The sequence below is a fragment of the Microcaecilia unicolor genome, chromosome 2 (assembly GCF_901765095.1).
Source record: "Microcaecilia unicolor chromosome 2, aMicUni1.1, whole genome shotgun sequence".
Classification (NCBI taxonomy): Eukaryota; Metazoa; Chordata; class Amphibia; order Gymnophiona; family Siphonopidae; genus Microcaecilia; species Microcaecilia unicolor.
This window is the reverse complement of record NC_044032.1, coordinates 655,913,132-655,985,220: the sequence shown is the minus strand read 5'-3', so window position 1 is coordinate 655,985,220 and position 72,089 is coordinate 655,913,132. Positions and strand designations below refer to the sequence as shown.

At 45.9% G+C, this 72,089-nt stretch overlaps 1 long non-coding RNA gene across 1 annotated transcript; it reads right to left on the bottom strand.

Moving 5' to 3' along the window:
- Positions 1-39,120: 39,120 nt before the first annotated feature.
- On the bottom strand, positions 39,121-69,347 carry LOC115461743. The gene is made up of 4 exons (XR_003940754.1): positions 69,231-69,347; positions 52,543-52,597; positions 49,406-49,504; positions 39,121-39,238 (listed from the first exon to the last, which is right to left on the bottom strand). It is a non-coding gene; the product is annotated as an uncharacterized LOC115461743 (long non-coding RNA).
- Positions 69,348-72,089: the final 2,742 nt, after the last annotated feature.

Genomic DNA, 72,089 nt, shown 5'->3' with positions numbered 1-72,089 from the left:
ATTAAAGAAAAACACAGCACAGCTGGTTGTGAGTGACCAGGTCTTAAATGTCAACAGCAGGATGGCTGAGGGGAGATATGATAGAGGTCTATGAAATACTGAGTGGAGTGGAACGGGTAGAGGTGAATCACTTGTTTACTCTTTCCAAAATTACTAGGACTAGGGGGCACCCAATGAAGGTACAAAGTAGTAAATTTAAAACAAAGCAGAGAAAAATATTTCTTCACTCAAGGTGTAGTTAAACTCTGGAATTTGTTGCCAGAGAATGTGATACAAGCAGTTAGCTTAGCAGGGTTTTAAAAAGGTTTGGCTCATTTTCTAAAAGAAAAGTCCATAAGTCATTATTAAGCTGGACATAGGAAAATCCACTGCTTATTTCTGGGATAAGCAACATTGTACTGTTCTGAGATCTTCGGTCTGTCCCAGTATGGCAAGGCTTATGTTCTTATGACAAGTAATGTGGGCATGGGGAAAACTCATGTGGCAAATCAAAAGCTAGGGTCCTGCCAGTCTCTCTTCCCTCTCCCCCTTACAGCTAGTCCACATCATACTCTCCATCTCTCCCTTTATGCCATCCATACCACACTTACCCCCTAATCAGTCCTCATCCGTCTCTCTCTCCTCTCAGCCCATCTACACCACACTCTTTCTTTCCCTCAATTTCTACTTCCTCCTCTCTCCTCCTTGTGTGGCTTTTCTCATGTACATGCCCTAAGCATGTGTAGACATCTTAGGGCAGTGATTCCCAATCTGGATTCTGCGAAACCCTAGGGTTCCTCAAACTCTCTTCAAGGGTTCCTCAAGAAAATAGATTCTAGAATCTGTTTGTATGAACATATATAAACTGAAGGTTCCTCAGCGTATAAAACAATATTTTAGTTTTGGGAATCACTGCCCTGGAGTCTTGATATATTGGGATCCTGTAGTTCCCTGTAGTAGCTCTGCAAAAGTCCTGAAGGCTGACTTTACTTCCCCAGAATGGAGGATATTTCCCTGGGACTAGGGGAGGAGAGACTCCCTGAAGTATAAAATTCTGTGCTTAGTTCAAATCTTTGTCTTTGGCTCCTTGACTCCCCGGCCGCTGACTTCCATGTGAGGAGAGAGCCCGTCCAGCTGTAAGACCCTAACCAACTGGCCACAGAAGAGTCATGGTTACCCTAGTAAGAACCAAGGGCGTAGCTATGGGGTCCACGGGGGCCTGGGTCCCCGCAAATTTCGTCCGGGCCCCTGGTTTGGCTGGCGGGGGTCCCCAACCCCCCAGACTAAGCTTTCTTTAGCGCGGTCTCCGGCGCAACTGCGTTCACTGCCTGCCCCCTGCTTTTCTTTCTTCTTGCTTCTCCTGTGCACGCTGACGCTGAGCGTTTTTGTGGGGGGGAGTGATGAGGCGGTGAGGGGAAGCGGCAAGGGGGTGCGGGGGAGCGACGAGGAGGCAAGGCGTGGCGGTGGGGTGGCACTCAAAATGGGCCCCCAACCTCGGGTTCTGGCCCCCTCCCACCATGAGGTCTGGCTACACCCCTGGTGAGAATATCTAGAAACCTGAGAGCAATTAGCAGCCAGCCGCTTAAGCTCTGCACTGTTACTGGGACAGAGGAAATGGAGATGCCACTGTACCCAGTTTTCGGGTTAAGGAAAAAGAGAGAAGCTTGGCAGAGTTCTGTATTTCCAGCAAGTCAGCTATGATGGACTGGCCCATTTATTGTATATAAAAAATGCTTGTTACACTGCAATTTCTGTAATCAGATCAATGTGGTTTACATGGTAGTCTGCAATCGCTTCTTTAAATATTTGGACAAATTTGATTGGCTCAAACAATTATCTAATTCAGAGTGCATTCACCAGTGTTGTATTATCATAGTAACATAGTAACATAGTAGATGACGACAGAAAAAGACCTGCATGGTCCATCCAGTCTGCCCAAGAAATGCGCCACTTTTTGTGTATACCTTACCTTGATTTGTATCTGTCTTTTTCAGGGCACAGACCGTATAAGTCTGCCCAGCACTATCCCCGCCTCCCAACCACCAGCCCCGCCTCCCATCACCGGCTCTGGCACAGACCGTATAAGTCTGCCCAGCACTATCCCCGCCTCCCAACCACCAGCCCCGCCTCCCATCACCGGCTCTGGCACAGACCGTATAAGTCTGCCCAGCACTATCCCCGCCTCCCAACCACCAGCCCCGCCTCCCAGCACCGGCTCTGGCACAGACTGTATAAGTCTGCCCAGCACTATCCCCGCCTCCCAACCACCAACCCCGCCTCCCAACCACCAGCTCTGGCACAGACCGTACAAGTCTGCCCAGCACTATCCCCGCCTCCCAACCACCAGCCCCACCTCCCACTTCCTGCTCTGTTATTGACCTCGGCTAAGCTCCTGAGGATCCATTCCTTCTGAACAGGATTCCTTTATGTTTATCCCACGCATGTTTGAATTCCGTTACCGTTTTCATCTCCACCACCTCCCGTGGGAGGGCATTCGCTTCTTTAAATATTTGGACAAATTTGATTGGCTCAAACAATTATCTAATTCAGAGTGCATTCACCAGTGTTGTATTATCGGCAGTGTGAATGCTATAAAGGACAAAGTTTTTTGGGATTAAGCTCCTCATGAAAGCTGAGGGGTCCTTTTACTAAGATGTGCTGAAAAATGGTCTGCGGTAGTGTAGATGCGTTTTTTGGGCACGCGCAAAATTATTTTTTAGGGCACCTACAAAAAAAATGCCTTTTTAAAATTTTTTGCCAAAAATGGACTTGCGGCAAAATGAAAATTGCCGTGGCGTCCACTTTGGGTCTGAGACCTTACCGTAAGCCATTGACCTAGCGGTAAGGTCTCACGCGGTAACCAGGCGGTAATGGTCTACGCGCATCGAATTCCACTTGATGCATGTAGCTGCCACGCATCAGAAAATAAAAATATATTTTTCAGACGTGCCTAGCGGATGTGTGCCAAAATTGAAATTACCGCAAGGGCCACACGGTAACCGGGTGGTAACTCCAATTTGGCATTGGGCGCATGTAGGCGCCTACATGGCTTTAGTAAAAGGGCCCCTGAATTCTCCAAACTCAAAAACTGTTTTGCATACTTGTAGAGTGTAGAGTGTTCCTCCCTGGAGGTGAGACCGAAAAGGGCCTGTTTGGATTTGGAAGAATAGCAAATATTTTTGGAACTGACATATATCAGCTAAATACACTGAAAGAGAACTTTGCTGTGCAGGCACCTTCCAGATAGAACGTGGAGAGGGGAATTCACATGTTCATGTCAGGACGAGGGGAATTCTCACAGTATTTTACAAGAGGCTCAGCCAAAAGTCTCTGCACATACAAAGGGAAATGGGACTTGATATACTGCCTTTCTGAGGTTTTTGCAACTACATTCAAAGCAATTTACATATATTCAGGTACTTATTTTGTACCAGGGGCAATAGAGGGTTAAGTGATTTCCCCAGAGTCACAAGAAGCTGTAGTGGGAATTGAACCCAGTTCCCCAGAATCAAGGTCCACTGCACTGACCACTAGGCTACTCCTCCACTCATTCCACCAATAAGAGCCAACCTCATCAGTGATGTCACAATGGCTTGATTGCCCAATACTTGGCTCACTTCTGATATTGTGATGTCATAAGGGAAAGGGGGAAATGGGACTTGACATACCACCTTTCTGAGGTTTTTGCAACTACGTTCAAAGCAGGTACTTATTTTGTACCAGGGGCAATGGAGGGTTAAAGTGACTTCCCCAGAATCACAAGGAGCTGCAGTGGGAATCAAACCCAGTTCCCCAGAATCAGAGTCTGCTGCACTAACCACTAGGCTACTCCTCCACTTGCAACAGCCCATGTAGAAGCCTGCCCTTGCAGATCACCAATGTGACCATGCAGGCTTCTGTTTCGGTGAGTCTGACGTCCTGCACATACAAATAATATATTTGTGAGTGACATTGCTGAAGGTTTAGAAGGTAAGGTCTGCATTTTTGCTGAGAATACCAAGATTTCTAACAGAGTGGACACTCCGGACGGAGTAGAAAACATGAAAAAGGATCTGAAAAAGTTAGAAGAATGGTCTAATGTTTGGCAATTAAAATTCAATCAATTCTAAAGTCTCAGGGGAAAATAATTTGTTATCGGAGTACTAACTGTACAACATTTAAATCACATAAATTACTCCTAAATTAAATAATATGCTTTAATAAATTGTCTTAAATACATGCACATATATTCACAAACAACATATGAATTTCTACGGAGCCCCCTTCCACCCACCATTCATGCACATTCACCCGAACAGCAGACTCATACAACAGCCTTGGACATGTTTAGGCTCAAAATGCCTTCAAATAGTCAATCTTGATTCTTATGTTAGGTGGGATATTCGCTGAAGTTTTCTAATAACGTTTCTTTCAAATCATTATCAGCGACCCACCATCGATCATATTTTAGCGAAATCACCTCATTAATGACAGTTATTTCAATGTCTCATGTCCAATGTTACAGATATAACAAAACTGTTATTAACCGCCACCTGAAACTGAACATGTCCAAGACCGAGCTCATCGTCTTTCCACCAAAACCCACTTCTCCTCTTCCTCCACTTTCTATCTCAGTTGATAACACCCTCATCCTCCCCATCTCATCTGCCCGCAACCTCGGAGTCATCTTTGACTCCTCCTTCTCCTTCTCTGCGCATATCCAGCAGATAGCCAAGACCTGTCGCTTCTTCCTCTTTAACATCAGCAAAATTCGCCCTTTCCTCTCTGAACACACCACCCGAACTCTCGTCCATGCTCTCATTACCTCTCGCCTGGACTACTGCAACTTACTCCTCACCGGCCTCCCACTTGGCCATCTATCCCCCCTTCAATCTGTTCAGAACTCTGCGGCACGTCTCATATTCCGCCAGAACCGATATACTCATATCACCCCTCTCCTCAGGTCACTTCACTGGCTTCCAATCAGATACCGCATTCAATTCAAGATTCTCCTCCTTACCTACAAATGCACTCAGTCTGCTGCCCCTCACTATCTCTCTACTACTACTACTATTTAGCATTTTTATAGCGCTACAAGGCGTACGCCTCATCTCCCCTTACGTTCCCACCCGAAACCTCCGTTCACAGGACAAATCCCTCCTCTCAGTACCCTTCTCCACCACCACCAAATCCAGACTCCGCTCATTCTGCCTCGCCTCACCCCATGCTTGGAACAACCTTCCTGAGCCCTTACGCCAAGCCCCCTCCCTGCCCATCTTCAAGTCTTTGCTTAAAGCCCACCTCTTCAATGCTGCGTTCGGCACCTAACTCTTACCGTTCAGTAAATCCAGACTGCCCCAATTTGACTGCCCCTATCGGACTGACTGTTCACTTGTCTTTTAGATTGTAAGCTCTTTGAGCAGGGACTGTCCTTCTATGTTAAATTGTACAGCGCTGCGTAACCCTAGTAGCGCTTTAGAAATGTTAAGTAGTAATAAGTTTCCACAAACTGTATGGTCGTTCATTAGCGTGGCGGCACTGCGTGGCAAGGGGAAGGCTGCCGGAGAAACTGCTATAATCAGCTCAGCATCTCGGCCTGGATGATTTAAAGCCGAGATCTTGAGCTGATTATAGCAGTTTTTCTCCAGCAGCCTTTTTTCAGCGCGCCTGTAAAAAGGCCTTTTTAACATTTTTGCCAAAAATGGACGTGCGGCAAAATAAAAATTGGCGTACGTTCATTTTTGGGTCTGAGACCTTTCCGCCACCCATTGACTTAGCGGTAAGGTCTCACATAGTAACTGTTGGTCATCGTCAACACGCATAGAATGACGATTACCACCCAGTTTCCACTGCGCGCAGGAAAATCCAGTGCATTTTTCTAGCGAAAAAGGTGCCGGTACTCAAATACCAGGCCACCCTTCAGGGGTGGGATAATCAGTGAGGGACCCACCCCACAATAGCCAGGCCCCCTACAACCAGTCACAGAATCTATGACAAGGCAGAATTGGTGTGTAGAGCCTGAGATCTTTCATTAAAACTTGGGGACCATAGGAGCGGAGGAGTGGCCTAGTGGTTAGGGTGGTGGACTTTGGTCCTGAGGAACTGATTCCTGGCACAGGCAGCTCCTTGTGACTCTGGGCAAGTCACTTAACCCTCCATTGCCCGCCGCATTGAGCCTGCCATGAGTAGGAAAGTGCAGGGTACAAATGTAACAAAAAAAAAAAAAATTTTAGCAGACAATGGAAAAGGTGCTGGTAGTCAAATGCTAGGCTACCCTTCAGGGGTGGGGTGATCACCGAGGGACCCACCCAGAAGCGGAACCAGGTTGAAGGCATGGGGGGAGCAGAGAGCAGACTTCTGCTGGCGCCCCCCCCCCCTAGCTATGCCTTTGGACCCACCCCACAATAGCCAGGCCCCCTGCAACCACTCACAAAATCTATGACGGCAGAATTGGTGTGTAGAGCCTGAGATCTTTCATTAAAACTTGGGATCCATGGGTCAATTTGAGCAGACAATAGAAAAGGTGCCGGTACTCAGTACCTCCAAGTACCCCCTCAAAAAAAGCCCTGGGAAAATCAAAATTATTTTCCGGCACATGTAGCGGACGTGCGTAAAAAATGAAATTACTGCCCGGCTACAGCGTTGCCCCAGGCAATTACTCCAAATTGACGTGCATAGGATGAACGTACATGCCTGCGATGCACATATGTGCCTACACGGCTTAGAAAAAGTGCTTTTCTGGTACAGCAGTGTTATAATGTTTGCAAAGCTTCCAATGGATAAGATGTGACTTACAACTTATTGTAAGCCACACTGAGCCCGCAAAAAGGTGGGAAAATGTGGGATACAAATGCAATAAAATAAATAAATAAATAATTTATTTATTTATTTATTTATTTATTACATTTATAGCCTACATTATCCCAAACAATCTTGAGTTCAATTTGAACATAAGAACGTAAGAATAGCCATACTAGGTCAGACCAATGGTCTATCCAACCCAGTATCCTGTTTCCACCAGTGGCCAATCCAGGTCACAAGTACCTGGCAAGATCCCAAAAAAGTACAAAACATTTTATACTGCTTATCCCAGAAATAGTGCATTTTCCCCAAGTCCATTTATTTATTTATTTGTAGCATTTGTATCCCACATTTCCCCACCAATTTGCAGGCTCAATGTGGCTTACATTTGCCGTAGTTAGCAGAGTTACAATGGTATTGCATTAAGGTGCATACATACATGGTCAAGAAGGATACGTTATGTTATTGTATGTAGGTTCCTGAGTAATAGATTGGATTGTATCATATGTTGGGTCATCAATTATAGAGAAATCATTTTCGTCATAGGATTGGAGTGGTAGTGCTTGTTCGTTAATATCAGTGAGGTAGGTCACTGGACTTTTCCTTTAGGAAGCCGTCCAAACCTTTTTTAAACTCCGCTAAGCTAACCGCCTTTACTATATGTGGCTTACTATATGGCAAGTATAAAGTCATTCAAGTAGAATACATACTATTTGAGCAGAAGTTATGAGAATGAGCGCATGCAAGTGGATAACAAGAAAAGTTGAATAGGCAAAAAGATATGGGTACAGTTTGCCTGGGGTTAAACAACAGGATATGTTAGGCTTGAGATCCGTTATCCAGTGCTAGGATAAAGCATATGGTTTTGATTTAAGGATTTTGCGAAATTTCATGCAATGTTGTTGACTTCTACTTGTCAGCAGGGAATTCCACCATTTAGTACCTAAATAGGTCAAACCTGCCGAATAAACTGCTTTGTGTATTACTTTCTTACAATTTGGGACGTGGAGTCTTAGGTGGTCCCTAGCTTCATAAATTTTATTGCACAAAGGGAGTGTAATGAGATGCTGCGTATAATCCAGGGCTGAACCGCGTAATATTTGGAAGCTAAACGCACATAATTTGAAAGTGGTCCTAGCTTTTATGAGGAGACAATGTGAGGCTCTATCGAAACGTGATACTCAAAAGACAAACCTAGCCGCAGTGTTTTGAGCAGTTTGAAGTCTTTTTAATATGTACTCCTTGCAACCGGCGTAAATGGCATTGCAGTAGTCAAACTGAGTTAGGACTAGGGACTGTATAAGTAATCTAAAGACATCAGATGAGAAGAAGGGTCTAATTTGTTTCAATCTCCAAAGGGGCCTAAAAGATTTTGTGACTACTGAGGGATACCTGGAATTCAAGAGTTAGGTGTCGGTCTATAACTACACCTAATATTTTCAGAGTGGATGGTCTGTAGCAGCGGTTACCAAACCTGGTCCTGGAGGCACCCCAGGGTATCCACAATGAATAATCATGAGAGAGATTTGCATACACTGCCTCCTCTGCATGCAAATCTCCCTCATTAATATTTATTTATTTGTGACATTTATATCCCGCATTATTCCAAACAAGTTTGAGTTCAATATGGCTTACAATAAACAGTATAGAATACAAAACAAAGAGTAATGCATAAAAAGTAATTTATTTATTTATTGTGGATATCCTGAAAACCTGACTGGCTGGGGTGCCTCCAGGACCAGGTTTGGGAACCACTGGTCTATAGTGAAGCTATTGTAAGAATTGTGATCAAAAGGATTAGTTCTTGCCTAGAATTTATAATTTTTTTTTCTCTGTTTAATTTTCATTTAAATTCAGAGGCCCAGGATTCCATCAAATCGAGACCGAGCTTTATCTTCTTAAGAGACAGTCCTGCTTATAATCGAATGAGAAAAACGCCCAAGTTCCGACCTAAATCGGGAGATGGACGTTTATCTCACAAAAACGAATAAAGCGGTATAATCGAAAGCCGATTTTTGGACGTTTTCAACTGCACTCCGTCGCGGATGCGGACAAAGTTGATGGGGGCGTGTCAGAGGTGTGGGGAAGGCGGAACTGGGGCGTGGTTATCTGCCGAACAAAGATGGGCGCATTTCACCGATAATGGGAAAAAAGTATGCGTTTTTAGCTAGAATTTAGGACACTTTTCCTGGACCCTGTTTTTTCACGAATAAAGCCCCAAAAAGTGCCCTAAATGACCAGATGACCACTGGAGGGAATCGGGGATGACCTCCCCTGACTCCCCCAGTGGTCACTAACCCCCTCCCACCACAAAAAAAATGATGTTTCACAACTTTTTATTTTCACCCTCAAATGTCATACCCAGCTCCCTGGCAGCAGTATGCAGGTCCCTGGAGCAGTTGTTAGGGGGTGCAGTGGACTTCAGGCAGGTGGACCCAGGCCCATCCCCCCTACCTGTTACAATTGTGCTGCTTAATGCTTATTAGTCGTCCAACCCCCCCAAACCCACTGTACCCACATGTAGGTGCCTCCCTTCACCCCTTAGGGCTATAGTAATGGTGTAGACTTGTGGGCAGTGGGTTTTGAGGGGGATTTGGGGGGCTCAACAACCAAGGGAAGGGTGCTATGCACCTGGGAGCTCTTTTACCTGTTTTTTTGGTTTTGTAAAAGTGCCCCCTAGGGTGCCCGGTTGATGTCCTGGCATGTGAGGGGGACCAGTGCACTACGAATCCTGGCCCCTCCCACGAATAAATGTCTTGGATTTATTCGTTTTTGAGCTGGGCGCTTTCATTTTCCATTATCGCTGAAAAACAAAAACGCCCAGCTCACACATTGTTGAATAAAACATGGGTGTCTATTTTTTCCCAAAATACGGTTCGGTCCACCCCTTCACGGACCCGTTCTCGGAGATAAACGCCCATGGAGATAGGCGTTTTCGTTCAATTATGCCCCTCAGTGTGATGTAGCTTGTGACATCATCAGCACAAATGAAAGACTGGAACCCCTGCTGTCTCTAGTCTGCTGCCCAGTGGAGTCATCATGATATCGAATAGTATGAGAGACAGAGAAGAACCCTGAGGTCTTCCAGTCAGGAGACCCTGGAGATGAGAGGGAACCTGACATTTTTATGCATCTCTTTAACAATGATCCATAATAGGAACTGTAACGCACCATCACTTTTATGATATTTTGAAAGTTTTCTCTCTATCCCTGATAGCTTAATTTTATTAGTCATCCATGTTTCTTTATGTAATACCAATTGTATCTTTCACTCTGGATTGGCCAATGCCTTGACGGAAAACTGTAAGCCACATTGAGCCTGAAAATGTGGGATACAAATGCAACAAATAAATAAATAATATCTCAATTTGAAAAAGCCCTGGAACCACTTAAGGACTTTCTCACATAATCCAAAGTGGTGTAGAAGAGCAGAAGCACTGGAAATGTCAAATTGCATCATTAAAGATCCTGTTGCCTGAGCTTGTCATCATGAAACGACTATGCTTATCTTTTTTTTGTTACATTTATACCCCGCGCTTTCCCACTCATTGCAGGCTCAATGTGGTTTACATGGGGCAATGGAGGGTTAAGTGACTTGCCCAGAGTCCCACTAGCAACATTCCATGTAGAAGTCGGCCCTTGCAGATCACCAATGTGGCCGCGCAGGCTTCTGCTTCTGTGAGTCTGACGTCCTGCACGTACGTGCAGGACGTCAGACTCACAGAAACAGAAGCCTGCGCAGCCTTCTACATGGAATGTTGCTAGTGGAATAGCAACATTCCATGTAGAATCTCCAATAGAAGCAACATTCCATGTAGAATCTCCAAAAGTGGCAACATTCCATGTAGAATCTCCAATAGAAGCAACATTCCATGTAGAATCTCCAATAGAAGCAACATTCCATGTAGAATCTCCAAAAGTGGCAACATTCCATGTAGAATCTCCAATAGTAGCAACATTCCATGTAGAATCTCCAATAGTATCTATTTTCTTTTTGTTACATTTGTACCCTGCGCTTTCCCACTCATGGCAGGCTCAATGCGGCTTACATGGGGCAATGGAGGGTTAAGTGACTTGCCCAGAGTCACAAGGAGCTGCCTGTGCCTGAAGTGGGAATCAAACTCAGTTTCTCAGGACCAAAGTCCACCACCCTAACCACTAGGCCACTCCTCCACTGTTGCTACTATTTGAGATTCTACATGGAATGTTGCTATTCCACTAGCAACATTCCATGTAGAAGTCGGCCCTTGCAGATCACCAATGTGGCCACGCAGCGTACATGCAGAACGTCAGACTCAGAAGCCTGTGCAGCCTTCTACATGGAATGTTGCTAGTGGAATAGCAACATTCCATGTAGAATCTCAAATAGTAGCAACGGAATCTAAAACAGTAGCAACATTCCATTTAGAACCTCAAATAGTAGCAACATTCCATGTAGAATCTCCAATAGTATCTATTTTCTTTTTGTTACATTTGTACCCTGCGCTTTCCCACTCATGGCAGGCTCAATGCGGCTTACATGGGGCAATGGAGGGTTAAGTGACTTGTCCAGAGTCACAAGGAGCTGCCTGTGCCTGAAGTGGGAATCAAACTCAGTTCCCCAGGATCAAAGTCCACCACCCTAACCACTAGGCCACTCCTCCACTGTTGCTACTATTTGAGATTCTACATGGAATGTTGCTATTCCACTAGCAACATTCCTACGTGCAGGACGTCAGACTCACAGGAACAGAAGCCTGCGCAGCCTTCTACATGGAATGTTGCTAGTGGAATAGCAACATTCCATGTAGAATCTCCAATAGTATCTATTTTATTTTTGTTCCATTTGTACCCTGCACTTTCCCACTCATGGCAGGCTCAATGCAGCTTACATGGGGCAATGGAGGGTTAAGTGACTTGCCCAGAGTCAGAAGGAGCTGCCTGTGCCTGAAGTGGGAATCCAACTCAGTTCCTCAGTTCCTCAGTTCCCCAGGACCAAAGTCCACCACCCTAACCACTAGGCCACTCCTCCACTGTTGCTACTATTTGAGATTCTACATGGAATGTTGCTATTCCACTAGCAACATTCTATGTAGAAGTTGGCCCTTGCAGATCACCAATGTGGCCGCGCAGGCTTCTACATGGAATGTTGCTAGTGGAATAGCAAAATTCCATGTAGAATCTCCAATAGTAGCAACATTCCATGTACAATCTCCAATAGTAGCAACAGAATCTCAATAGTAACAACATTCCATCTAGAATCTCCAATAGTAGCAACATTCCATGTAGAATCTCCAATAGTATCTATTTTATTTTTGTTCCATTTGTACCCTGCGCTTTCCCACTCATGGCAGGCTCAATGCGGCTTACATGGGGCAATGGAGGGTTAAGTGACTTGCCCAGAGTCACAAGGAGCTGCCTGTGCCTGAAGTGGGAATTGAACTCAGTTCCTCAGGACCAAAGTCCACCACCCTAACCACTAGGCCACTCCTCCACTGTTGCTACTGTTTGAGATTCTACATGGAATGTTGCTATTCCACTAGCAACATTCCATGTAGAAGTCGGCCCTTGCAGATCACCAATGTGGCCGCGCAGGCTTCTGCTTGGCCTGCGCAGCCTTCTACATGGAATGTTGCTAGTGGAATAGCAACATTCCATGTAGAATCTCCAATAGTAGCAACATTCCATGTAGACTCTCCAATAGTATCTATTTTATTTTTGTTACATTTGTACCCTGCGCTTTCCCACTCATGGCAGGCTCAATGCGGCTTACATGGGGCAATGGAGGGTTAAGTGACTTGCCCAGAGTCACAAGGAGCTGCCTGTGCCTGAAGTGGGAATCAAACTCAGTTCCTCAGGACCAAAGTCCACCACCCTAACCACTAGGCCACTCCTCCACTGTTGCTACTATTTGAGATTCTACATGGAATGTTGCTATTCCACTAGCAACATTCCATGTAGAAGTCGGCCCTTGCAGATCACCAATGTGGCCGCGCAGGCTTCTGCTTCTGTGAGTCTGACGTCCTGCTAGTACGTGCAGGACATCAGACTCACAGAAACAGAAGCCTGCGCAGCCAGTGGAATAGCAACATTCCATGTAGAATCTCCAATAGTAGCAACATTCCATGTAGAATCTCCAATAGTATCTATTTTATTTTTGTTACATTTGTACCCTGCGCTTTCCCACTCATGGTAGGCTCAATGCGGCTTACATGGGGCAATGGAGGGTTAAGTGACTTGCCCAGAGTCACAAGGAGCTGCCTGTGCCTGAAGTGGGAATTTACACTCAGTTCCTCAGGACCAAAGTCCACCACCCTAACCACTAGGCCACTCCTCCACTCCACTCTTCTCTTACCAACATTCAAACTATAAGAAATGTACCTGTTAACACGAAATGATTATGTCATAACCACACTCTGTAAGCCACTTTGAGCCTACAAATAGGTGGGAAAATGTGGGATACAAATGCAATAAATAGTAATAATAAATAATTTCTTTCTTAAAGTTTGATACTAAGGGTCTCTTTTACTAAGGCACGCTAGCCTTTTTGATACGCGCTATTTTGGGTGCATTAAACATTAGGATTATATGGACGTCGCTAATGTTTAGCACATGCTAAAAATGCTAGCGTGCTTTAGTGAAAGAACCCCTAAGGTACTTAAGACCATTTCAGTGCTGTAACAAGGTCTGAAGCCCGTTATGAATGGAAATGTTCTGCTATCAGAACTTCGCTACAAGATGAGTAACCATTCCCAGCTCGCTCTAACAGAATCTCAGAATCTACGGATCTCTGTTATACCAGTTTCTTTCCTATAAGGAGACCCAAAGCAAAATACAATAAAAATATCAGTACAGCCCAATGTAAGAAACACAAGAGCAAAAAGCCCCTAATGTTGCCCACCCACTCCCTTACTCTCACTAGAGAGGATAACAAGGCCGCATCACAGATCTAAAAATACCACTTTCTCTCCTAAACTGTATAGCACAATCAGGAGCAAGCAGACCTTTCCAAGAGCCTCCTAAGGGGCTGACTAAGGGGCAGCCCCCTTAGGAGCTCACCAGGATACACATCAGTGCCCAAAGCTAGCCATATCAGTTCTGCATCTCCCTGGCTTCTACAGCTGGAAAAAAAAAATAGTTCCCTGTTCACCAGGGCTACCTCATATGGAGAAAGCATCTCCACAGCTTTCTGGCTGTAGCAGCGTTTTCTCTCATTTTTCTAACTTTGAGAGTTAACTGGACAAATTGCAGCTTTTGAATTTCCTGCCCTCATGACCAGTTATTCATGACCAGTTACATTTCAGGCATTATCTCTAGGGATGAGTTTGGGGTTTGCTGGGGTAACAGTTAAAGTACATAAGTGTTGCCATACTGGGACAGACCGAAGGTCCATCAAGCCCAGTATCCTGTTTCCAACGGTGGCCAATCCAGGTTACAAGTACCTGCAAAGATCCCAAAAAGGTACAATACATTTTATGCTGCTTATCCCAGAAATATTTTCCCCAAGTCCAATTTAATAATGGACTATGAACATTTCCTTTAGGAAGCCATCCAGACCTCTTTTTAAACCCCGCTAAGCTAACCCCCTTTACCACATTCTCTGACAACGAATTCCAGAGTTTAATTACACGTTGAGTGAAGAAATATTTTCTCTGATTCAATTTAAATTTACCGCTTTGTAGCTTCATTGCGGGCCCCCTAATCCTAGTATTTTTGGAAAGAGTAAACAAACGATTCACATCTACCCATTCCACTCCACTCATTATTTTATAGACCTCTATCATATCTCCCCTCAATCATCTTTTCTCCAAGCTGAAGAGCCCTAGATGCTTCAGCCTTTCCTCATAGGGAAGTAGTCCCATCCCCTTTATCATTTTCGTCGCCCTTTTCTGTACCTTTTGTAATTCCACTATATCTTTTTTGAGATGCGGCGACCAGAATTTAACACAATATGTGAGGTGTAGTCACACCATGGACCAATATAAAGGCATTATAACATCCTCACTTTTGTTTTCCACTCCTATGTCCTCACTTTTGTTTTCCATTGTGTAGAATACACTTAGTTGATATCGATTTTTTACTTGTTCCAAAAGCACAAAGACTAAGGGACACTCAAGGAAGTTACATGGAAATACCTTAAAAACAAATAAGAGGAAATATTTTTTTCACTCAATGAATAGTTAAGCTCTGGAACTCTTTGCCGATGGAGGTGGTAACAGCAGTTAGCGTATCTGGGTTTAAAAAAAGTTTGGACAAATTCCTGGAGGAAAAGTCCATAGTCTGCTATTGAGGCAGACATGGGAAGCAACTGCTTGCCCTGGGATTTGTAGCATGGAATGTTCCAGAATCTTGCTACTCTGAGATTCTTCATGGAATCTTGCTATTCGTTGTGATTCCGGAATCTTGTTACTCTTTGAGGTTCTGGAATGTTGCCACCATTTGGGTTTCTGCCAGGTACTTGTCACCTGGCTTGGCCACTGTTTGGAAAACAGGATACTGGGCTAGATGGACCATTGGTCTGACCCAATATGGCTACAGTTATGTTCTTTTGTTCATTTTCTAGGTTCCTTTCAGAAATCAATGCATGTAAGACACATACAATTTTTTGCAGTCGATAGACGCTGTATAGGGCCTACAGGGGAAGAAATAGGTGATTGAGAATGGAGGGAGAAAAACTAGGGCAAGGCAGAAAACAGAAAATCCCTGCATGTCATTTCTGGAACACAGAATGTGGTTGAATTTTGGTGAGACGAGATAACCCGATCGAGAGAGTCTGCCACCCTCTCAGTATTCACTTCTCCACGTCAGACATCAAAACAATGAATCACCCTCCAGGGGGTCCCACAATTTTCAGGAAATCTGCTGGTAATTATTGTAAAGAACTGTATTCTCTTTAAAGTAGTAGCAGTAGGTGGTAGAAATGATCCCCTCATGCAGGCGTAGCTGGTTTCTGTTTGCGTGGGAAGCTCTCAGTATTTCAAGCTAGAAGAATGTGTGATTTTGCTATCAAGATCTTACAGAGGTTTCATAAAATATCTCTCCATTGATATGTGTAGCAAACTCACAGGAGGAAACGTGCAAATGCCAGTCTTCAGCGGGTAGAGTCACCAGCTTGCATTAAACGGTGACCCTGAATACACGTATTGGCCAATGGCCAGGCCACTCTAGCCATCTAGTTTAGGCCTCGCTATCTAGCTGTCCAAGTTAAACTGATAAATTAACCAGGTGAATAGCGCTACTAAATGAATCATTTTTAGGGCTGCTTCCACCCCACCCCTAATCCGGACCACATTCATACAAAGACCCCCTCATTCTATAACAGGTCACCTGAAGTTTTTTTTATTTATTTATCAGAATTTTACATTAATTACAAGAACGTATCTTGTTTGGCAAAGATGATTTAACAAAGGAAAAATAAAATAATAGCAAATTCCCTTCTTACATAGTAACATAGTAACATAGTAGATGACGGCAGAAAAAGACCTGCACGGTCCATCCAGTCTGCCCAAGATAAACTCATGTGTATACCTTACCTTGATTTGTACCTGCCTTTCTCAAGGCACAGACCGTATAAGTCTGCCCAGCAGTTTTTGCTGCCTCCCAACCACCTGTCCCGCCTTCCATCACCAGCTCTGGCACAGACCGTATAAAAGTCTGCCCTCCCCTATCCTCGCCTCCCAACCACCAACCCCTCTTCCCCCCACCTGCTCTGCTCTGCTCTGAAATAGCAAAGGGTCAAAGGACAAAATAAGTTACAAGAAAATTATATTACAATAGAAGCTGAGATTTTTAAACATATTAATTATTCATCTATAGTCCACAAAACAAGAGGCATACTAATATTTTCAGGAAATAGCAAAAGAATAACCTACAAATTCTTTGCATAAGGAACTAGAGAATGAGAGGGCGTTCCAGGAGTCCTAATAATTCACGGAGTTGATGTAATTTGTCTTAACTGATCAGAGGGCAGTAAGGCTATTTTTGCATCCAAAAAGGAGCCAAATTGCATAGGGTCAAAAAATATATATTTGACCGAATGCAACTTAACTACACATTTACATGGAAAATTCAACCACCAGATAGCGCCCAACTGTTGAATTTTTGGGCGAAGTTTAAGGAATTCTTTACGCCGTTTTTGGGTAGCCCTAGAGACATCCGGAAACATTCTTATTTTATAGTTCATAAAAAGCTGTTCTCTGTGACGGAAAAATTGGTTTAATATCCAGTCCCTATCCGGCTGTAGTACAAAAGAGACAATTAAAGTCATTGGTATTAATCCCAAGTTATCATCTTCCAAGGTTTGAGTCAAATTTAAATCCAAGGTATCAAATGGGATTTCATTTCCTTGTTGTGATGTTTGTTGATTCTCTTTTCTCTTATAAGGTGGTAGAAAATAAATTTTTGAAATGGGTGGGTATGCCTTTTCCGGTATGCCCAAAACTTCACCTAAGTATTTTTTAAAAGTTATTAATGGAGCTATCATTGGTTGCTTAGGAAAATTTATCAGTCGAAGAGTATTAGCTCTCTGTGCATTCTCTAAGGTTTCAACTTTGTTCTGTAGATATTGATTCTCTTTAATTAGATTGGTTTGCACTTGCTGTAAGTTTCGTATTTCTTGCAAATTATTTTCTACTAAATTGTCCACAGTTTGTATTCGTCCTTCTAGGACTGGTATTTTATTCAACAACAGCTGAGATTGATCTGATAAAGGGGTAAGCTTTTGTACAAACAACGCTTCCAGTTTCTTTAGTGCCTCCCAAATGGCGTCTAACGTTATATTTTCTGGTTTCTCAGCAAGTAAAAACTTACTTGATACTTCCATCTGGGTAGGGTGCTCCAACAGCCCTGCTCCCTCTGAAGAATGGTCTCAAGTCAAGTCCTTCCCGTCATTCAGTCCCAACACCTCGTGTGTTGTTACTTTCGGCAGAATTTCAACCAGGGTGGGTCCCGCGCCGAGTTTCCCTTTCACCTCCTGGGTACTAGGGGTTTCTCGGTCCCTTCCTGGCGTATCTGCCGGCATAGGCGGGGCAAACCGTTGCTCGGGGCTCAATGTTGTTTCACTTTCCAGATGGTGAGGCGGCTCTCCTTCCTCCACTCTCTCCGTCAGCGGAGTAGAGGCTCCCGACATTGCTCCCGGAGTGAAATAACGCTCCAAAGTTGAAACCAACGGCAAAGCTGGAGCCGCGGGACCAACTCTTTGCCTGTCCCTCCTCTTGGGCATTGCCGAGCAGGAGTTTAAGAGGAAAATAGGTAATAGATCTGGAGCGTCTTTTCAAAGCTCCCTCTCAGACGCCATCTTGCCTCCGTGGGGTCACCTGAAGTTAGGTGCTGATTATGCACATAAGTTATAGACTAACACTTAAGTACGAGCTGTACGTTCAGTGGTGCATTTTGGGTAGCGAAAAAGGTGCCGGTACTCAAATGTTAGTCCACCCTTCAGGGGTGGGGGTGATCATTGAGGGACCCACCCCACAATAGCCAGGCCCCCTGCAACCAGTCACAGAATCTATGACAAGGCAGAATTGGTGTGTAGAGCCTGAGCTCTTTCATTAAAACTTGGATTCCATGGGTCAATTTTAGCAGACAATGGAAAAGGTGCCAGTACTCAGTACCCCAAGTACCCCCTCAAAAAAAAGCCCTGTATATAATATAAGCACATACAGTCCCAGTCTGAGACAGAAGCAGCCCAAGGCAATCTGTTGCCTGAGGTGAGGGATGAGATGGTGCCACCCAACGAGTCTACCATCTCTCCACACTCTCTTTCTCCCCCAACTCACTCCCCCCCTCCCCCGGCCACAAGTCTGGCATCTCCCCCCTTCTTTCCTCAACCCCCTTCCCTGAGTCCACCGTCTTTTCTTGTTTTGCAAAAGTTGTCGTCGGCAGCGATTCCCATGTGCTGCCCTGCTGCCGGCACCGGCTTCTTACCTCTATTGTGGCATGCCTCTGAGGAAACAGGAAGTTACATGGGAGAAGTGGGCCGCAGTACAGACAAGCAGATGCCAGTGGAACGGCAGCATATGGGAATCGCTGCTGCTGCTACCATCTTTTGGAAAACAAAAAAGAAGGTAGGCTCGGGGAAGGGGAAGAAGAGGGGAAAAGCCAGACCATGTGTAATGGAAGTGAATTTTAAAGATTGTTTTTCAACTCTGTCTTTGACCGAAAGTAACTTTTCTTGTGAATACAAAAATCAGTTGGAATGCAGAAGATAAGACACAGCTCTAACTAATTTGGTATGCAAAGGGGAGGATGGTTCTTGTTTCCAGGTCCAGCCTGGCCACCTGGAGTTGGAAATCATGTGACCACGTTCCCACAGTATGGCTTACATAGTAACATAGTAGATGACGGCAGAAAAAGACCTGCACGGTCCATCCAGTCTGCCCAAGAAGATAAATTCATATGTGCTACTTTTTTATTTGTACTGTCCTCTTCAGTTCACAGACCGTATAAGTCTGCCCAGCACTATCTCCGCCTCCCAACCACCAACCCCGCCTCCCAACCACCAGCTCTGGCACAGACTGTATAAGTCTGCCAAGCACTATCCCTGCCTCCCAACCACCAGCTCTGCCACCCATTCTAGGCTAAGCTCCTGAGGATCCCTTCCTTCTGCACAGGATTCCTTTTACCTAAACAGAGAAGCATTCTGTAATTTTCCTTAGCTCTGAACATGAGCTCAGAGCCTAATAAAAAGGGAGGGCTTGTCACAGCAGAGTGGGGGCTTATCTGTGAGTAGACGTAATGCGCAGAGGATCTGTTCCTGGTCCAAGAAGCTCCTGGCTCTCGCTAGGAACCGGGCCCCCCCAAGGCTGATGATAAGAGCTTGGATGTAAGGACCAGTGATGATTGTATGTATAGTGTATTATTGCTTCCTTTCCTGGTCTAAGAACTCTTAGCATTGCTTAGATGTAGAGACCAGTGATGTAATGATTGTTTAGCTAATCATTGCGTGTATAGAGCTAATCATTGTATATGTGCTAACCATTGTATATACCTTAATCATTGTAGAATTTAGCTCCTAATAAAGGTCTTATTTACTTGATACGAATCCAAAAGAATCCACAGTAATTATTGGGTGGTCTGTGTCAGTGAGGCAGGCTGTAAATCCATAGCAGTTCACCATGGGGGGTGGAAAAGAGCGATGCTGGCCCGAGAGGAAGAAGAGATGCAAGCAGTTAGGCTGGCCAGCTGGTAGCAGTGGCCAGATGCTACTCCATGAAGAGTGTCACCTGAGGTCCCTGCCTCAGTTGGCCTACTGGTAGAGCTGCCATTAGTCTAAGGAGACAAGGAAGGAAAAGGCTAGCAGGCAAGAAAAGCATCACAGTCTCCCCTATTTCCCAATAAAGAAGCCAAAAGGGGAGAAAACTGTCCTTACTTGAGCAAGCAGGCTGGCAGGGTCCTGGAAAACCCAGAAGCTGGAACAGGCAGGACGCAAAGACCGGGAACTTGGCCAGGCACTCAGCTTGGGGAACAGAGGAGAATTGTGGGAATTGTAAAACCAGTGGTGTAGCCACAGGAAGACCATGGGAGGCTGGGCCCCGCTCTTTGGGCTCAGAGCCCCCCAGACTGCAGTAATCTCAATGCCCAAGCCCCACCAGCCAAAGAGCTCCACAACCCTAACTTCTCATGGCGTGAGGAAGCTGGTGGCGTGCTTTCAAGCCACCGACACCGGCATCCCTCATGAGCGCTCAGTTGGCGCATGAACTGAGCATGCGAAAGGAGTGCCGGCATTGGCATGTGAGTGGATGACATATCCAGTTCAAAGACCCTAGACATCTACGCCCAAGCAAGTACAGAAGACAGTGATACCTGACTGCCCTAATCAGGACAATCTTCAAGGTAAGACCTAGGAGCATTTACAGTGACAGCAGTCGCTTAAGCTCTGTGCTGTGACTGGGGCAGTGGGAACAGGGAACCTGCTACACCCACTCCTGGGACCAAGGAATATGGAGAACCTGGGCTAAGAACATAAGAGTAGCAATACTGGGTCACAGTGGCGTTCCTAGGCTGCCTGACACCCGGGGCGGATCGCCGATGCGCCCCCCCCCCCCCCCCCCACAGGGTGCAGCACCCCCCCCCCCCGGCAAAATTACCCCCTCCCCCCAGGTGCATTTTTACCTGCTGGGGAGGGGGGGGGGGTGCTGCGCGCCTGTTGGCTGACTCCGCTCGTTCCCTCCCTGCTGCTCCCTCTGCCCCGGAACAGGAAGTAACCTGTTCCGCGCAGAGGGAGCAGCAGGGAGGGAATGAGCAGACTTGACCAACAGGCGCGCGGCACTCCCCCCAGTGGCGTGCACCTGGGGCGGACCGTCTCCACTCCCCCCCCCCCCTTGGTACGCCACTGCTGGGTCAGACCATTAGTCCATCTAGCCCAGTTTCCTGCTTTCAAAAGTGGCCAATCCAGGTCACAAGTAGCAACATTCCATACTATCAATCCCATGTCTATCTCAATAGCAGACTATGGACTTTTCCTCCAGAAACTTTTCTAAACCTTTTTTTAAACCCAGATACACTAACTGCTGTTACTACATCTTCCAGCAAAGAGTATTTCTATTATTTCCACGCAGTTTCATTGAGTGTCCCCTACTCTTTGTACTTCTTGAAAGAGTGAAAAATCAAATTCAGTTTAACCCGTTCTATAGCACTCCAGATTTTGTAGACATAGTAACATAGTAACATAGTAGATGACGGCAGAAAAAGACCTGCACGGTCCATCCAGTGTGCCCAACAAGATAACTCATATTTGCTGCTTTTTGTGTATACCCTACTTTGATTTGTACCTGTCCTCTTCAGGGCACAGACCGTATAAGTCTGCCCAGCACTATCCCCGCCTCCCAACCACCAGCCCCGCCTCCCGATCTTGACTAAGCTCCTGAGGATCCATTCCTTCAGCAAAGGATTCCTTTATGCTTATCCCATGCATGTGGACTTACACAACTTATAAACAGCAGAAGCGAAACCTGGACCCCTGAGGCAGGCGCCGCACATCGCCGAAACATAGAGCTCAATCATATCTCCCCTCAGCTCTCTCTTTTCCAAGCTGAAGAGCCCTAAACTCTTTAACCTTTCCTCATATGAGAGGAGTTCCATCCCCTTTATCATTTTGGTCGATGTTCTTTGAACCTTTTCTTATTCCGCTGTATCTTTTTTGAGATATGGTCAACATGTAGAAAGTGAACGATTCAGTGCTGCATGACAGTCGAGAAGTATCCCCTGAAGAAGCTCAGTCTGGTGAAAGGGGTCCCCGTTGGGATCATGAGGAGTTGAAAATTCAGCACGGTTGTGAGAAGCTGAAAATCCAGTGAATAACTTTGGAACTGCAAGGAATTGAAGCTTAAGTTAAGCACTTTTCTAACGCACGCTGTGTGGTTGATAATTAAATGACTGAACACTGAACAAGTTCATTCTTTGACATCAATTGTGGCACAGGAAAGATTGTTATTGGTTTTGTGCGGCTGATGATATATTTTCAACTTGTTGACAAGGAATTGCAGGTAAAATAGAAGAATTGCTTTCTAACTGATTATTTTGGAGATTTTTAGCCGACGATTGGTCCTGGTCATTGGGTGCCTGGGCTTTGGAAGCAGAAGTGGGTTAATATTACCCACCTGTTGGCAACTACTTTTGACTGCTGCTGAGGCTTTTTTTCCCCTCCTTTACAAAGAGAAAAAATGGTGTTGTTATAGAATGAAACATTTTTAAAAAATCAAAAGAATGTTGTGAACACAGTATTTAGAGTAAAAAGATTTATTATTTTTATTGAATGTTTTATTTATTTACTAGTAAAAAAAGGCCCATTTCTGGAACGAATGAAACGGGCGCTAGCAAGGTTTTCCTGGGAGTGTGTATGTTTGAGAGAGAGAGCCAGAGTGAATGTGCGGGTGTGTGACAGAGTGAGACTGTCTGTGTGAGAATGAGAGTGTGTGACAGGGCCCCCTCCCCTGTTCCTAATGCCCCTCACCCCGTTCCCTCCCCTCCTTTTCCTCCTCCTTCCCACACTTTGGGTTCCTTAAGGCTTTCAAAAGTCTATGTACCCCCGTGGCCTTAACGTCCAGTATCCAGATACCCCACCGCTTTCCTTCTCACCCCTCCCCCAAGATGTAATACTTTCACGTCCTTCATTTTTTTAAAAAGGTGTCCTATCTACCCTGTGTACAAATGCCCGGCCTTCAGATTGTGTTCCGCTCGTAAATTTCATTTCTTTCATTCATTGAGAACTCTCCCCCCCCCCCCCCCCCCCCCCCCCCCCCCCCCCCCCCCCGAACACTTTTGGTTCCTACAGTCTTTTAAAACTGGCCTATGTACCCTGTGTGCTAATGGCCAGCATTGAGATTGTTTTCCTGTCCCAAATTTGCATGTCTTTGTCATTCACAACTCCCCCCCACCCCTTCTCCAGTTTAACACTTTCATTTCCTTCAGTCTTTTAAAACTCTCCTATCTACCCTGTGTCCTAATGGCCAGCATTCAGATTGTTTTCCTTTCCCAAATGTTCATGTCTTTCAGTCGTTCAGAACTCCCCCCCTCCCCCCATTTAACACTTTCGTTTCCTTCAGTCTTTTAAAACTCTCCTATCCCTGTGTCCTAATGGCCAGCACTCAGATTGTTTTGCTTTGCCAAATTGTCTGTCACTGAGGTCAGTGTGTGCCTGCCTAGCAGACCACTTCCGGCAGGCACGGTCCCAAGCACATCCTGTTGGAGGTGAGAATTATTATATAGGATTGCATTTGTATCCCACATTTTCCCACCTCTTTGCAGGCTCAATGTGGCTTACAATACATCATGAGTAGTGGAAATATAATAGAAAATAGACATTTAGTGTTACAGAAAATTTTTGGCAACATGATGATGATAAGACTTGATAGTAGTATGACAAGCAGATATTATAAGACATTTCTAACTATATGTGGGGGAGTTGTGTATATTCACATTGGTTGATCTTTGTGGTATGCCTTGTTAAAGAGATGGGTCTTCAGTAGTCTCCTCTGCCCTAGACACCCTTGCACCGTCCATCTCCCGTCCCACAAGGCGTACCAATCCCCAGCCCTGGCTGACCCCTTGCACCCGTTACCTTCGCTCCTGCGCCCGCTCGGCTGAACACCTCTGGAGGAAATCTCACGCCCATACTGACTTCATTCACTTCAAATTCATGCTATCCTCCTTCCAATCCTCCCTATTCCTCGCTAAACAGGACTATTACACCCAACTGACTAATTCCCTCAGCTCTAACCCATGTCGTCTCTTCACCACCCTCAACTCCCTCCTCAAAGTGCCCTCCGCTCCCCCCCTCACTCTCTCCTCAATCTCTGGCCGACTACTTCCGTGACAAGATCCAGAAGATCAACCTCGAATTCACCACCAAACCTTTTCCTCCTCTTCATCCTATAACCCACTCTCTCAACCAACCTACCCAGGCCTCCTTCTCCTCTTTTCCTGCTATCACCGAAGAGGAAACCGCCCATCTCCTCTCCATCTCGAAATCCACCACCTGTTCCTCAGACCCCATCCCCACCAACCTACTTATCACCATCACTCCTACTATCACCCCCACCATCTGTCATATCCTCAACCTCTCTCTCTCCACTGCAACTGTCCCGGACACCTTCAAGCATGCTGTGGTCACACCACTCCTCAAAAAACCATCACTTGACCCTACCTGTCCCTCCAACTACCGCCCCATTTCCCTCCTACCCTTCCTCTCCAAGATACTTGAACGCGCCATCCACAGCCGCTGCATTGATTTTCTCTCCACTCATGCCATCCTCGATCCGCTTCAATCCGGCTTTCGCCCCCTACACTCGACAGAAACAGCACTATCTAAGGTCTGCAATGACCTGTTCCTCGCCAAATCCAAAGGTCACTACTCCATCCTCATCCTCCTCGACCTATCCGCCGCTTTTGACACTGTCAATCACAACCTACTTCTTGACACACTGTCCTCCTTTGGGTTCCAGGGCTCTGTCCTCTCCTGGTTCTCCTCTTATCTCTCCCATCGTACCTTCAGAGTACACTCTCATGGTTCATCCTCCTCCCCTATCCCGCTCTCTGTTGGAGTTCCTCAGGGATCTGTCCTTGGGCCCCTTCGTTTTTCAATCTATACCTCTTCCTTAGGCTCCCTGATCTCTTCTCATGGTTTCCACTATCATCTTTATGCTGACGACACCCAGCTTTAGCTCTCCACACCAGAAATCACTGCGGAAACCCAGGCCAAGGTATCGGCCTGCTTATCCGACATTGCTGCCTGGATGTCCAACCGCCACCTGAAACTGAACATGGCCAAGACTGAACTTATTGTTTTCCCACCCAAACCCACTTCTCCTCTCCCTTCACTCTCTATCTCAGTTGATAACACCCTCATCGTCCCCGTCTCATCTGCCCGCAACCTCGGTGTCATCTTCGACTCCTCCCTCTCCTTCTCTGCGCATATCCAGCAGATAGCCAAGACCTGTCGCTTCTTCCTCTATAACATTAGCAAAATTCGCCCCTTCCTCTCCGAGCACACCACCCGAACTCTCATCCACTCTCTCATTACCTCTCGCCTTGACTACTGCAACCTACTCCTCACCGGCCTCCCACTTAGCCATCTATCCCCCCTTCAGTCTATTCAGAACTCTGCCGCACGTCTTATCTTCCGCCTTAACCGATATACTCATATCACCCCTCTCCTCAAGTCACTTCACTGGCTTCCGATCAGATACCGAATACAGTTCAAGCTTCTCCTACTCACCTACAAATGCACTCGATCTGCAGCCCCTCCTTACCTCTCTACCCTCATCTCCCCTTACGTCCCTACCCGTAACCTCCGCTCTCAAGACAAATCCCTCCTTTCAGTACCCTTCTCCACCACCGCCAACTCTAGGCTTCGCCCTTTCTGCCTCGCCTCTCCCATGCTTGGAACAAACTCCCTGAGCCCATACACCGGGCCCCCTCCCTACCCATCTTCAAATCATTGCTCAAAGCCCACCTCTTCAATGTCGCCTTCGGCACCTAATCACTACATCTCTTCTCAGGAAATCTCATCTACCCCAACTTGACATTTCGTCCTTTAGATTGTAAGCTCTTCTGAGCAGGGACCATCCTTATTCGTTAATTTGTACAGCGCTGCGTAACCCTAGTAGCGCTCTAGAAATGTTAAGTAGTAGTAGTTTGCAGAAGTTCGTTAGTTCGTAGATCATTTTTAAGTTGCACGGCAGTGTGTTCCATAGCTAAGTGCTTAAGTAGGTGAAGTTTGATGCGTGCATTAATTTGTATTTTAGACCTTTGCAGTTAGGGAAGTGCAGATCAAAGAATGTGCAGGATGATGTTTTGGCATTCCTGGGTGGTAAGTCAATCAGGTCTGACATGTAGGCTGGTGCATCTCCATGAATGATTTTGAGAACTAGGGAGCAGATTTTGAACGTGATGCGTTCTTTGAGTGGGAGCCAGTGTAGTTTTTCTCCACAACGTGCAGGACATCAGACTCACAGAAACAGAACGAAGCCTTGCGCCAGAAGAAGAGGACCTCGGGGGGTTGGAGGGGGGAAGCAGTGGCTGCAGCCCCCTCAGGGGGGGGGGGGGCGGCGGTGGTGACCTCAGGGGGAGGGGCAGGGAGGGGCAGGGAGGCACGGGCGGCAGGGGCCCCGGGTGCGGCCTTGTCCTGGGACCGGCCCAGTCTTTCAGCAGCCCTGAGCATGCATGGACGTCAGACTCACAGAAACAGAACGAAGCCTTGCGCTGGAAGAAGAAGACCTCGGCTAGCGGGGGTTGGGGTCCCCCACCAACAAAGGTAGGCAACGACGGCGGCGGAGGAGGGTTGGCGGCATGAGGGGGGTCCATGGCCAAATCTACAGGGGCCCAGGCCCCCGTGGCCCCACGTAGCTATGCCACTGCATTCAGGTACGCTGGGTATTTCCCAATTGTGAGAACAATCAGCCTGCTGTCCTCGGAGAATACCTGCTACAGGTAAGTATCTTCGCTTTATCTTGTTGGGCAGACTGGATGGACCGTACTGGCCTTTCTTTATCTGCCGTCATTTACTATGTCTCTGGAGGGCTCACAATCTAAGTTTGTACCTGAGGCAGTGGCGATCCTAGGCTGGCTGACACCCGGGGCGGATCACTGATGCCCCCCCGGGTGCAGGGTGACCCCCTCGATGCATTTTTACCTGCTAGGGGGGAGGGGTGCCGCGCGCCTGTTGGCCGACTCCGCGCGGCTCGTTCCCTGCCTGCTGCTCCCTCTGCCCCGGAACAGGAAGTAACCTGTTCCATGCAGAGGGAACAGCAGGGAGGGAACGAGCGGACTTGACCAACAGGCGCGCGGCACCCCCCCCCCCAGCAGCGTGCACCCGGGGCGGACCGCCCCCACCTTGGTACGCCACTGACCTGAGGCAATGGAGGGTTAAGTGACTTGCCCAAGATCACAATGAGCAGCAGCAGGATTTGAACTGGCCACCTCTGGATGTCAAGACGGATGCTCTGACCACTCCTCCTCAATATGCCACTGTTCTGTTTTATTGTTATGCTCAGCACATAAATTCTAGCACTCAGTTTACAGAATCACCTCGTTAGTGCTTTTACCAGCACAATGTTAGAGGAGATGGTGGAGGAACAGCAGAGAGACTGTCCCCTGTGCAGCCCCTTTAACCCAGGCTGCAGGCAGCCCAGGAGAACTGGAACCCGGAGCACAGCACTCCCCCCCCCACCCCCACCCCCACCCCAGCAAATGCATATTCTGAACAGACATTTTACCACCCACAAGCTCATAATGTTGTTATTCAAAAAGAAGAGCAAAGTAAAACTGAAACTGAAAAGCAGTCTGAGAAGCCACCGACGGACGCCCACAAGCACAGGGCCTGCCTCGGTTCTGCACCCCTTCCCCCCTCTGTACCGGGCAAATCATTACTCTGCGCTTCTCCCTTCCTGGGTACAGTTTGCCATATCATAATGATAGTGGGGAAGTGTGGGAGGCGGTGAGCTCTGTGCATCAGGGTGACTAGAGCACCTTCCCACACAGGCATGTGCTTCAGTTCATTTCAGTAGTGGCCGGGCCTTGGGCCAGACCTGCAACTTTCAGATGGGAGGCTGCTTAGGAGCTGGTGCTGTTCACCTGAAGGGGATTCTTCAACAGTAATCCCCCTCCCTCGCTGCATCTCTACCTTCCCTAAATATCTCTGTGCAAATGAGAACCAGTGTGCCTGATCTACCTTTGAGAACTGGGAGATGTACAAAAATTTCTAAAGCTGGCATGCAACTTCCCCCCTCCCCTTATTTAAATCTTGCTTTTTCTAGACCCTCAGAGAATGCTTCTCTGCCCTCCCAGTTCCTTAAGGATTTCATTTTAGATAACTGATGGGCTGATGATCAGAAGCAAACGCAGGTGCCAGAGGCTGTTAGCGCCATACTAGCGCCTGCGCTTGCTACCGCCCCATGATCAGAGCCCACGAGCGCGTGAAACGTGCTCACGGGCTCTGAACGCAACTAGCATGCAAATGCATGCAAAACAGGGCTCTTAGCGCAAGTAGCATGCAAATGCATACTAAACCTATTCATCCCCAATGATCAGCGACCAGAGCGACAAAGATTGGCTCGCTGGCCGCGGCAAACCCTAGGCCAGCTCGGATCTGGCGTTAGAATTTGCAGACCATTGGGGAGGAATAGTGAGCCCTGTCCAGCATGCATTTGCATGCTAGCAGGCCCCCATTCCCCCCCAAGTGCTTCATCCCCCCCCCCCCCCGCCAACAGTAACCTCGACCCAACCGATGACTCCCCCCACCCACCCAGCGACAAGGGGCTGGAGGTCCAGTAAATCTCCAGTTCCCTTGACACAGGTTCGGGGGGCATGGAGATCCGCTGAGTCTCCAGCCCCCCTAACCCCCCTCCAGCATTCCTGAATGTCCCTGGTGGCCCAGTGGGCTGCGGTTAATCCCCCACCACCACCCACGGTGGTCTAGCGGCCCTTCCCCACCCCCCCTACGTTAGGCTAGAGGAGGAAGGTGGTCTCCCTCCTGTTCCATTGGTGCTGCCTGCAAAATAGCTGTGCCCGGCCCTGCCCAGTGTATCTTGGGATGCATGGGCGTGGCTTCACATCATATAAGGGAGAAACTCTTAAGCTGAAAGGTTTAAAAAAAAAACTTCAATTCAAATCAATTCATTTATACTGCTAATATCCCCTTTCTAGGGTTCAATGCAGTTTACATTTTAGGTGAGACAAAAGCAGTGTTAGTGTGAGGTATGAGAAACATTAGAGACCACTGGATTAATGTATGTTAAAGTTTTTTTAACACGTTAGAATTGAGAAACTTTTTATGCTTTCAGAGTTGCATTTATCTCTAATGCTTGAATGTAAGTCTGGATGTTCAGGACATGGCACATTTCTCACCCTATAAGCATTAATTTAGGGGATAATTATGTAAGAGTTGCCTGTGTTCTAAATGTGCATTCGATATTCACAACTACACACGTAATAGTCATTAGAGAAATACTAGCATTAAGTCCGCATTTTAGTGCCTAACTGTAAGCATGAGCAGGTGCGCAGTTCCATGGCCGAGATAAATGCTTGCGCCAAACTGCCGTCAGTTACTCAGGAACGCCTCTTCTGCAATTCCCGTTCGATAACACAGAATGCCGAAGAGGAGTTCCCGAGGAAGGATTTTCGAAACGAAGCTTTGTAGAGCTCCGACAAAGATGGGGCATGTGGACTAAGAGCTATAACATCTGTTTGCAGATAAGTAGACATAGACTATTTGATTTACTACAAATGTTCACAGACACTGCTTCTAAGCTGGAGCATCCACATCTTTCGAACTCCAATGACGGCAAGTGAGTTAGGTCTAAGGTTTTCACTTATTTGGCCATATTTTGCACACTTTGGGAGCACTGGTGATGGTGTGAATGTACAATTTATTTATTTGTTGCATTTGTATCCCACATTTTCCCACCTATTTGCAGGCTCAATGTGGCTTACATAGTACCGTGAAGGCGATCGCCAGTTCCGGTATGACAAATACAGAGTGGTATTGTGGTAGAGTAAGTTCATGTGTGACAGACACATTAGGGAATCGAAAGGAGGAAGAGTTATGTCCAGTTCGAGCTTTAGTTTCGTTGTGTTGCAGGGTTCAGGCATTTAAGTTGGATCGTTAGGGTATGTCTTTTTGAACAAGTTAGTTTTTAGTTATTTCCAGAAGTTTAATAGGTCATACGTTGTTTTCACAGCGTTTGGCAATACGTTCCATAGTTGTGTTTGCCTGTTTTGGGTTAATGGTCGCATTTATAGTGATCACTTACTAGCAGATTAGACTGTTTTTGTGACATTTACCCTATTCCCTCTCGTTTAGAGGATGGAGGAAGGGACACCAAGGGCTCCCAGGTCACTAATTATCATCATTATTATTTGAGTGTTTGTATAGTTGGTTGCTGCATTGAATCTCACCAAAATTACATAAGTAATGCCACACTGGGAAAAGACCAAGGGTCTATCGAGCCCAGCATCCAGTCCACGACAGCGGCCAATCCAGGCCAAGGGCAACTGGCGAGCTTCCCAAACGTACAAACATTCTATACATGTTATTCCTGGAATTGTGGATTTTTCCCAAGTCCATTTAGTAGTGATTTATGGACTTGTCCTTTAGGAAACCGTCTAACCCCTTTTTAAACTCTGCCAAGCTAACCGCCTTCACCACATTCTCCGGCAACAAATTCCAGAGTTTAAATATGCGTTGGGTGAAGAAATGTTTTCTGCATTACTTTCATGGTTACTTTCTGTTTTGTTTTGCTTGTTGTTGCAAGTTTCCCTCAGCGGGTTTTTGTCTAACACCTGCCCTTCTTTTGCAGCCTTCTCAAACACAGCCCTCCAGGTGAACCTCTAGACCCCAGCTTGCAATGATTCTCATTGTCAGCCAAGCCAACCTCAGCATACAGTATTGCTGGAACCAAGGCGTGGGGTGCACAGTGTACCTGAGAAAACAATATGGGCAGACAGCCACACAGGCAGGTGGGTATGGAAAGAAGGGTTGTGAAGGGATGCAAAGGTTACAGTAACAGGAACACAGAGGTGAGGACAGCAGAGAGATGCACTGGTTGGTGATGGGTGAAGGTAGAGTGAGGGAAAGAAGGCACCAAAACATGACAGATACTGGGGCCCTCCATCCAACGGCCCCCGACCTGACCACTAAAAAGCACTGTAATGGCCCCTCAATAATCGGCCTTTCAATATGGTGTGCCTTCTTACCCCACCTACTAGAGAACCTGGGCTACACATGGAAGTGGTATCGCTGAGGCCCCCCACACCATCCATGTCTATGGAAGGGAGGTGATACAAAGAACACGCCACACAGCTGTTATGTCCCAAATGTACCAGACTCCTCAGCCTGGGCTGACGTATCCTACCTCCCAATGCTGTGGATGCCCTCCTGGCAGAGGGCATCCATGGCATTGGGACAGAACAGCTGTGTGGTGTGTTCTTTGTGTACCATCTGCTTCAGGGGGGTGAGGTTGCTGGTGTCCGCGCTGGGAGGGTTGGTGCCAGCCTTGCACTGTAGCTCACACTTCAGCTGGCACCACTTCCTTTTACAATCCTCCACCTCCGTTACAGTGAAAAACAGCATTTAGCCAGGGCCGCTGAGAGGGGGGGCAGGGGGGACAAAATTCCCCGGGCTTCCAAGGGGGGCCCGGCGCCACAGTCCTCTCCACCCACCACCGGGCCAGGCCCCCTGAATTCAAATCGTAACGCCTCACCTCGACCTCGCTCCGTGTGAGAGAAGTCCAGCAGCGGCAGTCTGCAGATCGCCTCCCTGTGTCCCGCCCTAGTCTGATGTAACTTGCGCGAGGGCGGGACACAGGGAGGGAAGGCCCAAAGGGAGGCGACCTGCAGCTGCTGCGCTTCTTACACACGAAGCAAGGTCGAGGTGAGGCGCTATGATTTGAATTCAGGGGGGCTCAGCTTGGTGGTGGACGGAGGGGGGCAGGTGGGGGGGGGGTGGCGACAAAAACCTCGGGGGGGGGGGGCAGTGGTGGCGGAGCCCCAGACCTGGCCTAGTCTCTCGGCAGCCCTGCATTTAGCCAATCACATACCCCCCCACTCTCCACCCTTGGTGGGGGCCATGCCTTGCTTTTATTTCCCTAACCAGCAGCTGACATTTTCCTTTTTGGTAGGGGCCTGCGTCTTGTGAGCCATGGTCACATCTTTCTTGTTGCAGTGCCATTTTGTTTGCCATTGTCCAGAGGGAGCAGTTTCAAATGTCAGATGGGTTCCTGAAGAAGAGTTGTCCTTGAAATGGAGCTCTGTAGAACCCTGCTCACCTGAAAATGTGTCCTTGCGGGTGTTCCAGTTATCAAGATAAGTTATTAAGCTTTCGTAGGTTTATGGTGTGGACAACTTTTTTATCTACACTTGCAACCAGCTGTGGACTTGAGAGATTTATATGAACTAGCTTCGATTATTTTCACTGTTCATTTTGAGCACGTCACTTTACCATGAATGGGGGGGGGGGGGGGGGGGGGGGGAACGGACGGACTTCAATGATAGTGTGGATTAAGCCAGCCTAAAATGATTACGGTCAGATGAGTCAAATGGCACATTTACAAAGTTATACTGTCTTAGTTGACTCAGACTTTACACTGAGGTTCCTCCTTTCATATACATTTTTTTTTAATTTCAAATCGAAAAAGTTGATATACTGATTCACGTTTCCTCAGTCCTCAACTTATTGTGCCTTTGAAGAAATTATTTAATTTTATTATTTTATAGGGAATTTCCCAGAATAGGTTTTGGTTGAAGTGCAAATCTTGGCAACTACTGATGACAAAGTTCATGCTGCATTGAAACACTGTTTGAGTTTATGAGTTGCACCAGGCTCTGTTTGTAGTATACGGACAGGAGCCAGCCTAGGCCCTACAATCTATCTTACTAGTTTACTCTAACCCTTCTACATTCAAGATTGCCCCTGCAGGTAAAATTACACCTTAAATCCACAATGGTTTGATGTATTTAATGGCTCATCTAGATTGTAAGCTCTTTGAGCAGGGACTGTCTTTTTGTGTATGGTGTGCAACGTTGTGTATGCCTTACATAAGTACATAAGTACATAAGTAGTGCCATACTGGGAAAGACCAAAGGTCCATCTAGCCCAGCATCCTGTCACCGACAGTGGCCAATCCAGGTCAAGGGCACCTGGCACGCTCCCCAAACGTAAAAACATTCCAGACAAGTTATACCTAAAAATGCGGAATTTTTCCAAGTCCATTTAATAGCGGTCTATGGACTTGTCCTTTAGGAATCTATCTAACCCCTTTTTAAACTCCGTCAAGCTAACCGCCCGTACCACGTTCTCCGGCAACGAATTCCAGAGTCTAATTACACGTTGGGTGAAGAAAAATTTTCTCCGATTCGTTTTAAATTTACCACACTGTAGCTTCAACTCATGCCCTCTAGTCCTAGTATTTTTGGATAGCGTGAACAGTCGCTTCACATCCACCCGATCCATTCCACTCATTATTTTATACACTTCTATCATATCTCCCCTCAGCCGTCTCTTCTCCAAGCTGAAAAGCCCTAGCCTTCTCAGCCTCTCTTCGTAGGAAAGTCGTCCCATCCCCTTGTAGCACTATAGAAATAAGTAGTAGTAGTAGTATTTGTACTTAAGTATTTCTCTAGTGCTAAGTGACTGAAAATAACACTTTATCTTCAAGTATTCTTTACGGGACATTAGGTGATAGATGTCTTCTTTTGCAGGTATGTCTCTTCTTTTGCTGTCTTCTGTACTACTACTTATCATTTCTATAGCGCTACTAGACATACGCAGCGCTGTACACTTGAACATGAAGAGACAGTCCCTGCTCGACAGAGCTTACATCAAAACAAGGCTATTTCCCTAATATGTATATGTTTGCTTATTTGTAGTTTTTTCTGTTTTTCAGACTTTCCTCTCTTTTGTGAATTCTATCTTCAAAAACAAATGGATAATTCATTTGCCCTAGCAAAAACCACCCAAATAGTTTCTTTTTCTGTTAATGCAGCAAACTTTGATTTTGTTTCACACTCTCCTTTATTTATGAATTAATGGACAATTTATTTGCTGCCCATATAAACTTTATGTCTAAAAGATAGCTAACATTTTTAGTAACTGTTGCCAGCTTACTATGCCCAAGCCCACTGACTCTCCTAGCACTCAAAGTGATTTTACTCATTTATTGACCCTTCATTACTGTTGTGGCAGCTCTGAATTAGCCTCTCTATTATTTTAAACATTAGAATCACACTACTTTAAATACACCAAAACTAAATCTACCAATTTTGGAAACCCTGAAAAATCTTGGAGTCACCATTGTCCGGCACCTAACACTTGAGAATCACGCGAAAAACACAACCAAAAAGATGTTCCACTCAATGTGGAAATTTAAAAGAGTAAAACCATTCTTCCCAAGGACCGTTTTCCGCAACCTGGTACAATCATTGGTGCTCAGTCACCTAGACTACTGCAACTCACTCTACGCTGGCTGCAAAGAGCAAATACTAAAAAAAACCTCCAGACAGCCCAGAACACAGCAGCCAGACTCATATTTGGAAAACCAAAATACGAGAGTGCAAAACCCTTACGAGAGAAGCTACACTGGTTACCATTCAAAGAACGCATCACATTCAAAGTATGTACCCTAGTACATAAAATCATCCATGGCGAGGCCCCAGACCTGATAGACCTACCACCCAGGAATGCTAATAGATCATCTCGCACATTCTTTAATCTTCATTTCCCCAACTGTAAAGGCCTAAAATTTAAACTAATGCTCGCATCAACCTTTTCCTATATGAGCACGCAATTCTGGAACGCATTGCCACGTAACCTAAAAGCGACCTACGAACTGACCAACTTCCGCAAACAGCTGAAGACCCATCTCTTCGACAAGATATACCACAAAGACCAAAACATGTGAAATCCCCACACATATCTACTAATGTTAAGAATGCCTTATGCTGTATCACTATCATGTATTCCATTACCTTGTAACCCAAAATTACTCTGTAACACCAAACGTCAATTCTCCTCTCATTTCCACTATCCATGATGTATTGTAAGCCACATTGAGCCTGAAAAGAGGTGGGATAATGCGGGATACAAATGCAATCAAACATATAAAAGGCAAGTGACCGTACTCACTTGCAAATGCGCAGTAGAGACTTCCCTCTCTGTCCCGCCCCCGCGTCAAGACGTGATGACGGGGCGAGGGGGGCGGGACAGAGAGGGAAACTGCGCGGAAGGGGAGGGAGGGAACCGCTGACGTCGCTACCGCTCCCCCCCCCCAAGGTAGCCGCTACCGCCCCCCCCCCCCGGAGTTGCCACCACCCCCCCTTCACCCGGCCCGGGCCCTCTCTTCGTTATTCAACTTACAGCAGCGCCGAAACAGCAGCAAGCAGCTCAGCTTCAGCTCCCGTCGGCCTTCCTTCACTGCCTGTGCCCCGCCCTCGCCGACGTGACGTCACACAAGGGTGAGGCACAGGCAGTGAAGGAAGGCCGACGGGAGCTGAAGCTGAGCTGCTTGCTGCTGTTTTGGCGCTGCTGTAAGTTGAATAACGAAGAGAGGGCCCGGGCCGGGTGAAGGGGGGGGGGGGGCGACTCCGGGGTGGGGGGGGCGGTAGCGGCTACCTTGGGGGGGGAGGGGACATGGGAGGTCTCAGAAGGAGGGGGGGGCCTTGGAGCTGGGAGGGCTGGACTGAAGGGGGCCTTCCAGCTGGCTGGGAAGAAGGCACGGGGGGGGGGGGGCAAGGGGCCTTGGAACTGGGAGGGAGGGAGGGAGGGAATGGGGCCCCTTACAGTTGTGAGGGAGAGCAGGGGGCCTTGGAACTGGGAGGGAGGGAAGGGGGCCTTGGAACTGGGAGGGAGGGAGGGAGGGAATGGGGCCCCTTACAGTTGTGAGGGAGAGCAGGGGGCCTTGGAACTGGGAGGGAGGGAAGGGGGCCTTGGAACTGGGAGGGAGGGCGGGCAGAGGGCCTTGCAGCTGGGAAGGGGGGAGGACTGGAGCCTTGGAGCTGGGAGGGAGGGACAGAGGGGGCCTTGGAGCTGGCAGGGAAGGAGGATGGCAGGGAGCCTTGCAGCTGCAACGGGAGGGGGGCCTTGGGAAAAAAAACATTCCAATATGCGCCCGTTTTAACGGGCTTAACGGCTAGTAAATAAATAAAATAAATAAATAGTCTTTTAAGTGCAAACCTTTAAAACAGCTGGCAACAGTTCAGTACACTCCCATCAAATTTCTGAAACTGAATGCTCACAGCCTATTTAGGAATCTGTATCCTTTCCACTTGCCAGGGCTACTCTGCTCTGCTCTGCATATCCTCAGTGACCAAGAGAACTTAACCGACAGATGTCACTAGCAGCAGCTTTTACAAACTACGGCTTGGCAGCTCAATTTAATTAACAGTATTAAAAATTATTTTTACTAAACTTTTAACTATTTCCTTTAAAACTTCTAGCCATGCATTGGCTCTCTAGTTCTAAACTGAATAGCCACCTAGAAAAACAGCTGCTGTAATATTTGTATCAGTCTTTCCCTCTTCTCTTCTAACTAAATGAGCTTAAATTCTCTTCTCTCACATCTGCACTCTGTTAGTACCCACCCAACTGCCGTTTTTCAACTGAAAAAGAATGCTTTTACCTCTGCTCTGCATCGAGACAGTCACCTGAACCCACGGTAGCCACAATGCTGTCAGCATTCCCTCACATTTTGCCAGCCATATCCTCAGGATGCCCATATCAAGCCAAGCTCACCATGCAGACAAAAACTCAACTCATTCCACTTAAAAGAGTGGCTGTCTCATGAAAAACCCTGCAATGGTGTTTAGCTCTGGGTACGAGAGAGTACTAAACTTAAAAGCCCACATAACCACGGACTGGTTGAAGACCCAAATGAAACATTTTCCTTGCTCTCAACCCTCTATCAGAGCCTTAATACTTTGCTGAGGTCCCAGGACATGCCAAGCCTGCTCTGCTCACCTCTCATCTGAGACTCCTCTCTTGACCTGTACTCATGCATGTGCCAAACCCAGCCCAATTCCAGGTGCACAGCATAGGCAAGTGCTGCAGCCACTAGACCTTCCCTGGACCAGCACTCTGCTGGTCCAGTGTCTTTCCTTACCCTGGCCAGACCCAGAGTGCTGTAATAACACCACAGTAAGCATGTCCGGGTTTGCGGTCAGGCTGACTCCACCGCCTCTTCCAGACTCCAGCAGCTGACTGCCTGGCAGTACTCCAGACCACCACAGCCCCAGGTGAGACAACTTTTTTTTTTTAAATTACACTGCCATATTACTGGGACAACAAGAAGTACATAAGTACATACGTAATGCCATACTGGGAAAAGACCAAGGGTCCATCAAGCCCAGCATCTTGTCCACGACAGCGGCCAATCCAGGCCAAGGACACCTGGCAAGCTTCCCAAACGTACAAACATTCTATATATGTTATTCCTGGGATTTTGGATTTTTCCAAGTCCGTTTAGTAGCGGTTTATGGACTTGTCCTTTAGGAAACCGTCCAACCCCTTTTTAAACTCTGCTAAGCTGACCGCCTTCACCACATTTTCCGGCAATGAATTCCAGAGTTTAATTACACATTGGGTGAAGAAATATTTTCTCCGATTTGTTTTAAATTTACTACACTGTAGTTTAATCGCATGCCCCCTAGTCCTAGTATTTTTGGAAAGCGTGAACAGACGCTTCACATCCACCTGGTCCACTCCACTCATTATTTTATATACCTCTATCATGTCTCCCCTCAGCCGTCTCTTCTCCAAGCTGAATAGCCCTAGCCTCCTTAGTCTTTCTTCATAGGGAAGTCGTCCCATCCCCGCTATCATTTTAGTCGCCCTTCGCTGCACCTTTTCCAATTCTACTATATCTTTCTTGAGATGCGGCGACCAGAATTGAACACAATACTCAAGGTGCGGTCGCACCATGGAGCGATACAACGGCATTATAACATCCTCACACCTGTTTTCCATACCTTTCCTAATAATACCCAACATTCTATTCGCTTTCCTAGCTGCAGCAGCACACTGAGCAGAAGGTTTCAGTGTGTTATCGACGACGACACCCAGATCCCTTTCTTGGTCTGCAACTCCTAACGTGGAACCTTGCATGACGTAGCTATAATTCGGGTTCTTTTTTCCCACATGCATCACCTTGCACTTGCTCACATTAAACGTCATCTGCCATTTAGCCGCCCAGTCTCCCAGTCTCGTAAGATTCACTGTTGCTTTTGTTTTGTGCTTAGGATAACTGTCCTGCTGAAAATCAGACTTTGCAACAAGAAAGTGAATGTCCTCAAGTGACCCACTTAAAGCCCAGACTGGAATCCAATAGAAAATCTGTGGCAAGACTTGAAGTCTGCAGTCCACAGTCAATCCCCAACCAACATGAAAGTGCCTGAGCTAATCTGCCAAGATTGTAGACAGGATGAGGCAGTTTTTGTGTAAAGTTGGTAGACACTTGTTCTAAATGACTTGATTGTTATTGCTGCAAGATCAGTGACTGTTCACTTGTCCTTTAGATTGTAACCTCCTTGAGCAGGGACTGGCCTTCTCTATTAAACTGTACAGCGCTGCGTAACCCTAGTAGCGCTTTAGAAATGTTAAGTAGTAGTAGTAAATTCTGAATGATTATGAAATACACTGGACTTGATAGAAACTCTGATGACTAGCAGCATTACTCAAGTTTCACCTCTGAGTTATTTCCATTTCTCTTCCCGCATGCAAAGACGGTTTTTGTTTTATTGAAAACACTCTTCACCACTGCTTCACTTACTTCCTGCTGAAGATCACCTGCTGCCTGAAACTTACGTTCCATTCCAAGAGGCAACAGGAAACATGATATTGTTGTGAAATACTCTATAGAAACGATGGCTTACTGTTTATTTTTTTCAAACTTAAGGCATACACATTTGCTGTAATAATTCAATTATTTTACTTATTTTAAAAATATTACAAGAAACAAAATAGTCAAAGTGCCAGTGACTGAAGGCTAAAATATTTTGAAGTGTAGGTCATATTTCCCATGAAAAATATACATGCAAAAAAAGTTACTTTTGGCATTTTATATTGTTTTTAAAAGTCCCCCCCCTCCCCCAAGCTGTAAAGTCTGTAGTATTTTCCCTCTGCAGGCATCCTTTCCCTTTGAAAACAGTGCTGGGAAACACACCTGCAGAAATGCAGCTTTTTCTCCTGTTACAGAACATTCCCCTGCTCTAACCCTAGCCTCAGGAAAGTCTCCATACAAGGCTGGAAATTACTTTTAATCACAAAGATGGTGGGTAATTTATCCAGGTACAATGGCTCTCAATAAATATCTCTGAAAATTACCCTGGATTTCACCAAAATCAATTTATTTTCTGTACCCACAGCTTATTAAATTCACAGAAAAGTCAAGATCGCAATGACTATTCACAACAAATATTTATTGGTCAAACGCTCCATAAAAACCAGAAAATAGATAAGCAGCGAAAGGGTCCATCACAAGGCTAAATCCTCATTTTAATATGGTGTCTTCATTGGCTGAAAGAAAACAAAACCAGAAAAATCTGATAAATTAGACATATTAGAAAAGAGCATATGTTATACCAGGATGCCCACCCTTGCTTTACTCTTCCTAACGCAGGCTGGCTACAATATTATGGTTATCTTGAGCTAAAAGAAGCCAGTGGGGCTGAGTAAATCTCAGTGAACAGAGAATGTTCCTTGAAGTGTTTTATGCTGTGGGAGTAGCCTAGTGGTTAGTGCAGTGGACTTTGATCCTGGGGAACTGAGTTCAATTCCCACTGCAGCTCCTTGTGACTCCGGGCAAGTCACTTAACCCTCCATTGCCCCTGGTACAAAATAAGTACCTGAATATATGTAAACCACTTTGAATGTAGTTGCAAAAACCTCAGAAAGGCAGTATATCAAGTCCCATTTCCCTTTCCCCCTTTCCCTTATGACATCACAATATCTCAGAAGTGAGCCAAGTATCAGGCAATCAAGCCATTGTGACATCACTGATGAGGTTGGCTCAGGCACTGGTGGAATGAGGCATTATGACATCACATCACAGTATCACCTCCAGTGGAGGAGTAACCTAGTGGTTAGTGCAGTGGACTTTGATCCTGGGGAACTGAGCTTGATTCCTACTGCAGCTCCTTGTGACTCTGGGCAAGTCACTTAACCCTCCATTGCCCCAGGTACAAAATAAGTACCTGAATATATGTAAACCGCTTTGAATGTAGTTGCAAAACCCTCAGAAAGGCGGTATATCAAGTCCCATTTCCCTTTCCCCCTTTCCCTTATGACATCACAATATCTCAGAAGTGAGCCAAGTATCAGGCAATCAAGCCATTGTGACATCACTGATGAGGTGGCTCAGGCACTGGTGGAATGAGGCATTATGACATCACATCACAGTATCACCTCCAGTGGAGGAGTAGCCTAGTGGTTAGTGCAGTGGACTTTGATCCTGGGGAACTGAGTCTGATTCCTACTGCAGCTCCTTGTGACTCTGGGCAAATCCCTTAACCCTCCATTGCCCCAGGTACAAATAAGGACCTGCATATACTAAACTGCTTTGAATGTAGTTGCAAAAAAAAAAAAAACACACACACACAGAAAGGTGATATATCAAGTTCCATTTCCTTTCATTGAATAATAAGTACAAATGTATAGCCATACTGGGACAGACCAAAGGTCCAGCAAGCCCAGCATCTTGTTTCCAACAGTGGCCAATCTAGGTCACAAGTACCTGGCAAGATCCCAAAACAGTACAATACATTTTACGTTGCTTATTCTAAAAATAAGTAGTGGATTTTCCTCAAGTCCATTTTAATAATGGTCTATGGACTTTTCTTTTAAGAAGCCATCCAAACCTTTTTTAAGCCCCGCTAAGTTAACCGCTTTTACTACATTCTCTGGCAACGAAATCCAGAGATTAATTACCCGTTGAGTGAAGAAATATTTTCTGTGATTCATTTTAAATTTACTACTTTCTAGCTTCATTGCGTGCCCCCTAGTCCTAGTATTTTTGGAAAGCGTAAATAAGGGACTCACGTCTACCCGTGCCATTCCACTCATTATTTTATAGACCTCTATCATATCTCCCCTCGGCTGTCTTTTCTCCAAGCTGAAGAGCCCTAGCCGCTTTAGCCTTTCCTCATAGGAAAGTCGTCCCATCCCCTTTATCATTTATCCAATTAAGCTAGAACTTGTTGCCAAAGGATGTGGTATCAACAGTTAGCATATCTGGGTTTAAAAACAGTGTGGAGAAAAAGCCCATAATCTGCAATTGAGACAGACATGGGGAAGTCACTGCTTGCCCTGGGACTACAGCATGGAATGTTGCTATTATTTGGGTTTCTGTCAGGTACTTGTGACCTGGATTAGCCACTACTGTAAACAGGATACTAGACTAGATGGACCATTGGTCTGACCCAGTATGCTATTCTTATGTACAGTGGAGCACCAATAGTACGTGGCCAAGAGACAGCTAAAAGCAAGCACTAAAATGTCACCAAATGCAGGATGAATGCCTACAGGATTTTTAAAATGACCTTGTAGGGATGAACCCTTAAGCTTGGCAGACCTCACAAATCAGTTTAACCCACTTTCTGGTTGGGCTGGTGACCCCCCCCCCCCCCCCCCCCCCCAAACACCATTTTATGATTAGTTCTCAATGTGAAGGGTCTGCTGCTAACCTCCATAGCAGCAGAAAAAGATAAAATTCCATTACTACACCACTCCCCCCAACCCAGGAGTAAAGATACAATTGTGCCAGCATCTCCTGAAAGCATAAGCCCACCTGGCATCAACAATCCTGAAATGCTCTCTTAACACTATTAACAAAGAAGAAAAAAGTAAGTAACTCCCAGGAATGGAGAGATGCGAGAGCTAAATGTTTTCACAGGTTGGCCTTGTGGCAGGTGCCCAGGTTGATCCCCAAATCAAGTCTTCCTCTCCCAAGGGACAGCACGTTCATTGCTCAAGGGTGACATCTAGTGGTCACAATCAATGCCCGTAACAGCAGGGTCCAGAAAGACACTGGTGAATAAATTCTGCCCAGAACTCTGCAATAATGGGACAGAGTCAGAATGGATTCAGTCAAGGGAAGTCTTGCCTCACCAATTTGCTTCTATTTCTTTGAAGGCGTGAAAAAACATGTGGATAAAGGTCAGCCAGTTGATATAATATAGCTAGATTTTCAGACAGCTTTTGACAAAGTTCCTCATATGAAAGACTCCTGAGAAAATTCAAGAGTCATGGGATAGGAGGCCATGTTCTGTTGTAGATTAGGAATTGGTTACTGGACAGAAAACAGAGGGTAGGATTAAATGGCCATTTTTCTCAGTGGAGGAGGGTGAATAGTGGATCTGTACTGGGACTGGTGCTAATTAACAAATTTATAAATCATCTGGAAATTGGAACGAGTGAGGTGATTAAATTTGCAGATGACACAAAACTATTCAAGGTTGTTAAAACACGTGCGGACTGTGGAAAAATTGCAGGAAGGAAACTGGAAGACTGGGCATCCAAATGGCAGATGAAATTTAATGTGGACAAATGCAAAGTGATGCACATTGGGAAGAATAATGTGAATCATAGTTACCTGATGCTAGGGTCCATATTAGGGGTCAGCAGCCAAGAAAAAGATCTAGGTGGTGTTGTATACAATAAGCTGATATCTTCTACTCGGTGTGCAGTGGTGGCCAAAAAAGCAAACAGGATGCTAGGAATCGTCAGGAAAGGGACAGTGAATAAGACCAGGAATACTATACTGCCTCTGGTGAGATCTCATCTTGAGTATTACGTTCAGTTCAGGTCGCTGTATCTCAAAAAATTTATAGTGGAATTAGAAAAGGCTCCAAGAAGAGTCACCAAAATGATAAAGGGGATGGAACTCTTCTCATATGAGGAAAGGCTAAGAGGTTAGGGTTCTTCAGCTTGGAAAAGAGATGGCTGAGTGGAGATATTATTGACTTACAAGTGCATTCACTCTGCAGCTCCTCGGTACCTCTCCACTCTCATCTCTCCCTACATTCCTCCATTCACTGGGTAAATCTCTCTTATCTGCACCCTTCTCCTCCACTGCTAACTCCAGACTCCGTTCCTTTTATCCGTTCCATATGCCTGGAATTGACTTCCTGAGCCGGTACGTCAAGCTCCATCTCTGGCCGTCTTTAAATTTAGGCTAAAAGCCCACCTTTTTGATGCTGCTTTTAACTCCTAACCCTTATTCACTTGTTCAGTATCCATGTTTTATTATTCCCACCTTTGTAATTTCCTTATCTCTTATTTGTCCTGTTTGTCATAATTAGATTGTAAGCTCTTCGACCAGGGACTGTCTCTTCATGTCCAGTGTACAGCGCTGCGTACATCTAGTACTGCTATAGAAATGATAAGCAGTAGTATTAGTAGACATGATTAAGATCCTGAGTTGTGTAGAATAAGTAGAAGTGAATCAATTTTTACTCTCTCAAAAAGTACAACGACTAGAGGACACTCAATGAAGTTACAGGTAAATACGTTTAAAACAAATAACAGGAAATATTTTTTCACTCAACAAATAGTTAAGCTCTGAAATTTGTTGCCAAAGGATGGGGTAACAGCAGTTAGCATATCTAGGTTTAAAAAAAGGTGTGGACAATCTCCTGGAGGAAAAGCCCATAATCTGCTATTGAAACAGACATGGGGAAGTCACTGCTTGCCTTGGGACTACAGCATGGAATGTTGCTATTATTTGGGTTTCTGTCAGGTACTTGTGACCTGGATTAGCCACTATTGGAAACAGGATACTAGACTAGATGGACCACTGGTCTGACCCAGTATGGCTACTGTTACATTGGAGCACCAATAGTATACGGTAAACAACAGGCAAAAACCTTGAACCGAGTACTATCGGTGCGTGTATAAATGAATCATCAAGCCTACTTCAAATGGTAGGCCGCTGTCTGGAACCCGAGGGTGCTTTTTTTTTTTTTTTTTTTAAACTCTGACACCGCGACCGGGCAGACTGACTCCCTCCCTCAACCCTCTCTCCTTTGGCTCCAAGTCCAGCAGTCCCTACATAAGTACATAAGTACATAAGTAGTGCCATACTGGGAAAGACCAAAGGTCCATCTAGCCCAGCATCCTGTCACCGACAGTGGCCAATCCAGGTCAAGGGCACCTGGCACGCTCCCCAAACGTAAAAACATTCCAGACAAGTTATACCTAAAAATGAGGAATTTTTCCAGTCCATTTAATAGCGGTCTATGGACTTGTCCTTTAGGAATCTATCTAACCCCTTTTTAAACTCCGTCAAGCTAACCGCCCGTACCACGTTCTCCGGCAATGAATTCCAGAGTCTAATTACACGTTGGGTGAAGAAAAATTTTCTCCGATTCGTTTTAAATTTACCACACTGTAGCTTCAACTCATGCCCTCTAGTCCTAGTATTTTTGGATAGCGTGAACAGTCGCTTCACATCCACCCGATCCATTCCACTCATTATTTTATACACTTCTATCATATCTCCCCTCAGCCGTCTCTTCTCCAAGCTGAAAAGCCATAGCCTTCTCAGCCTCTCTTCATAGGAAAGTCGTCCCATCCCCACTATCATTTTCGTCGCCCTTCGCTGTACCTTTTCCAATTCTACTATATCTTTTTTGAGATACGGAGACCAGTACTGAACACAATACTCCAGGTGCGGTCGCACCATGGAGCGATACAACGGCATTATAACATCCGCACACCTGGACTCCATACCCTTCTTAATAACACCCAACATTCTATTCGCTTTCCTAGCCGCAGCAGCACACTGAGCAGAAGGTTTCAGCGTATCATCGACGACGACACCCAGATCCCTTTCTTGATCCGTAACTCCTAATGCGGAACCTTGCAAGACGTAGCTATAATTCGGGTTCCTCTTACCCACATGCATCACTTTGCACTTGTCAACATTGAACTTCATCTGCCACTTGCACGCCCATTCTCCCAGTCTCGCAAGGTCCTCCTGTAATCGTTCACATTCCTCCTGCGACTTGACGACCCTGAATAATTTTGTGTCATCGGCGAATTTAATTACCTCACTAGTTATTCCCATCTCTAGGTCATTTATAAATACATTAAAAAGCAACGGACCCAGCACAGACCCCTGCGGGACCCCACTAACTACCCTCCTCCACTGAGAATACTGGCCACGCAATCCTACTCTCTGCTTCCTATCTTTCAACCAGTTCTTAATCCATAATAATACCCTACCTCCGATTCCATGACTCTGCAGTTTCTTCAGGAGTCTTTCGTGCGGCACTTTGTCAAACGCCTTCTGAAAATCCAGATATACAATATCAACCGGCTCCCCATTGTCCACATGTTTGCTTACCCCCTCAAAAAAATGCATTAGATTGGTGAGGCAAGACTTCCCTTCACTAAATCCGTGCTGACTTTGTCTCATCAGTCCATGTTTTTGTATATGCTCTGCAATTTTATTCTTAATAATAGCCTCCACCATCTTGCCCGGCACCGACGTCAGACTCACCGGTCTATAATTTCCCGGATCTCCTCTGGAACCTTTCTTAAAAATCGGAGTAACATTGGCTACCCTCCAGTCTTCCGGTATTACACTCGATTTTAGGGACAGATTGCATATTTCTAACAGTAGCTCCGCAAGTTCATTTTTTAGTTCTATTAATACTCTGGGATGAATACCATCAGGTCCCGGTGATTTACTACTCTTCAGCTTGCTGAACTGTCCCATTACATCCTCCAAGGTTACAGAGAATTTGTTTAGTTTCTCCGACTCCCCCGCTTCAAATATTCTTTCCGGCACCGGTGTCCCCCCCAAATCCTCCTCGGTGAAGACCGAAGCAAAGAATTCATTTAATTTCTCCGCTACGGCTTTGTCCTCCTTGATCGCCCCTTTAACACCATTTTCGTCCAGCGGCCCAACCGACTCTTTGGCCGGTTTCCTGCTTTTAATGTATCTAAAAAAGTTTTTACTATGTATTTTTGCTTCCAACGCTAATTTCTTCTCAAAGTCCTTTTTTGCCCTCCTTATCTCCGCTTTGCATTTGGCTTGGCATTCCTTATGATCTATCCTGTTACTTTCAGTTGGTTCTCTTCTCCACTTTCTGAAGGATTGTTTTTTGGCTCTAATGATTTCCTTTATCTTACTGTTTAGCCACGCCGGCTGACGTTTAGTCTTTTTTCCCTTTTTTCTAATACGTGGAATATATTTGTCCTGAACCTCCAGGATGGTGTTTTTAAACAGCATCCACGCCTGACGCAAGTTTTTTACTCTGCGAGCTGCTCCTTTCAGTCTTTTTTTCACCATTTTTCTCATTTTGTCGTAATCACCTTTTCTATAGTTAAACGCTAGCGTACTTGATTTCCTAGTTTCACTTCCTTCAATGCCAATATCAAAACCGATCATATTATGATCACTGTTATCAAGCGGCCCTCGTATCGTTACCCCCTGCACTAGATCATGAGCACCACTAAGGACTAAGTCTAGTATTTTTCCTTCTCTTGTCGGCTCCTGAACTAGCTGTTCCATGAAGCTGTCCTTGATTTCATCAAGAAATCTTATGTCCCTTGCGTGTACAGATGTTACATTACCCCAGTCTATATGCGGGTAATTGAAATCCCCCATTATTATTGTGTTGCCCAGTTTGTTTGCGTCCCTGATTTCCTTTAACATTTCCGCATCCGTCTGTTCGTCCTGGCCAGGCGGACGGTAGTACACTCCTATCACTATCCTTTTCCCCTTTGCACATGGAATTTCAATCCACAGTGATTCCAAGGAGTGTTTTGCTTCCTGCAGAATTTTCAATCTATTTGATTCAAGGCTCTCGTTAATATACAATGCTACCCCTCCACCAATCCGATTCACCCTATCACTACGATATAATTTGTACCCCCGTATGACAGTGTCCCACTGGTTATCCTCCTTCCACCAGGTCTCAGAGATGCCTATTATATCTAATTTTTCATTTAGTGCAATATATTCTAACTCCCCCATCTTATTTCTTAGGCTCCTGGCATTCGCATATAGACATTTCAAACTATGTTTGTTGTTCCTAAGTACATCATGCTTAGTACTTGACAGTATTAATTGGCAATCTTTTGTCTGATTTTTATTGTTATTTAAAGATACCCGATCTACTACAATCTCTTTTGCAACCTCACTATCAGGATACTCTATCTTCCCTGTTATGGTGATATCTTTGAAAGATACCTTATCCCGAACCATGCTCTTTTGAGCGACTGTCGGCCTTCCCCCCATTTCTAGTTTAAAAGCTGCTCTATCTCCTTCTTAAACGCCGATGCCAGCAGCCTGGTCCCACTCTGGTTAAGATGGAGCCCATCCTTTCGGAATAGGCTCCCCCTTCCCCAGAATGTTGCCCAGTTCCTAACAAATCTAAAGCCCTCCTCCCTGCACCATCGTCTCATCCACGCATTGAGACTCTGGAGCTCTGCCTGTCTCTTGGGCCCTGCGCGTGGCACAGGTAGCATTTCAGAAAATGCTACCCTGGAGGATCTGGATTTCAGCTTTCTACCTAAGAGCCTAAATTTTGCTTCCAGAACCTCTCTCCCACATTTTCCTATGTCATTGGTACCCACATGTACCAAGACAGCGGACTCCTCCCCAGCACTATCTAGAATCCTATCTAGGTGACACGTGAGGTCCGCCACCTTCGCACCAGGCAGGCAAGTCACCAGGCGATCCTCACGTCCACCAGCCACCCAGCTATCTATATGCCTAATCATCTCTGTGGCCAGGATTTTGGCAGCGGCAGTGATTCACACAGGCCGTCTGCCTGAGCTCAGACGATGCTCTGTGCTGTGCCCCGCCCTTGCAGAAGCAGGAAGTTAGGTCAGAAGGGGGCAGGGCACAGCAGAGAGCTTGGACAGCCAGCCTGTGTGAATCACTGTCACTACTGAAGGCCTAGGCAAAGGAAGGATTTAAGGTAGGGAGCACATATAAACAAGACCCGAATACAAAACTGGGAGGCATGCTGCTTCGAGTACTATTTGGACCTGTGCAATAATTTATGGGGTGCGCACAAGCGGTGTTTCACTGTACCCAACTCACAGTGCCAATATTAACATCTAATGTTAAGACTTTACATTCCTAGCCTTAAGAAGGGGAAGGAGAAAGGTGGGGTTGACTGTGAAACTACTACAATATTTCCAGACGCCACGCACGGGAGACATTAGCTGGCATTATCTTCAGGAAAGCAGGAAGGGAGGGAGGGACAAGCTAGCCTGCAATTTAGAAGCGAGCAGCTCTGTTTAAGACCATGATCCATTACAATTGGAAGGAAGGGCTGGTTACTAGTGCAGAGCGAGACCTTGATAGGGCTAAAGTTGAGTGAGGGGGGGCAATATATGAATCTAGTGCAGAGCGAGATCTCAACAGGGCTAAAGTTGAGTGGGGGGGGGGAGGAGGAGAGCAATATATGAACCTGAGCCAGATTTTACAGTTTTGTAGATGTATTAATGGATATTTCCCTTCCAGATTTTTTCTTAAGTGACTTGAAGGCTGTATGTTTCTAGAAGTGGGGTGTGTTTTTTCTGTTTGTTTCTTGCAGCTGTAACTCTTTTCTGTTGTATCTCTCATGTGTGCTTTGTGGAATTATGCCCCGGTGACATGGCACAAATCCTGAAGGACTTTATGGGATCATTGCTAAGTGCCTCTGATAAGCAACTGATTGCAACATTCATTCTGTTTCAAGAAGACTATTTAGCTCGGTAAAGGCTGGAAGAAGAGCAGGCAAAATGATAAAGGGGATGGAACTCCTCCCATGAGGAAAGGCTAAAGAGGTTAGGACTCTTCAGCTTGGAAAAGAGACGGCTGAGGGAAGATATGATTGAGGTCTACAAAATCCTGAGTGCTGTAGAACCACTGAGTGAATCGATTTTTCACTCCTTCAAAAAGTACAAAGAACAGGGGACACTCAATGAAATTACATGGAAATACTTTTAAAACATATAGGAGGAAATATTTTTTCATTCAAAGAATAGTAAAGCTCTGGAACTCATTGCTGGAGGATGTGGTAACAGCAGTTTAAAAAAAAAAGTTTGGACAAGTTCCTGGAGGAAAAGTCCATAGTCTGTTATTGAGAGAAATGGGGGAAGACACTGCTGTCTCTGGGATCTTGCTACTACTTGGGTTTCTGTAGGTACTTGTGACCGGAATTGGCCACTGTTGGAAGCAGGATACTGGGCTAGATGGACCACTGGTCTGACCCAGTATGGCTACTCTTATGTACCATATGCAAGTCTCTTATTACACATGCTCATCTCTGCAGAACACATTTTCGTTGCGTGTTCTTAACAATTTTCTCTCCCATCAATGGTCTATGAAGAATGTTCAATTCCTGAGGTAGGTGTTTCTTAAACTGCAGACCTTGCCGACAGCCATAAGTTTCAGGAGATGGGGAAAATATTTTTACCCTTAGAATTGCTGCACTCCTATTTCTGGGTTTTTCTGTTCCCCTCTCTCCCCTTCCCCACCTTGCCTCCAGGATGGACCGTAAGTGGCTACTTCTGCTGCCTACCGTGCCAGGCTGCAGCACGGCTCTCCCTCCCCCTTCGGCACCCGGGAACAGTGAATGGCAGAAATCAAGGTCATCTTTACATTATTTTCAAGGGACAGAATTTCAGCAGAGCATTGTGGGTATATGTCCTTCGAGTCCTTCTCTTACACGAGGTACATACCTGCTGCCAGCTCTTTTGCAATGCGCTCTGCTTCCTCACGCTTTTTCTTCTCCTCTTCTTCTACCCTCCTTTCCTCCTCAGCAATGGGCTTCAGGTAATCTGCAATTCACCGAGAAGCAGAGAGACTATATTACTGAAACAAACACTTTATAAACTAATGCTCCCACGCGGTTCTCTCAAAAGAAGGCTCCGGACATCTACTTCAGAACGCCTCATTCCTTTGCACAAGGAGGAGAAAAGGGTAAGGCAGACAAATGACTTTGCAAGCTTTAAAAAAGAGTTGCTTTGAGATCTCTGAAAACGCACACACAAAAAAATTAAGGAGAACTTTTCTGAACAATTTCTTCTGCAGGGAAAGATAATATTTCCTAAGCACACAGTACTTCCCTGAAATTGTTTAAGCTGATTGTCTGCATTTCTACAAGAATCACAAACTCCATCACCCATACTGCATTTAAGTGGTTTGCATTGGCTGTAATAGCAAAACAGCATTACAAAGAGAATGCACAAAATAGATTGCGGAGTGCTATAATTTGCAACGCTTTCCTAACCATAGCCTCTGACACAAGTTTTGTAGTGAAGCATCGTGATAAAATTTGAAAACCTTAAAGGTGCCGTTAGAAAAATATCAAGCATTTGGCTAAAAATGGCCCCTGTTGGGCTAAGAGAAAGCTGTCACAATTGGCTGATCCAAGTCTGGGTCCAATCCTGAGACGGGGCCTGGGACTGAAGTCAATTAGTGGGTTGACTCTGCAGCCTAACGGGAAGGAGGGAGTAAGAGGCTGGAAGGAGGAACAGAACAAGGGAGGGCAGCTGCTGGAGGGTGAGTGTGAAGGAAGGATGCAAGAAGTGGACACGAAGTTACACAGAAAGATTTCAAAAGAACAAGTGGCAGGCACATCCTATACGATAAGCAAAACACACAATAAATATTGTAATAAAGAATAAATTCAAAATAAAAATTGTGGGCTGTTGCACAAACCTAAAAGTTTTCGCTTTTCTGTTTAAAAAAGAAAACCATTTTCAGAGTCGGTTTACCCATTAGGCAGACCCGATAGTCACACGAGGCAACAGCTTCTGGAAGAAAGCAAACAGGAACTGCAACCTCAGCCACACACACCTCACAGAACTTCTACCTGCAGGGAGCTTGGCAATTTTCAATTAACCCATTCCCCCAAAATGAGAGCAAAGTTAATATTTTAAAGTATGATATCCAGTTCAGTGTTCTCTCCAGGACCTTCTGAATGGGTGTGCTGTATTTCCTCATCCCCCACTTGCTACGAGTTCATGCTACCTGAGTCTGCATTTTTAAAGGACCATTCTGGTGTTATGGTGTCGATTACTCAGGCCCAGAGCACTACCGGTCTCATGTACAGAGAAGGCACACTTCTCCTAACAGCTTGTCCCAGCTTGCTCAGTCAACGCCACCTTTCTGGAGTAACAAATCTAGCAGCTCTGCAGCTGCACAGTCTGTCTTTCATAGGCTCTTGCCCATTCCACACGGATACTAAGGTTTCTTGTTTAGCGTCAACTGCTCCGTTAAGAAGGAAAGGACTTTTCAAGGAACACAAACTTTATTGCCAACCTGACAACATATTTTATAAAACCTCTGAAAACCAAATGTATTGCCAAGGTTGAAAAATGAATGTTTAGAAAGTTTACTTTCCTTGAAACGTGATTTATTGCAGATAACACCAACAAGCCAGGGTTATTCCATCTGGTAAGTGTGAAGCTCACATTTAATTGTGGGATACATAGCCGTCCAGCCCACGGTGCTTATATGCACTTAATAAACCACTGCATTTTCTGGACTTGTGTTTTCCACTCCTAGGGGAATTCTAAACAACATTTTCAAAGCACATAGACTTACGAAGTTACAAAGCACCTCAACGTGCTCAAGAAACAGGGAGGGAGTAAGCAGTGGTGGATAATCAGACCAGTGTGAAGGGGAGAAGGGCCGGAGGAGTCAGGACATACGAGTTACATGTTTGGGGGAGAGAGCTGGGGACAAGAGCGCATATGGGGGAACGGGGATGACCTAGAGGAAACTGAGAACTGGGGGAGAGGGAGAAAGATAGGGGGAAATGACTTGAATGTGCGTGTGTATGGACAGAGTGAATCATCTTGGCTAGGGCTTCTCCATTTCACGTATTTTAGTAATTTGTGTAACCCAAGAGAAACTGCAGGTTGTCACAAGAATTCGGCACTGTATGCAGCTCAGAGTGGGTTGATGAAATAAAAAGCCATGGCTGTGCTTTATTATTACTGGGGGCAAATCTGCACCAGAAACTGTGTCTAAGAACGGTTTACAAGTTTAAAATAATTACTACTCGGAAGCAGCAGTTTGCTGTATTCTTCTGACCAGTATGGAAAGAACGATTTTGCAGCAATGTGAAATACTGTGGGCAGACTTCCCCCAGGAGCAGTTTTATCATCTCTACTTAAATGTTTCTACAACTAAAAGGTTAACATATAAGAAAGTTCTGAAACATCAAACATATAAACGGCGAGTGACCGAACTCACTCGCAAATGCGCAGTAAAGACCCTCTCTGTCCCGCCCCCGCGTCAATACGTGATGACGGGGGCGGGACAGAGAGGGTCTCTACTGCGCAAGGAGAGGGACGAAACCGCCGTCGCTACCGCTCCCCCTCCCCCCCGGTCGCCGCCACCACTCCCCCCACCCGGAGTCGCCGCCGCCACCCACCCTCCACCCGGGCTCTCGCTCCGCTATAGAAACAGCGTCAACGCAGCACACAGCTCAGCTGAGCTGCCGTCGGCCTTCCTTCCCTGCCTGTGTCCCGGACACAGGCAGAGAAGGAAGGGGGCTCATCTGAGCTGTGTGCTGCGTCCCCGCGCTGTTTCAATAGCGAAGCGAGGGCCCGGCCCGGGTGGAGGGGTGCCGGTGACTCCGGGGGGGGGGGGGGCGTAGCAGTCACCTCGGAGGGGCAGCGGCGAGCTCGGCGGTGGGGGGGGGGGGAGAAGGGGCCTTTCAACCCCCCCCCTCCCTATACGAGCCCATTTTTACGGGCTCAACGGCTAGTCTGAAAATATTTTAAGATGAGCAAGGCTCCCCTGAAGGTTCATTTTCACATTTTAATACAGACTGTTCTTTCTGAATACATGCAGGTCTTCTTACCGTATCTTTTCTTGCCATAGATGAGGCCAAGCAACAATGCTGAGTATCTGGTAACCTGTTAAGGATAAAACAGCATAATTTAAAGCAGGAAACACGTGACTGGAAAGTAGAGAATCAATTCACATCAGTGGTTCCCAAGCCCATCAGCTGGGTCAGTTGACAAACCAGCAGCCCACACTTTCCTGAACAGCATTGTTCATGCTGGCTGAGGATATTATATTCTTGCTGTTGCCACCATCGTTCTGCTCCCTTCCCTACCGACGTATCACCAGCACCAGGCCAGAAATGCAAGTCTGTAGTTGGACCTGCGCCTTCTCCCCTGATCACAGCCACTACCGTTTCTATTTTGGTTGCAGGTCTCCCCCTTGCCTCATGACCGCAAACAACCTACTGCCAACAGAGTGGGCGACTTTGAAAAGGGAACAGAGAATGAAGGTGAAAGAGGAGAAAGGAAGGGGATAAGGCTTAGAGAAGATGAACTCCAGGGGTTGAGCAATAGCAAGATGGAGGTATAGCCAAAGAAGACTTAAGAAAAGGTGAGGAGGAGATGAGCTGGGGGTGGACAGAGAAAAAGAGATGAGCATGAGTTATGAGATGGGGGCTGAGACACAGTGAGCCAGGGAACAGAAGAGAGGAACCATAGAAACATGATGGCAGATAAAGGCCACATGACCCATCCAGTCTGCCCATCCTCTGTAACCCCTAATTCTTCCTGTTCCTAAGCGATCCCACATGCTTATCCCATGAACAGTCCTCGACTCCACCACCTCCACCGGGAGGTCATTCCATGCTTCCACCACCCTTTCTGTGAAATAATACTGCCTTAGGTTACTCCTAAGCCTATTCCCTCTTAACTTTGTCATATTCCCCCTCATTCCAGAGCTCTCCTTCATTTGAAAAAGTCTCTCTTCCTGTACATAAATGCCCTTGAGATATTTAAATGTCTCTATCATGTCTCCTCTCTCCCAGCGTATACATGTTGAGATTCATAAGCCTGTCCCTATAATTTCTGCATTCAAGACCGCTTACTAATTTCATAGCCGCCCTCTGGACCGACTCCATCCTGTTCATATATTTCCGTAGGTGTGGTCTCCAGAACCAGTAGCAGAAAGAGAGGGAATGAGAACTGGGGATGTAAGAAAAAGTTGGAAAAGCGTGATTGGGATGGAGGCAGGTGAGAAAGAGGGAATAACTGGCAGTTAAACCCGAGGAACTGAGAGGATGTTATTTAGGGAAGATGCTAAGCAAGAAGTAAGGCCGCCAGCAGTATCCTATCATCATTGTCTGGCGTCATGAGAATCATCATGTGCAAAAATTGGGTCAAAATGAGTATAAGTCAGGGATACCTTGATTTACATGATAACCACTTTCTACTAGTGTCACTCCCCGCCTGGACCATGTGGATACAGTGCCATCTGCTGGAGACAAACTAGCAGTTTACAAGGACTTCTGGCTCCTCTACCTAAGAACATAAGCGTTGCCATACTGGGACAGACCGAAGGTCCATCAAGCCATCAGTGGAGTACCCACTGTTGGAAACAGGATACTGGGCTTGATGGACCTTCGGTCTGTATATGGCAACGCTTATGTACCTCCTATCCCATGACTCTCCAATTTCCTCTGGAGTCTTTCATGAGGTACTTTGTTTTTTCCTGTCATCACTTCAAGAATCAATCGTATTCATATATTAAGAATTTGCCAATCACAAGGAACAAAAGATGAGCTTGCCCCAGACTGGGGCAAGACCCACCAAAATAAGGTGTAAGGTAAATAACTTCAATTCTGCTACATCATAGCCCACAGTGGACCACAATAGCCACCATAAGGAGTTTAATCAAAGGTGTCCAAAAGCTACATCTGCACATCTCCATACTTAGTGAAGGTACACACCGACTTCCAGATAGACCTGCTCTCAAAATGCTCCTCACGAATCCAGGCATCTGATAATTACATGCCTTCTACAGACAGAAGCCTAGGAAAGAGTAGAGCTGCCTCTGTGTGGCCTGCAAGAATAAAAATCTGCTCTGACTTGCCAAAAATCAGGATGCTGTGTGCAGAGAGAACTTCAAACAGCTGTTGATATCAAGCACAGTAAGTCCCTTTCCAATTCTGCTCTAAGACCTAGATACAAAGTTAGAAGAACCGTTTCCAGCTTCAGATAAAAGACCAAACTGACTCTTTGAAAGAAAATTAAAGTTAGTCCAAATAGCATGTATTTGGGGAAAAACTGAGACAAGGCCTTTAGCTCACTGATCTTCCTGACCCAATTGCCAACCACCACACACACACAGTTCAGGAGCAGTGAGGAGCTTTTCACGTGTGCTCTCAAAAGCTTAAAGAATGATCCAGAAATTGGCAACTAAAATTTAATGCTAGAAAATGAAGGTCACGCACTTGGGCTGCAAAAATCCAAGGGAGTGGTATAGTACAGGGGTGAAGTTGTATGAAAAAAGAGCAAGAGTTGGGGGTATCTGTGGCCAAACTGGTAGAAATGGCGATGGTCAAAGCCAGAAGGATGAATAAGGAGAGGGATGACCAGCAGGAAAAAAAAAGAGGTGATGGAGCCCTTGTATAAGTCTCTGGTGAGGCCCCATTTAGAGTACTGTGTGCAATTCTGGAGACTGCACCTACAGAAAGATACAAACACAGGATGGAGTTGGTCTAGAGGGCGGCTACCAAACTGGTAAACGGTCTTGATCATAAAACATATGGGGGCAGGCTTATGGACCTCGCTACGTCTCGCATTCAACAGGGAGCGAGCCCGACGTGCCAAGCAGGAAGGGGAGTGCGGAGACCGGAGCGAGGGAGAGAGAGAGAGAGACCCGCGCCTCCCAGGGCTGCCACTATGCCTCTGCTCCAGCGCCCGGTCGCTAACCGGAGCACAACCCCGGGCTCCGCTGCACCTCAGTTCCAGAAGAGAGTCCAGCATTTCACTGATCCTGGGCCACCAAGCGAGATCAGACCCCAGACACCAAAGAACAAAGTCCCATCCCCCTCCAACTATCAGAACACAGCCTACAGGAAAGCACAAGGGCAGAAACCAAAATGGACACCACCAAACTACTCCTAAGAACCTTCTCCCTAACACTGATCCACTCAACACTAACCAGCCCAATCGCAGAAAGTAACATTATACCCACACTGTGCAATCATCAAAGACCACTCGATACACCACACCCCATCAAACCAACAACTCAAATAAAGGAAGAACAATAACACGCGTTCAATTACAACAGAAGGGGAAAAATGACCCAAGCAAACTCACTTCAACAAAAAAGATGACAACTACTAAAAATCCACACTATATCAAACAGTTGATCCATTCCAAATGTTGAATAAAGCATAAAAATGTTGAATAAAAGCATAAAAAAAAATAGAAGTGGAATGCTTCAAAAAAACATGCAGAGCTAGCTGTTTCAACACTAAAACCTCCTGGGACATGATGGGGCCCACATTAGCCAAAGGCATGGCTCCAGAAAGTCTGGCAAGAAAGGGGGGCCGATAAGGGAAAACAGATGTAGCATGTTCTGCCCATGATTAACAGCTTTGTGGTATTCAGAGACTTGCACAGGAATGTTGTATGAGAGAATTGGTCAGATGCCAAAGAAGGACGGTATAAAAACAGAGTGAAACAAAGAGGTATTAAGCATTTCGATTTACCTTGAGCATTCTAATTTCTTTGTCTGTCTATAGCATTCTGATTTCTTTGCTTTACATTGCTTTGTTTTGATCATTCATTCTGGCTTGTATATTGTTTATCAAGAAATGCTTCCTGCAATAGCCCATTGAGCTATGCAGAAAAATTGTAAATACACTGTTTATATTAAATATCGTCTAGCCTTCTCTACAAAAGTGGCGGCATCCTTTTCTTCACAAACATTCCAAGTGGGTTACATCAACACCAGATCTGCTGTTAATAAAACAGCTATACTAACAGACTGGATCACATCAGATAACCTTGACCTACTCTTCATTAATAAAACCTGGATCCATGATCAAAAAGACCCCATAACCCTAGACCTGTGTCCGCCAGGTTACAAAATCACACACTGGACTAGAAAAGGAAAAAGAGGCGGAGGCATAGCACTAATCTACCAATCCCACTTTACCATCGAAACCACTGCCGAATCCGTAATGCCCCAACTTGAAATTGCATCCATCAGAATCAACAATAAAACCCTACAGGATCACCTGAACTGTGTCCTGTACTACAGACCTCCAGGCAACTGGAATGAAGGCCAGACTAAATTCATGGACTTCATCTCAAACGTACACGTAACCAACTCAAATATACTAGTATTAGGGGACACCTTCACTTAGAAGACCCAAACTCAACCAACGCATGAGATTGCAAGGAATTCCTCCGCCTATGGGATCTTAAATGGCCACAATTGCAAGCAATCCACGCCAAAGGGCACACACTCGACCTCATCTCATACAAGCTTTCAACAGACCAGAATTTCATAACAACAGATGTCAAATGGACAGAAACACCCTGGACCGACCACTACAAACTAAACCTGTCCCTACACTGGAGGAAGAAGGGTTCACAATAAACACAAGAACACTCACCCTACAGCACAAGAGGACAAATAGACGTGAAGACATTTTGGCAACTGATGTACGACAACGATTGGTCAGCACAAACAGACTCCACATACTACCTCACAGAATGGGACAAGAGATGTAAAAGCATACTTGACAAAATTGCACCCTTACAAACAAGAACCTCAGGCAGTCATAACACAATACCATGGTTCAACAATGAACTGAAAAGATTAACAACACACACCAGGAAACTTGAACGAGCATGGAGAAAAACAAAAGATGAAAACAAACTCAACACATGGAAACAACTACAGAGAAAATACAAATACGCAATAAGGCAGACCAAAACTAAAATAGGGACAGATTACAAAGACACAAAGAAACTATACCGACTTGTGAACAAACTCCTAGACACCAACCAGGTTACCACAACGAAGACAGACACCCCATTGGCAGATGACCTTGCTAATTATTTCAACAACAAAATGACAAACCTACGCAATACAGTACCTCAAACCACCATGGACATCGATCACTTCCTTAATGAGTTGGACCCCACGGGAGCATACCCGGCTGACTGGATTTGGCTAAACTTTGACCGCCTCACCGTCGAAACAGTTACACAGGCGATTAACAGGTTCTCCAACACACACTGCAAGCTAGACACTTGCCCCAGCTACCTAATGAAGTCTGCCCCTGACCGCTTCATAGAAAACCTCACATCCCACCTAAATTCCATGCTTCAGCAAGGCCGCTTCCCCAAGGAAAATGGAAATATCCTACTCACCCTGATACCAAAGACACCAAGAAAAAAATAAATGAAATCACTAATTACCGACCAGTAGCATCGATCTCGCTAGTAACCAAACTGATGGAAAGCATGGTAACTAAACAACGTACAGACTACATATACAAATTCTCTATACTACACGAATCTCAATCAGGTTTTTGCCCCATCCACAGCACTGAAACAGTACTACTCACTCTCCTAGCCAAATTCAAGCAGGAAAAAGCAACAGGCAAAAACATCCTTCTCCTCCAATTTGACATGTCTAGTGCATTCGACATGGTAAATCATAATATATTAATAAGACTATTAGATTATTTCGGAATTGGTGGAAACATACTTAACTGGATTAAGGGCTTCCTAACTACAAGAACCTACCAAGTAAAGTCAAACTCGAGCATATCATCACCGTGGAAAGCAGGCTGTGGAGTTCCACAAGGATCACCACTATCACCAGTCCTCTTCTACCTAATGATGACTCCACTAGCCAATTCCTTATCCACTCTAGGCCTCAACCCATTCATATATGCAGACGATGTCATAATATTCATCCTGTACAAATCCAAACTGTCTGATATCACCAAACGAAATCAACCTCAGCTTAAATACTATAGACTCATGGGCAAATACATTTCAGCTAAAACTCAATAACGAAAAAACACATTGCCTCATCCTCTCATTCCAATACAGTGCGGACAACCCTGCAACTATCAACAGCCCAGCACTTCCTATCTCAGACAGCCTGAAAATCCTTGGCATTACAATAGACAGTAACCTAAAGCTAGAAAGCCAAGTGGCATCCACAACAAAGAAAATGTTCCACTCAATGTGGAAACAATTCTTCCCTTGGGATACATTTCGCAACCTGGTACAATCCATGGTATTCAGTCACTTAGATTACTGCAATGGAATCTAAGCGGGATGCAAAGAACAGACCCTAAAGAGGCTTCAGACCGCCCAGAACACGGCAGCTAGGCTTATATTTGGAAAAACACGATATGAAAGCGCAAAACCCCGCTGCGAAACACTACACTGGCTCCCTATCAAAGAACGCATTACCTTCAAAATCCGCACCATGGTCCACAAAATAATCTATGGTGAAGCCCCTGGATACATGGCAGACTTGATCGACTTACCAACTAGAAACATCAAAATCAACTTGAACATACCTAAATCTACACTACCCCAAGCTGCAAAGGCCTCAAATACAAATCAAGTTACGCATCCAGCTTCTCCTATATAAGCACACAACTCTGGAGCACATTACCAAAAGCCTTGAAAACGACGTACGACCACCTTATCTTCTGGAAATTACTAAAAACTAACCTATTCAAAAAGGCATACTCCATTGATCCAAACTAAATACCCGATCTCTGCGACACATCAAAATTAAAGTACGTAATGGTCATAATCCAACTCCTCTCTGCACATTTCCCAAACCGTGGCTGCGCCACACGAACTTTATCTTACCACAATATCACCTTGTATTTGTTCATCGGTGCCGGCAAATGCCTCCCGGTACTATGTAAACCACATTGAGCCTACAAATATGTGGGAAAATGTAACAAATAAATAAATGTATGTGCTGGAAGAAAGGCGGGAGAGGGGGGACATGATAGAGACATTTAAATATCTCTGTGGCATTCAAATGAAGGAAACCTAATACTTTTTTTTTTTTTACAGAAAAGGTGGTGAATATGTGGAATAGCCTCCCGGAGGAGGTGGTGGAGACAAGGCCTGTGTCTGAATTCAAGAAAGCATGGGACAGGCATGGGGGGGGGGGGGGGATCTCTTTGGAAGAGTAGTGGAGGGTGCAGATGTGCCATTTGGCCTTTATCCACAGTCATGTTTCTAAAAGCTAGGAAGATAAGGGCTTCATTCCCTCTAGCCTAGAAAAGCCTTAAAGAAACAAATTAGATCCTAAACAGAAGCTTGATCCTCTCATTTATTTAAAAAACTTTTATTCCGCACTATCATCAGTGTTCTAGGCAAATTCCATCATCTACATACATAATAATCACATTCCACACAACAGTACAAAACTCACTCCAACACAAATCACAGCACCCTCCTTTTTCATCAAACTCATTTCCATTCCACAGAACCTCATACACAGACCTCCCCATATTTTATATATTTAGATTTTGCTCACACCTTTTTCAGCAGTAGCTCAAGGTGAGTTACATTCAGGTACTCTGGATATTTCTCTGTCCCAGGAGGGCTCACAATCTAAGTTTGTGCCTGAGGCAATGGAGGGTTAAGTGACTTTGCCCAAGGTCACAAGGAGCAGCAGTGGGATTTGAACCTACATCCTATGCATCCCTCCCATCTTTACACTCCTTCATAAGCCTGTATGAACAAATACAGTTTTAAAACTTTTTTAAATCCTCTAGATCCTGGAATTCTCTCAATTTCAAAGGAAATTTATTCCAGGCTTGTGGCCCAGCAATACAAAAAACTTAGTTTTGAAACTCTTCCAATTTAAGAATATACGATGCTGGTACTTCAAGTAAAAATGTATTCATAGACTGCAAAGATCCACTTGGCTGATAAATATGAAGTTTAGCAGCCAATATAGAAGATTTGTTAACACTTTAAAAATTAAATATAGAATTTTAAAATCTTATTCAAACGGTAACCAATGTAATTTTTTTTAAGTGCTGGGGAAATATGCTCATACTGATTGCATCCTTCTAAGACTCTTGCTACTGCATTCTGAGCCACCTGTAATGCTCCGAGCTGGCTCCTTCAAATACCCAATGGCAACCCACTGCAGTAGTCAAAACATAGTGAAATTATACTCCTTACCACCAAACAAAAACTCTCTTTATTTAACAGACCTTTCAATCCTCTAATAATCCTCAATTTAAAAAATACATCTCTGATCACTTTCTGCACATTAAATTTCACTGACATAGTCATATCCATAATTACTCCTAAATTACGCGTTTTAGTAACAATAGAAATTGTCTCTCTGAAATTCAAAAGTTTCAGGCACGTCACTACAAAGGTAACCGAGATCAGAATCGGCTAGAAGCTGAACTAAGAATTCATCTTTAGGCCCTTCCTTAAGCTAGAGATACTAAGAAATGCCCCTTTCATGGTGCACAATTACTACTACTACTACTACTACTACTACTATTTGAAATTTCTAGAGCGCTACAAAGTGTACGCAGCGCTGTACAAACACAGAAGAAAGACAGTCCCCTGATATCTCACCTTGCATCCAAACCAAAGTTTCAGCGTGCTTGTCTGACATTGCTGCCTGGATGTCTCAACGCCACCTGAAATTAAATATGACCAAAACCGAGCTTCTCATTTTCCCCCCCAAGGGTATGGAGTCCAGGTGTGCGGATGTTATAATGCCGTTGTATCGCTCCATGGTGCGACCGCACCTGGAGTATTGTGTTCAGTACTGGTCTCCGTATCTCAAAAAAGATATAGTAGAATTGGAAAAGGTACAGCGAAGGGCGACGAAAATGATAGTGGGGATGGGACGACTTTCCTATGAAGAGAGGCTGAGAAGGCTAGGGCTTTTCAGCTTGGAGAAGAGACGGCTGAGGGGAGATATGATAGAAGTGTATAAAATAATGAGTGGAATGGATCGGGTGGATGTGAAGCGACTGTTCACGCTATCCAAAAATACTAGGACTAGAGGGCATGAGTTGAAGCTACAGTGTGGTAAATTTAAAACGAATCGGAGAAAATTTTTCTTCACCCAACGTGTAATTAGACTCTGGAATTCGTTGCCGGAGAACGTGGTACGGGCGGTTAGCTTGACGGAGTTTAAAAAGGGGTTAGATAGATTCCTAAAGGACAAGTCCATAGACCGCTATTAAATGGACTTGGAAAAATTCCGCATTTTTAGGTATAACTTGTCTGGAATGTTTTTACGTTTGGGGAGCGTGCCAGGTGCCCTTGACCTGGATTGGCCACTGTCGGTGACAGGATGCTGGGCTAGATGGACCTTTGGTCTTTCCCAGTATGGCACTACTTATGTACTTATGTACCTCCCCGCTCCCCCCGTTTTCTATTTCTGTTGATGGCTCTCTCATTCTCCCTGTCTCCTCAGCTCGAAACCTTGGGGTCATCTTTGACTCTTCTCTCTCCTTCTCTGCTCATATCCAGCAGACCGCCAAGACCTGTCGTTTCTTTCTTTACAACATCCGTAAAATCTGCCCCTTTCTTTCCGAGCACTCTACCAAAACCCTCATCCACACCCTTGTCACCTCTCGTTTAGACTACTGCAATCTGCTTCTTGCTGGCCTCCCACTTAGTCACCTCTCCCCTCTCCAGTCGGTTCAAAACTCTGCTGCCCGTCTCTTCTTCCGCCAGGGTCGCTTTACTCATACTACCCCTCTCCTCAAGACCCTTCACTGGCTCCCTATCCGTTTTCGCATCCTGTTCAAACTTCTTCTACTAACCTATAAATGTATTCACTCTGCTGCTCCCCAGTATCTCTCCACACTCGTCCTTCCCTACACCCCTTCCCGTGCACTCCGCTCCATGGATAAATCCTTCTTATCTGTTCCCTTCTCCACTACTGCCAACTCCAGACTTCGCGCCTTCTGTCTCGCTGCACCCTACGCCTGGAATAAACTTCCTGAGCCCCTACTTCTTGCCCCATCCTTGGCCACCTTTAAATCTAGACTGAAAGCCCACCTCTTTAACATTGCTTTTGACTCATAACCACTTGTAACCACTCGCCTCCACCTACCCTCCTCTCTTCCTTCCCATTCACATTAATTGATTTGATTTACTTACTTTATTTTTTTGTCTATTAGATTGTAAGCTCTTTGAGCAGGGACTGTCTTTCTTCTATGTTTGTACAGCGCTGCGTATGCCTTGTAGCGCTATAGAAATGCTAAATAGTAGTAGTAGTAGTAGTAGTACAATCTAATAGACAAAAAGTAAAGCGTTTAAATTTAAAATATTTAAGCAGTCAAGCACAAGAGAAGTCACAGAAGGACTGAAGATGTTGAAGGGTGGTCAGTGTGATTACCCAATTTTCTCTCGTCATTCCCAAGAACCACCCATAAGCAAGAAGTGACCACTGCCAAGTGTACTGCTAAGACGTTGCACAGGTCAGCAGCCCAATCCTCCTGGCTTGCACATACAGTCTACTGTAGCTCTCCCCTGCGTAATGTCTTTGATCAACTCTATACCTCTTAAGTGACTGAACAGTACCATGGATTTCAAAGGAAGGCAACTGTTTATGTTGTCCGTTATCCACCCCCTATGCTCTGACAGAGTGACAGGAGCAGAAGAGCAGCGTTTTGGATTCAGAACAAACTAGAAAGCCTACAGTCCACCAGAACCCTGAAAGTGAAAACTCAAGCTTTACTAGAATAAGGTGCCAATGCTGACGTGCTGCACCACCACCCCCAAGGCAGACCACTGCTCATTTCTTAGTTCTCTCTCTCTTCATTCCTAAAACCATATCCCTTCCCGCCCCCTCCCTCCCATTTTTCCCTTCAGCTTGTCTCTTCCCTTCTTTTTCTCCTTAAACCAATCCACCTCCCTCTTCCCCATTCCCTTTCTTTTGGAGTAAAGCGGACAGATGTGAAGCGTTTGTTTACACTTTCAAACAACAACAGAACCAGGGGACACAAGATGAAGCTAGAATATGGTAGATTTAAAACAAACAGGAGAAAGTTTTTCTTTACTCAGAATGTGGTTGGACTCTGGAACTTGTTGCTGGAGAATGTAGTGACAACAGCCGGCCTTACGGAGTTTAAAAGGGGGTTTGGACAGATTCCTGAGGGAAAAGTCCATTGAACATTATTATTTTTTTTTTTTTTTTTGCGGGGGGGGGGGGGGTTGCTGGGTTCTTGAAGCCTGGATTGGCCGCTGTCAGAGACAGGATGCTGGGCTTGATGGGCCATTGATCTTTTCCCAGTATGGCAGTGCTTATGTTCCTTTGGCCTCTTTCCTTTCTATTCCTTTCAGCAGTCCAGCTTCTCTCTTTCCCTCATTGCCTAGCATCTCCTCTCCATGGTTAAGCTGATGTTGTAAGCCACAGTGGCCTCTCTTTAAGGGATTTCTCCCAGGCAGTGTTGGTATTAGCCACTTCAGGTAACACCAGGAATGACCTCTATTAGCTAATCCAGCCACTGGGAAGTTTTCCAGGCCACATTATCTAATTCAGTTTATACCCAACCACTTCTAACAGATTACAAACAAAATTCAAAATGAAATAAAAGATGCACTCTAAAACCCCAACCACCCAACCAATACAATAAAACCACAACCAGACCGTGGGTGAGCAACCATGGTCCTCGAGAGCAGCAACCCAATCAGATTTTCAAGATTTCCGCAATGAATACTGATTTCACTGTATGCAAATAGATCTCATGCATATTCATGCATGGGCGGGAATGAATGTGGTACGAGTATAGAGATACAAGCACAAATAGAGCAATAAGTATATAGAAAAACAATAAAAGGAGAGTAAAGATTCTATTATGCAGTCACGCATTTAATGTTATAATACTTAAGTGCCTGGTGTGAAAGGTATTGATCTCATCACAAGAATTTAATGCATATTCATTGTGGACATCCTGAAAATTCGACTGATTTGTGGCCCTCAAAGACCGTGGTTATCCACACCTTAACTAGACCATCCAAACAACAGCCTCAGCCAAACCTGCACACATAAGCCTTCAGCAATTTCCAAAACTGCAAAGGCTCAACTTCAATTCTCAGCTCTGGAGGAAGCTCATTCCAAGAAAGCAAAGTCACCACAGAAAAGGCTCGATTGCAAACGTAACACCTTTACCGAATGAACCCTTAGGAAATTTGCTTTCTGGGACCACAGTTCATATCCTGGGACAGAAGGCTCCAGGTTGCTCTACAAGTCAATGTCAACAATTTAAGCTTAATCCTGAACTGGACTGGGAGCCAGTAAAGCTGTTTCAGATCTTCTAATTTCCAAAACTGTAGCCGCTGCATTTTCTACCAACTGCAAGGTAAAATACATTACTTAATGGTTAACCTCTGGAACGGCAGTTAGTGTATCTGGGTTTTAAAACGATCTGGACACGTTCCTGGAAGAAAAGCCCTTAATCTGTTATTGAGATGGACATGGGGGAAGCCACTGCTTGCCCAGGCATTGGTAGCCTGGAATGTTGGCAATATTTGGGTTTCTGCCTGGTACTTGGTAAAACCTGGCTTGGCCACTGCAGGACATTGGGCTTGAGGGATCTTTGATCCGACGTAATATGGCTTTTCTTATGTGCAGTAGACCGAGAATCAGGGATATGTGGGTTCAAATTCCAGAGCTGGTTCTTGTGTTTTAACCCACAAACCTGAGACAGGAAGATTGCTACGTAAATATGAGGGTCCGGGAGAATAATCTTCAGTGTTGAATACATCTACTACTACTACTATTTAACATTTCTAGAGCACTACCAGGGTTATGCAGCGCTGTACAAAAAAACAAAGAAGGACAGTCCATGCTCAAAGAAGCTTACAATCTAAAGGACAAGGAGTGCAGACAATCAAAAACTGGAACAGTTTAGATTACCTGGGTAGAGGTATAATGGTTAGGTTCCAAAAGCGACATTGAAGAGGTGGGCTTTGAGTAGGGATTTGAAGATGGATAGGGAGGGTGCTTGGCGTATGGTCCCGGGGAGTTTATTCCAGGCATAGGGTGAGGCGAGGCAGAAAGGGCGGAGCCTGGAGTTGGTGGTGGTGGAGAAGGGTACTGAGAGGAGGGATTTGCCCTGTGATCGGAGGTTACGGGTAGGGGCGTAAGGGGAGATGAGGGTTGAGAGGTAGTGAGGGGCTGCAGATTGAGTGCATTTGTAGGTTAATAAGAAAAGCTTGAATTGTATGCGGTACCTGATTGGAAGCTAGTGAAGTGACTTGAGGAGGGGGGTGATATGAGCATATCGATTTTGGCGGAAGGTAAGACGCGCAGCCGAGTTCTGAACAGATTGAAGGGGGGATAGATGGTTAAGTGGGAGGCCAGTCTTCTTTTAAAAACAACTTTTTTTGGTGGATATATGTAAAACGTCCCTATCTAAACAACTGGGCAAAGAGAAAAAAAATGTACTTTTAAAGGTGTTTTTAATTGAATCTGGGAGGATCTGTCTTTTACCTTTTGCCGGATACTGGGCTTGATGGACCTTTGGTCTGACCCCAATATGGCTATTTGAATCAGGGATGTGTGGGTTCAAATTCCAGAGCTGGTTCTTGTGTTTCAACTACCTAGTGGGTGTGAATGCACCTGACCCGAGATTCCCACCTGGAGTTTGGGGGGGGGGGGGGGGGGAGCAGAAAAAGACGTCTTTGCACTTCGGTGGGGAACCTCTCCTAATACTACTACTACTAACTTTTCCCTCGGGGCACCCTATGCCTGGAATAAACTTCCTGAGCCTGTATGTTTAGCTCCATCTCTACCTATTTTCAAATCTATGCTGAAAATCCACCTTTTCACCACTGCTTTTGGCTCCTAGCTACTACTCAATTGCACCCCCTTGTTCCTTCTCACCCAGTACTCCCCTCACCCTTAATTGTCTTTTCTGTCTGTATTACTTTTAGATTGTTAAGCTCTATTGAGCAGGGACTGTCTCTCTATGTCAGGTGTTCAGCGCTGCGTGCGTCTGGTAGCGCTATACAAATGCTAATAATAATATTTAGCATTTCTATAGCGCTTCTCCTTCTTGCCTACAAATGCACTCAGTCTGCTGCCCCTCAGTACCTCTCTACCCTCATCTCCCCTTACGTTCCCCCCTCCTCTCATTACCCTTCTCCACCACCGCCAACTCCAGGCTCTGCTCATTCTGCCTCGCCTCACCCTATGCTTGGAACAACCTTCCTGAGCCCTTACGCCAAGCCCCCTCCCTGCCCGTCCTCAAGTCTTTGCTTAAAGCCCACCTCTTCAATGCTGCGTTCGGCACCTAACCCTTACCGTTCAGTGAATCCAGACTGCCCCAATTTGACTGCCCCTATCGGACCGACTGTTCACTTGTCTATTAGATTGTAAGCTCTTTGAGCAGGGACTGTCTCTCTTTGTTAAATTGTACAGCGCTGCGTAACTCTAGTAGCGCTCTAGAAATGTTAAGTAGTAGTAGTAGAATGTTGCTACTATTTGTAGATTCTACATGGAATGTTGCTGGTATTCTACCCTCATCTCCCCTTACGTTCCCGCCCATAACCTCCGTTCACAGGATAAATCCCTCCTCTCAGTACCCTTCTCCACCACCGCCAACTCCAGGCTGCGCTCATTCTGCCTCGCCTCACCCTATGCTTGGAACAACCTTCCTGAGCCCTTACGCCAAGCCCCCTCCCTGCCCATCCTCAAGTCTTTGCTTAAAGCCCACCTCTTCAATGCTGCGTTTGGCACCTAACCCTTACCGTTCAGTGGATCCAGACTGCCCCAATTTGACTGCCCCTATCGGACTGACCGTTCACTTGTCTATTAGATTGTAAGCTCTTTGAGCAGGGACTGTCTCTCTTTGTTAAATTGTACAGCACTGCGTAACCCTAGTAGCGCTCTAGAAATGTTAAGCAGTAGTAGCAGTAGCTACAAGGCGTATGCAGCACTGCACAAACATAGAAGAAAGATAGTCCCTGCTCAAAGAGCTTACAATCTAATAGACAAAAACTAAAGTAAGCAAATCAAATCAATTAATGTGTACAGGAAGGTGGAGGCGAGTGGTTATGAGTCAAAAGCAATGTTAAAGAGGTGGGCTTTCAGTCTAGATTTAAAGGTGGCCAAGGATGGGGCAAGACGTAGGGGCTCAGGAAGTTTATTCCAGCGTAGGGTGCAGCGAGACAGAAGGCGCGAAGTCTGGAGTTGGCAGTAGTGGAGGAGGGAACAGATAAGAAGGATTTATCCATGGAGCGGAGTGCACGGGAAGGGGTGTAGGGAAGGACGAGTGTGGAGAGATACTACTACTACTACTATTTAGCATGTCTATAGCGCTACAAGGCGTAGGCAGCGCTGCACAAACATAGAAGAAAGACAGTCCCTGCTCAAAGAGCTATGTAATAAAAGTGAGCCAAGTATAGGACAATCAAACCATTGTGACATCACTGATGAGGTTGGCTCTTATTGGTGGCCTGAGGCATTATGACATCACAATATTAGCTCTGGTTACAAGAGACTACTACTACTACTATTTAGCATTTCTATAGCGCTACAAGGCGTAGGCAGCGCTGCACAAACATAGAAGAAAGACAGTCCCTGCTCAAAGAGCTATGTAATAAAAGTGAGCCAAGTATAGGACAATCAAACCATTGTGACATCACTGATGAGGTTGGCTCTTATTGGTGGACTGAGGCATTATGACATCACAATATTAGCTCTGGTTACAAGAGACTACTACTACTACTATTTAGCATTTCTATAGCGCTACAAGGCGTACGCAGCGCTGCACAAACATAGAAGAAAGACAGTCCCTGCTCAAAGAGCTATGTAATAAAAGTGAGCCAAGTATAGGACAATCAAGCCATTGTGACATCACTGATGAGGTTGGCTCTTATTGGTGGACTGAGGCATTATGACATCACAATATTAGCTCTGGTTACAAGAGACTACTACTACTACTATTTAGCATTTCTATAGCGCTACAAAGCATACGCAGCGCTGCACAAACACAGAAGAAAGACAGTCCCTGCTCAAAGAGCTTACAATCTAATAGACAAAAATAAAGTAAGCAAATCAAATCAATTAATGTGAACGGGAAGGAAGAGAGGAGGGTAGGTGGAGGCGAGTGGTTACAAGTGGTTACGAGTCAAAAGCAATGTTAAAGAGGCGGGCTTTCAGTCTAGATTTAAAGGTGGCCAAGGATGGGGCAAGACGTAGGGGCTCAGGAAGTTTATTCCAGGCGTAGGGTGCAGCGAGACAGAAGGCGCAAAGTCTACTACTACTGGAGATTCTAGATGGAATGTTGCTACTACTACTACTACTATTTAGCATTTCTATAGCGCTACAAGGCGTACGCAGCGCTGCACAAACATAGAAGAAAGACAGTCCCTGCTCAAAGAGCTTACAATCTAATAGACAAAAAATAAAGTAAGCAAATCAAATCAATGAATGAGTAGAGGAAGGAGGAGAGGGAGGTTACAAGTGGTTAAGCAATGTTAAAGAGGTGGATCCTGCCCTTTTGCATTGTGGACTTTGATGGTCTTTCCTGAACCGTCCAGTTCCCTCTTTTGCACGTCTCTTGTGTTGGGAGACGGGGAGGGGGAGGGGGGGGGCGCGCGCGGCCCCTGGCTTAACAGCTGCTGTCGGAATGTCCGCGCGCCACCAAGGACGAAGGTCACCACCACGGGCACCCGAGGGAGGGGTCACCTTCACCGCCTCCGGGGGGGGGGGGCGACGGGGAGTCCGCGTCCGCTTTACCTTAATGAGAGGCGCCACTTCCACCGGGGGAACCATCTTCTCGCCGTCGGGTGGGCGACCAACAAGCAGCAGAAAACCGGCCGCGCAGGGGTCTGGCTGGGACGTAGCGCTACGTGGTGACGTTATAGGCGTGCGCACTGCGCACGCAAGGCTGGTGGTGGTGGTGCTCCGTCCGTGTGACGCTCTGCAGTGCACAGCGCCCTCTGTTGGACGGAGGTTGTGGAAAACAGGAGTCGCGGATGTTGCTATCTAGTGAGTCCATTACTGAAGGCAGCCAGTAGGCGGAGCTTATAGCAAAAGATGAGCAAAAATAAATGCCTGGTCCATTTGTAAAGGGTAAAGGAAATGGGACTTGATATACCGCCTTGCCTTTCTGAGGTTTTTGCAACCTCATTCAAAGTGATTTACATATATTCAGGTACTTATTTTGTACCAGGGGCAATGGAGGGTTAAGTGACTTGCCCAGAGTCACAAAGAGCTGCAGTGGGAATCAGACTCAGTTCCCCAGGATCAAAGTCCACTGCACTAACCACTAGGCTACTCCTCCACTCATTCCACCAATAAGAGCCAACCTCATCAGTGATGTCACAATGGCTTGATTGCCCAATACAGTTCCCCAGGATCAAAGTCCACTGCACTAACCACTAGGCTACTCCTCCACTCATTCCACCAATAAGAGCCAACCTCATCAGTGATGTCACAATGGCTTGATTGCCCAATACAGTTCCCCAGGATCAAAGTCCACTGCACTAACCACTAGGCTACTGCTCCACTCATTCCACCAATAAGAGCCAACCTCATCAGTGATGTCACAATGGCTTGATTGCCCAATACAGTTCCCCAGGATCAAAGTCTACTGCACTAACCACTAGGCTACTCCTCCACTCATTCCACCAATAAGAGCCAACCTCATCAGTGAAGTCACAATGGCTTAATTGCCCGATACTTGGCTCACTTCTGATACTGTGATGTCATAAGGGAAAGGGGAAATGGGTCTTGATATACCGCCTTTCTGAGGTTTTTGCAACTACATTCAAAGCAGTTTACATATATTCAGGTACTTATTTTGTACCAGGGGCAATGGAGGGTTAAGTGACTTGCCCAGAGTCACAAGGAGCTGCAGTGGGAATCGAACTCAGTTCCCCAGGATCAAAGTCTACTGCACTAACCACTAGGTTACTCCTCCACTGGAGGTGATACTGTGATATGATGTCATAATGCCTCATTCCACCAGTGCCTGAGCCACAGTGATGTCACAATGGATGGCTTGATTGTCCTGTACTTGACTCACTTTTATTATATATGACAGTGATTTAAGGGGGAAAGGGAAAAGGAACTGGGACTTGGTATACTGCCTTTCTAAGGTTTTTACAACTACATTCAAAGCGGTTTACATCTATTCAGGTACTTATTTTGTACCAGGGGCAATGGAGGGTTAAGTGACTTGCCCATAGTCACAAGGAGCTGCAGTGGGAATCGAACTCAGTTCCCCAGGATCAAAGTCCACTGCACTAACCACTAGGCTACTCTTCCACTCATTCCACCAATAAGAGCCAACCTCATCAGTGATGTCACAATGGATGGCTTGATTGTCCTGTACTTGGCTCACTTCTGATATTGTGATGTCATAAGGGAAAGGGGGAAAGGGAAATGGTGGGACTTGACATACTGCCTTTCTGAGGTTTTTGCAACTACGTTCAAAGCAGTTTACATATATTCAGGTACTTATTTTGTACCATGGGCAATGGAGGGTTAAGTGACTTACCCAGAGTCACAAGGGCCCTCATGATGAAAAGCAAACTCTGGCGCTAGAGGCTGTTAACGCCATACTACCGCCAGAGTTTGCAGGCGACCCATGATCACAGCCCTCGAGCGCCTGAAACAGCGCACTCGAGGGCTCTCAGCACAAGTAGCATCCTGGGATGCACTGGGCGGGACTACAGACCATGTAAGGGAGCGATTCCCTTACATGGTCTGTAGCCCCGCCCAGTGCATCCCAGGATGCAGTGGGCAGTGCTGGGCGCCGCCATTTTGGGCGTCGACTGACTGGAAGAGGAGGTAGACAGGCAGGCTGCGTCCCTCCTCCAACACAAGGTAGGGGGGCCGGGACGGGGCCAGGGGGATGTCATGACACCACGGACCACCAGGGAATTTAAGGACAACGCTGGGGGGGAGGATTTGGGGTGGGCTGGAGGTCCACCGGACCTCCAGCCCCCCCCCCCCCGTCGATGGAGCAACGATTTCTGGGGGTTTCGGGGGCTGGAGACCCACCTATCCTCCAGCCCCCACCCACCCCCGTCGCTGGGTGGGAGAGGGTTTCGCCGGCGCCAGCCACAACATTTTCTGGGGATTTGGGGGGGGGGCCTCGTTGTTCGGGCTTCGGGGCAGGCTGTGTGACAGGTTTGGGCTTTTGATAGCCCAGACCTGTCAAACAAGTGCGGGAGGATTGTGCTGAGCGCATGCTCAGGCGCAATTCTCCCGCACTTCAACATGATAATCAAAGATAATAGCACTGCTTAAATTTGCATGCATTATCTTTGATCATCGATGCAGAAAAGCCCTGCGCTGTCCCGGCGCTATTTTTAGGGCGCTGTTTGGAACAGCACAGGGCTTTTGATCATCTGGGCCAAGGAGCTGCAGTGGGAATTGAACTCAGTTCCCCAGAATCAAAGTCCACTGCACTAAAGGCTAAAGCTATTCCCAGGGCTACCGGGGGGGGGGGGGGGGGGGGGGGGGGGACACAAAATTCCTAGGCCTAGGCCTCCAAGGGGAGCTCACACCGGCTCACCAGTTCTCCTCCCTCCCTCCCCCTCCCTCCAGGGTCTCTCCAAGTACCTGAACAAGGCATTCTTCAGGGCA